Source organism: Hydra vulgaris, chromosome 13, assembly GCF_038396675.1.
Source record: "Hydra vulgaris chromosome 13, alternate assembly HydraT2T_AEP".
Lineage (NCBI taxonomy): Eukaryota > Metazoa > Cnidaria > Hydrozoa > Anthoathecata > Hydridae > Hydra > Hydra vulgaris.
Window position 1 is genome coordinate 13,421,802 of NC_088932.1, and position 72,089 is coordinate 13,493,890.

The window sequence follows — 72,089 nt, forward strand, 5'->3', positions numbered from 1 at the left end:
GCAGCAGTTTAAAATGTTCTGTAATTTTTTTACAGATGATTTCCCTAATATACTGATATTAGGGAAATCATTTATATGTGGAATGAAAAACAAGTTCTTTGGGGAAAATATCGGGATAGTTTCTCTGGGACTATTCCTGACAACGTATCCCTAACTCTTAAATCAATATTATTTCCTGGATTTGATAGTACTAATATAGCTTAAGGATACTATGAGAGAAGTTTTTCTGTTATGTGTCTGTTAAAAGGCTGTACAAGAACAACAATGTCAGAAGATCGACTTAACGGTTTTGCATTAATGTATATCCATCAAGAAATTGTTTCTTGTATTGATAATGTTATTAATAGATTTTCTATAAAAAATTGACAGCTTCATTACAATGATTAGTGTTTATGCTGCTATATAAACTTTCTCTCAATCAACCTAATAATTTTCTTAAGTTTTTGTGCCATTTAAACCAGCTTTTTACTGTAATTTTCTTCAAAAACTGTTTCCTTTTTTTTCATTTGATCAAAAATGATCTTTCTTGTTGTTAAGGTTTAACTTGGTTTATTATTTTTTTTAAATCTTTTAATATAAAATATATATAACCTTTTATTTGACTATGTATATAAATCTATTTATATTTGTCTTTCTCTTTTCTGTTATTAATTTTTCTTTTACAGTTTGTCTATGTCTGGAATGAAAATATGTTCTTATACATGCTGATGAGCCCTGATATTGGGCGAAACAATCATTTGTTGTTTTATATATTTGTTATTGCAATATGTTATGCCAAAACGGTGAAAAGAATATACAGCTCTATACTCTTTTAATAAAAAACACTTTTTGTTAAAAAAAGTTTCTAAGTAAAACTAAGATATGAGCTTCTCGCTGCAATAGAAAGAAAATCCCTTTAAATCCCCCAGTCCAATGGCAGGAAGATTTAAAGGGATACATAGGGGAAGGCTTTTAAAGTGATTGCCCCTCCCCTCCCTCCTTAGTTGCTTTTTTTTTTTTTTTTCAGGTATTGAGTATATTGTTTAAAAACGTAAGTAAATTTAGAAGGCCGTTTCAAAGTGACATTAAATTCGTATAGTGAATATTCTATTTTTTGTGCTTGCCAGCTTAAGAAATCATTAAACCTGTATATTGATGGTCTGGATTGTCGAAATCAAAAAAATTGGCCTCCTTCCACCATCACTTCATAGTCCAAATCCGCCCTTGCTCCAGCCCCCTCCCCTCCTTTTTTTTTTAATTTGCCTAGTGGGCGTATTGCGTTTACTACAACATGGCAAAAGGCACCTTTTTTTTGACGCGGTAAATTAAAAACCTGCGTCCGCCCCTTAAGTGGGCCTATGTATGTAAAATATTATGATATGAATTATATTATTAAAGTTGTTGTTAGTAACATTATAAACCTATTAGTTTCATCAGACCTATCTATTTTCGTGTTAATAATTCTTTAGAACTATTAAACACTTATGTTTAAAGTTTATATCTTTGAAGTTTATATTAAGAAACATGTGTATTTATTTGTATGAAACAATACCTAGGTCAAATAAAATATTATATAAGACCTATTTGGTGTTAAAATATTTTTTCTGTAATATATTATGATTTATGCTAATTTATTTCACTAAAAATGTAACAGATTTTTCATTAATATTACTTTAGAAAGTATTTAAAAAATGCAAAGATGTTACAATAAAAAAATAAAACCCAAGTACAATGTTGATAGTTTGGAAAGCACAGTTATGTTAGTATGCGAGAAAAAAAGGACTATTTATCATGTTGCTAAAGAATGTTCTGTTCCTAAATAGACATTGAGACGAAGAATAAAACAACAATTTAATGCAAGTAAACGTGAAACTTGAAAAAGTGTGCAGAGTGATAATGATGAAACTATGATTGTAGCTGCAACGCAGTATTGTCAAAGATATGGTCTTCCATTAGGTTCTCTTAACATTTGTAATTTAGCTGCTAAATTTTTCACAACGATGAGGATGAAAACTCCTTTCAAAAATGGAATTCCTGGGAAAGATTGGATAATTTTTGGGAAGGGTCATGTTGATAAACTTCAATTACGTAAACCTGAAATACTTACATTTTCAAGAGCTAAAAATTTAACACGTGAAGTTGTAGATAAATCTTTTACTATTTTATCTGATGTAATTTATAATAATAACATAGTACCAAGTAATACAACCTTGACGAGACTGGGTTCTCCACAAATCACTTAGCGAAGAGAGTATTTGTACATTCAAAAAGTAAAGATGCTTATGAACTGGCTGCTTCCTCTGGTAAAGCTATGTAATCTTTGCTGTTCTGTGTGTCTTCAGATGGAAGATATCTTCCACCATTTGAATTTTTAAGGCTATCTGTAATCTAAATGGATTTTAAATGGACCACCAGGATGTGCTTATGGGACAACAGCAAGTGGATGGATGCAAGACTTTCTATTTAAAAACTGGTATTTTACCTAAATTTTATAATTTTTATTTTTTTTGTCTTTCCCTTTTTTTATTAATTTATTTACACTGAATAGCCTTTGTTATTCTTGAAGGCGGTACATATGATTCAATAGAAGTAAATAGATTCTTCGTTTAGGTTTGTCGAGCACTTTATACCATTTGTTAACCAAGATCAAAAACCAATACTCTTGCTTTATGGTGGTCATGGCAGTCATTTAACAAATGGTACCATAAAAGCGGCCATGGACAACCATATCCAAATTGTTTATCTTCCGCCTAATTGCTCACACGCATTACAACCGTTAGATGTGGTTGTCTTCGGACCATTAAAGAATGAGTGGAGAAAAATTTTAAAGTAGTTTGCAAGAGAAATACAACACAAAAATATTGATAAGACAGCTTTTACAGGATTATTGAAACAACTGTGTCAGAGACTTCTCCAGCAAATGCTATAGCAGGATTTTGTGGTACAGGTACCTCATCATTAAGTAAAGAAAATATGAAAAGAAGAATAAAAGGCATTGACTTTTTCAATCATTCACCTGAACGTTAAAGCCCTAAATCTTCAAGATTACAAACACCAAGATTAGCTATGCGAGAAGCTTCAAGGTCAATCATATGTCCTAATGTATCTGCAGAAACAGTAACAATAATAGAACAGTAGAAACAAAAAAGGAAGAGAGTACAAGCAAAATGTGGAGAACTCCTTACAAATGAGAAAGTCAAACGACGGTTACTTGAGGAACAAAAAGTTAGAGAAGAAAAAAACCAAATTAAAAAAAATGTACAAAAGAAGCTAATGTGTTTTATAAAAAATAGTTACTTTTTATAAAACACATTATTAAAACATTACTATTTCTGTTTTAATAATGTGTTTTATAAAAAATAACTATTTTTTTGATCACTGCTCTTTTATGGTAACATTCATGCTATTTTGAGCACTTCTTAGATCTTTTGGGTATTTCTTTGATACTTCAGTAGAGGTAATAGTTTCTTTTGTACCTTCTTTTTTAAGAAAGGACATTTATTGTCCGAAAACCGATACCTAAACATTGTTTTTTTTTAAACTCAAAGTCTGAAATAGATAAAAATAGGCTCAGATTACCCCACCCTACTCTATGGTCTATTGCAAAATTCTTTCAGTTAAATTTATAATAATTATTGCCTAAGCAAGATGGATTTATGGGGTCTAATAAATTTAACGAGATCCCATTTCATAAAGAACAGCCGTGGCGCAGTAGTTAGAGTTCTGGCTCAGAACCCAAAGGCCCGAGGTTCGACGCAAGCTCTAACCCAACAAGCGACATTGGTACAGAAGGAGGCGTAAACTTCTTGTCAAATGCTTTCCGGCAGTGCTCTGTGATAAGACAGTAAGGATTCCTGGGAGCACCTAAATAACTACAAAAAAACAATCTCACTGGAGATGGGATTTCATCAAATGGAACTTTTGGCTTATAACCTAGCTATCACGATAGGGATGAAGCTTTTGGATTGTCTCTTAAGCTAAGAATTACATTTTCACAGTATTTACATACCTTTGAATATATCAAAAATAAAAAACTTTGGTCATCTTCAGTATATAGTTTAATACGGTTATCTCGACCAAAGATACGCATTTTTTTTGGGTTCTTTATTTCACTATGATGAAAAAAAAAAAAAAAAAGGAAAAGCAATATAAAATTTTTTTGAACTTGGCAGTTCCATATATGGAAGAGTAATTTATAAAAGAGTTTATTAAAGTTTTGCTAAAAGAAGAATGAGTGAAAAGTATAACCAGACTGCATAGCATCAACCGACAATCACACCGCACAGCCGTCATAGTGCTTCAAAATCTATACCAGGTAGTATTTTGAACTTCTTACGGTCTCATTGCAGAGCACCGCGGAAGAGCATTTAGCTCTTCCGCGGTGTTTAAAGAAGTTTAACCTTCTTATCTTACCAGTGTTGCTTATTTGGCCAAAGCAAAAAGTTTGAATTCTTCAAGATAAACTACTAGTACAAATTTTCCCAGTTGTTCTCCAATGAAAAAGAGTTTATGTTTATGTACTATGGAGCCCTGTGCCACAAAGCCAAGTCTGTAACTAAATGCTTGAAAAAAAAAATTGACGTTTTGGGTTGGCTTGGAAACTCTCCGGGTATGAATCTAATAGAGAACGTCTGGGAGCTTTTAATTAAAGAAATTGCTAAAAATGTAATCAATTCAAAGCAAAAGCTTATAGAAAGGCTCATTTATGTTTGAAATCACAATGAGGAGCTCCAAGAAACAGATAAAACTATTTCGAGCATGCTACAACGTATTTAGGCCTTAATAGAAACGAAAGGACATCATAATAAGTTTTAAATTTGAGCTTCTTATACCTTTTTGTCTTAATTTTGTACCTTAAATAACAAATTTTAATTATATATAATATTGGGTTTTGCTTGTTTTAGTTCCAAATGTGAAATCAGAACATAAAAATTCAAAAAGTAGTCACAAAAATCAACATAACAGAAAAATATCAATTTTTTTAACGAGTCTAATAAAATAGCAACTCACTGTATAGAGGACCAGCATCACATAAAAATAGCAACTCACTGTATAGAGGACCAGCATCACATAAAAATATTTCAAAATACCATTAAAAATTCTTTTTCATCAAAACATTTTTGTTTGAATAATAACTACAAGAATTGGTCTCACTTATTTGAAATTAGGTTAAATAGATTTTTCTTTTTTTATTTATGTTTTCACATGATAAATATAAAGAAAAAACACTTCTATTAAAAATACCTGTCAAGATATAAAAAATTTAAAAAGCTTTATTTAAAATAATATTAAAAACTTGATGAGATAAGTTATGTGATTAAAGAGAAGTCGCGTGAGACTCTTCTTATTATCAAGAACCTTGAAGTATTTCATAAAATACGGATAAACATTTTGATTCTCGTTCCTAAATATTTTACCTGTATTTTATATTATTAGGGATGCATACTTAAACTAATACTTTTGTTTTTAATTAGTCAAATAGTACCAAAAACGAACAACGTTTACCTAAGTAAATTTAAAAAAAGTAAATAATGTTTACGACTCGTAAACAAACTTTTTTTTTTTAAACGTTGCTCGTAATACGAGTAATTTTTTTATTTTTATTTGACTTGTTCGTTAAAATACTTTACAAGCGTTTATCAAAAAAGTATCGTATTGAAAGTTTTTTGTATCGTTGAATCGTTACTAAATAAAATTTACATTTTATATGAAAACATTTTAGTGAACAAAATCATTAGTGAACCGTGTTCTCTAGCAACTTTGTTTTTGGTACTATATGGGCCATTCTTTATGAAAAAACAGTTTGCAAGTTCGAGTATCGTAACTGTAACGAAAATGTATCGTTGCATTCCTATATAAGATGTTATAAACACGCTACAAATGCAGCAATGCACATCCAATCATTTTAAATCATAGTTTATTTCTATATAGTTACGAAAGTATAATACTGTAATAAAAAAACATACATTTATTACATTTATTAAATAAGTGTTACGTTATATAAAACACATTAACTCTCTTTCATTTCTTTGTCAAGAAATAAGAAGTCAATAAAAAAAAGCGATTTTTTTAATTAACTTTTTATTTCTTGCAATGTATATTAATGCATTTATTCCTGAGTTCAAATGAGTTATGACAACTGTCAGATAAAATAAATATTCTATAATTTTACTTTTTCTCGTAAATTCTGCTGCAAAAACAAACTGCATTATTATAAAAGGTAAGTAGATGATTGCAAGTGTTGTTGAAATTATACAGATTGTACGTGTTAGCCGCTGATCTGAATCCAAACGATACGATCTGCTACTGGACAATCTTTTTAATCTTTTTTTGGCGTTTATAAGTAAAGCGATGTTTGCAATATTAACCACCAAGTAAATAGTCAAGTCAAAACTCGCATTCACCAGGAAGAAAACTTTTTGAATGAGCGGGTCCTTAGACATAGAAACAAATGAATAACAAACACCCATACCAAAACTTATTATAAAAACGGAAGCAATGCTTAATGTAGGATAAAGTTCTATAAAGTTTTGATCACTATATAAAACTGTCAAAAATCGATCGACTGCAATTAAAACTATGCAACATACAGACGCTTTACCAAGAAACATTATGAAAAAACTTCGAATAGAGAGTATAGTACATCCGCCATTAGATGATTCAAGAAGTGCGATCTCTAATGGCATTTCCATTAAACCAATTAGTAAATCTACTGTTGATAGAATTATGACATGCTTTTCATTTCTGTTAAAACATTTCGGTCTTTTGTAACGATAGATTCCAAAAATTAACAGCAAGTTAAAGAAAGTTGTAAACCCACAGTTAAATCCATATACAACTATAAAAAAAGTTTTACCTTTATGACGAATATCCGTAAAAACATTTTTTTCACATCCAAAGTCACTTTTGTTGCTTATCATGCCTATTGTTTCTACTACGTCCATTGTATATGGCAGAAATTATCTGGGATCACTGTCGATATAGTAGAAAGTTTCTCTAATCTTAATCACCGCCTATATGGTAAAAGATTTCTCTATTCTGGGATCACCGTCTGAAAAATAAAAGTTTGCCAATAGTGAAAAAAAATATTCAAAAAACTAATTTAATATTTTTGATCTTATAACTAAGGAAAAAGTGCTTAAGATAAATAGTTCTCCTTCCCTAGTTTAAGTCTCCCTCTGTATATTGCTGTAACTTTGAAATGGTTTTATTTTTAAACCTTGATCAGTTTTTTGAAAAGTTCTGTTGCTCTAGTTTTTGTAACATTATTTTAACTTTTACATTTACTTATTTAACACAGAGAGCTCTGTTTACTAAATGGGCTCTGTTTTCTAAGAGAGCTCTGTCTACTAAGTGGGCTTTGTTTACTAAGAGAGCTCTGTTTAACACAGAGAGCTCTGTCTGCTAAGTGGGAATTTCCTTTTAATATAAATTTGAGAAAACATGATTTTTATGTGTAGAAAACATAACACTGTTGTTTTGAAGAGAAAAGAAAGTTATTAAAATTTAAAAATTGAAACGTTAAACAAGTTAGCATAGGACGAAGCTAATTATCTAAAGCTTTGGTTTTTAAACCTTGTGCCTTTTTGGATTTTTTTTTGTAACTATCAAATAGCATTTAACAAATCATTAATTGTTAATTAACTAATATTAACTCTTATAGAGAGCATAGCGTATAACGTTTATCTCATGCTAGCAACTAGAAAAAAATAATACTTTTTTTCTACTAGACGTTTACTCATCTCATTTTCAAATTTTTTTTCCATTTCCTACTTTTAATTTTTGCAGATTTTCTTTCTTTTTTAAAAAAATTTTTTAAATTTTTTAATGTTTTTGCTCTTTCTTTTTTTTGTATTTTACTTTTTTGAACGATCTCAAAACTTCGGAAGTTAAAATTTTAATTGGCTTTCCTGGACTAAGTTTATCATTATTATTTAGAGATAAACAAAAATAATAAGGCGACATGATTTTAAGTATTTTTAGCAATTAGTATCTTTTCTTTCTCTGATATTACAAAGATAATATGAATAACATTATTCAAACCATTAAACTTTCTTGGTTTTGGATTTCGTCAACATATTAATCAACGGGACCGTATGTTGAAATCTTGTTTTCTGCCAGCTTCGGTTAAAATTTATATTTTCATTTTAAAAAAGCTTTATAAAAATTATTCTTAATGACAAATAATATATAAAGAAAATAGTAATCACTATTTTTTTTTTTTTTTTGTAGTTTATATATTACAGTTTTTACCATTAGTGTATTAAACTAATTTTTGAAAAAATGTTTGAGAACATGTATCATTCCGGAACCGACTTGGTTTGAGATGGTTCAAGAACATTTTGAAAAATCTTTGATAACCTCAATATGAAAGCTTAAGTAACAATATTTGTAGTCCGAGCAAAGCAGGCATTTTGGTTGCTAATTTCGCAGCGAAGTCAAACCTTTATTCTCGGGAAAGATACAAATTAGCACCGTTTTCTGGGTCCATGAACTTTATATTCATTTACGTCAAAGACATTGGGGTTTGATAGAGCGAAAAGATATTCTTTATAGATATCCCAGCACTCGAAGTAAAATTTAACTGGTAGACTGATCTCTAGTGTTTTCCCTAGTTTAAGACAGAGCTTTGTAATGTTCGCTGCTAATTTAAATGTTCAGAAACACGTTCAGGTTATCTGAAAAAGATGTTTTTATGTTTTTTACTAGTAATTTTTTTTTACTTTGTTGAGATTTTTTGCTTGTTTAGAGGCTTCTACTCCCATCCAGTTTGAGCTTTTAAGATTTAAAAAAATTTTACTTTTGATAATTTTTTGACATTATGAGGATTTATCCTAGTCAAAGGAGTTTTTTAACTTTCCTTTTTTTATTTTTGGTTGCCTAATAGATTTTAAGTGCTAATAAATAACCTAGGTATTTACATTCTTTGAGATAATCAAACATAAACTCTATCTATTCTAATTTTATAACTTTGCCTGGTTTTTCAAAAGTAAGTTCTTTTTTTATTTGGATTAATTTTGACGAAGATCAAGTTAAGTTTTTTACAAATTATTCATTTTAGTTATATCTTGTTTATTATTGTTAAACAGATCTTCCCCCTACCTCACTAGATATTGGTTTTTAATCACATCAGTAAAGATCATATAATATGATCTGTGTTTTTTTATTTGTTTAAAAATCAGTAAGCTTGAGAAAAATACAAAAATATCAAGTCGGAAGTAAACGAGCTAGAAAAAAAAGCATCCAGTGCGAACAATCCGGGGCCGTATTCTCATCTCTCCGTTAAGCTTAATGGAGCTTTTAGCTGAAATTTCTAATTGCTTAAAAAATTATAATTTTAAATAAATTTTTTATTAATGTAATTTAAAAGAAATTTTTGACTTACGCTCCGTTAAGCTTAAGGAGAAATGAAAATACGGCCCCCGGTTATTTAAAAAACACATATACTAAGAAAATTTTTTCATCCTTTTGTACTAAAAAGTTTCACTATTTTTTTGTTGTTGTTTTTTAAAATCTTATTATTCAAGCTAATTACTATTTAGATATTTACTAATATTGTTAGTACTTACTTCTAATTTATCAATAGGCACTACTATAAGCACTATATTAATAGTATTAACTCTGAAGAAAAATATTTGTATGTTATTGTTACTTTATTACTACATATACGTGTATGTGTATGTGTGTGTGTGTGTGTGTGTGTGTGTGTGTGTGTGTGTGTGTGTGTGTGTGTGTGTGTGTGTGTGTGTGTGTGTGTGTGTGTGTGTATTATATATTTATATATGTGTGTGTGTGTGTGTGTGTTTGTGTATTATATATTTATATATATGTGTGTGTGTGTATTATATATTTATATATGTGCGTGTCTATATATATATATATATATATATATATATATATATATATATATATATATATATATATATATATATATATATATATATGTATATATATATATGTATATATATATATGTATATATATATATATATATATATATATATATATATATATATATATATATATATATATATATATATATATATATATGTATATATATATATATATATATATATATATATATATATATATATACATACATATATATGTATATATACATATATATATATTAGGGTGGCCCTAAAAACAATTTTTTTGAAAAAAATCTGCTCCCACCCTTTAAATGTGTTCTATATAATACAAAAACACTAGGTTTAAAATTTTGTTGAATAAAAAATATTTTTAGAGGTCCCCCAAAACCCTTTAATATTTAACGGATCCCTAATATTTAAAAAAAAAAAGTTTCTTGAAAATAGGTCAACCTGGTACTCAAATGAAGCGAAATTATATAAAAATTTCAAAAATATTATTCATTTTGAAATAATAAAGTTATTTTAGGTTTTACTACGTAAAAATCTTGTTTTTTAGCAAAAAATGAAATAAGTGAATTTTTCATGATAATTGTGATAAATAAGTTTAAACTTCAAATTTATTTTTCAAAATGAATAATATCTTTGAAATTTTTATATAATTGCGCTTCATTTGAGTACCAGGTTGACCTATTTTTGAGAAACTTTTTTTTTGAAAATATTAGGGACCCGTTAAATATTAAAGGGTCTTGGGGGACCTCTATAAATATGTTTTTTTCAAAAAAAATTTAAACCCAGTGTTTTCGTATTATATAGAACACATTTAAGGGGTGGGAGCAGCTTTTTTTAAAAAAAGTTGTTTTAAGGACCACCCTAATATATATATATATATATATATATATATATATATATATATACATATATATATATATATATATATATATATATATATATATATATATATATATATATATATATATATATATATATATAAAATAATTTTTTTTTTTTTTTCCAATAATAGGACCATTTTACCAGGAAGTTCGTGCCACCTTCCTTACCAATGTTCTGTATCAGGCTAGAGCAGACATCGAAATTCAGACGTTTTGGTACTGAGCCGGAATTCTAATTACGTATACCAACATAACATTAGCCACATCTGTTTGTTAGACCACTTAACGTAAATAGCAGTTGAATCAGTTCAAAATTCAAAACAACTGTGCCAACAAACACAAAAATTGGTTAGTACAATTGCTGTTGCATCAACTAATGCAAAATACGGTTAGACAAACTGCAAATTTAATGCAGTTGAAACAACAAAGCAGCCAATGTAGTTGAAACAATAAACCAATAATGCAGCCCAGCAATAAAGAAAGCTTGACTATTGTTTATAAACTTTTTAATTTAGTTTCAAAAGATAATAATTACAACTCTTTAATGGGTATTAAAAGTTTATTATTTTATTTTCAATATTATAGCTAAGTATATATATATACTATATCTAGTTATTTTATACTCACGAACTGATTAGTGCATATATAGAGAGCATATATAGGGTATTGTTTCTACATTTTGTTTCAAACACATAAATGTTAAATTAATATTTGAAATTAATTTATGTTTTCTGAATAGTAATTTTTTTTTTTTTGGATTCAGGGTTACCAGGGTTACCTTACAGTTTGTTAATCATTTCTTTTTACTTCATTAAAACATTATTTTAAACCCTTCGGCAATTTTGTGTTCAGCCATATTAAAAGCTTTTGTAATGTAAACATAAAAAACTAAAGCTTTAATTAATTTTTTTTTTAAATGAAATAATTCAATTTCAATTTAAGAACAGCAAACTTGTTATTATATTTGTTTGCATTTTTCACAATGTCTATGCAATTTTTGTTTTCAAAAATATGCTAATTAGTTCTAGCTGACTAATTCTAGCACAATGCATTAAGTAAATAACTATATGTCAAACTGAAGACATATGTTTTAATCGAAAACCAAATACCTCAATTTGTATACAAACAAACTTCTCAATAGTAAAATAAGAAAAACTTCATCCAATTTATGACCCATAATTCTTCAATACATTTAGACTTAAACTTTAACTCACGATGCAATCGATATTAAACACATTGGTTACGTTTACTTATATTTCAGTGCCTTGATATAGTGTAATAACGATATAACATTTTCAGTTTTATTTCAAAATTATTTTAAAATTAGCATCTATTTTTTGTTGTTGGAAATTATCTATAAATAGCTTATTACTACTTAAACTATTTTCCCTTATATACTGCAGCACTACGTTTTTACGAATGTTTGTTCAATCTTTCGTTTGAATGTTTGTTCAATCTTTTGCTCGAATGTTCGTTCAATCTTTCGCTTCATATTTTTAAAGGATGCATGTTATTTTAACACTATTACTTTTTATTTTTACAAAAGCTCTTTTTTTAAATTAAGAAAAAAAATTTCTTTAACTTAAAAAATATATATATATTTTACATACCCGATATTAGATGTCAATTTTCAAATTTGAGGCAGTTATTTTGGTTTTTCGCAATTCTTTGCTTCACGACTTTGATTTCTTCCTTTCGTCTCTAAAAATATGATAAACAATATTCTACAAAAAGTAATTGCAGAAAGCATGTTTGCTGGACAATTTTACCTGGTTTAAAATAAATCAGCTCAGTTTAAATTATTTTTAGTTATTGAGATTGATCCAATATTATTACTGGTCCATGGAGTGACAATACTGTTTATAAATAAATTCAAAATTAAACATGTGTTTAACAATAAACTTTGATCTAGTTTACGACCCAATAGGAGAGTTGGGTTTTGTAAATATAACTGTCGGACTTGCTTTAAAAGAAACGGGTGTTTAAGATCTAAAGAGTAATTTTGTTGCGTAAGTGTGTTCGTGTGTTGTTGGAAGTCAATTGAATGATTCAACTTCCTTTCATTCGTTAACTATTTTACTCCTGATCAGCAAACAAATTCCGTTTTGAACAGATCAAGTTTTTTTACGTTTATTATAAAAAACTAGCAGAATGTTACTCAAGTATAAGTAAGAAAGCTGAAATTTTATTAACATTTCTGCTTGAAAAAAATATTATCAATAGTTTTTTATAAAACCACTCATTACTAGAGACTGTAGAACACTAAAGAACTATCGACTGGAAAATAAATACCCGGATAACGTGCAAATGGACTAGGAAAATACAATTGTCAAGTCAATGCAAAATAAAAAACAAATAAAAGTATGTTAATACAATAAAGATCCCCATCGTTTATTATGAGAAAGAAAATAATTTAGGCAGCAAAATGAAAGACAATAAAAAGTTAATCAAGATAAAAAAAATTAAAAAAAAAAAAAGAGAAGAAAAGCAAAGTTAAAGTTAAAATTCCAAAAAAAAGTAAGATTAGTCAAAAATGAAAAATAAATAAACAATAATCTAAAGCTCCCTGTCATTTTAGAATGTTATAAACTGATTAAAAAATAAAGGTCAGTAAAACAAATTATAAAAAATATAAAATTCTATTAAAAGTGTTGTTATAAAAAAGAAATCTTTTCAATTCAACATTTTATTAGTTAAATATTAAAGCAGCAAAGATAGTTTTGAAAAAAAATAAAATAATAAAATTGGACAATCTGGCTTATCCTAATTAAATAATTTATTTTGGAATTGGGGGGCTATTTTATGTTTAAATGTACATTTGACTTATTTACTTAGTTCGGCAATAAATCCAAGTTGAAAAAATCAAATTTTAAAGTTTGAAGACACGCAAAATGGGCAATCATACAAAAACTTATGCAAAGTGTAAGAAAATTATTATTTTTTAAAGTAAATTAAATTGAATTTATAACATAAATTAGGCATTACACAAAATTAAATTTTTAACTTGGTCATAAAATTGTATAATGCTAAACTTAAGTGATAAACTTAATTTATAACATAAAAGTAACCATTATATAAAATTAAATTTATAACTTAGTTATAATATTGTGTAATGCTGCATTACACAATATTATAACTATGTTATAAATTTAATTTTGTGTATTGCTTAACAGGCGCGGACTGGTACTTCAAATCCTACTAGGAAAGGGAAGAGGGAGGGCGTTATAAGGTCGGGAGATGGGTAGAAAATGGGTTGGTGTGGGGGTATTTAGCTTACGTAAGTTACAGCACTCATCCATATAAAAGTTTTTTAATTTGAATATGAATGGGTAAAATAATCGAACACTTCAAAAGTTTAATTTGAACTTTTGTAAGCCTGAATGATCTTTAAGATCATTCAAGCTTACAATATAATTCAGTATGTCATTTTACTTATGCACGAAATATACATAATACTTATGCACGAATTATACATAATAGTTAATATACATGATAATTATGTTGACAATGATAATAAATAATATTAATAGCACGATAAATTTTTTATGATAAATGATAATAACATTCCTTTTAAATCATTTAAGATAAAAAAAAATCAAAATGGACCCTGTGGTGTAAATGGTATTTACAATGTAACTGACTACAATCTCCTAATGTAATTTATAGAAGCAACAATTTTGATAACTCTACGGAATCTTAACACAAATAGCCAATTAAGTCCTCAACTGCAACTGAATCCAAAATGTCCTTGTCGGTCAACATCAACATAACTGTCTTAAGCTTATCGTTACCTTGTGAGGAACGCAGCCTAGTTTTGACAATTTTTAGTTTACTAAATACCCGTTCTCAGCTTACTTGTGAGAATGAAAGTGTTAATAGATATTCGTAAGCTAGAAACAGATTTCAATAAGCTATTGCATTTAAGGAATATTTGTATAAAATGCTATGGCATTATTTTAAACATTTTTTACAAGACCCGACACAACGTTCAAAGTTCTGAAAATCTCTATCATTCTCATTTTCAGTAGCTTTTGTCGAAGTATCCAATTCTGAGACCGAATTCGATTTTTCAGAATCTTCGTCACTAGGACTCACTGCTAATTCATCTTGTAGTGTTTTTGAGAGCCTATTAAAGTTTGTAGCAAAGCAATGCAATTCAGATCGCAATCTGTCAGAACAAAGATTAGTTATTCGAGAAATTTTTGCAAGACTGTTTTCTAGAATACCATTTTCAACAATTTCTTTAAAACGTCTGGGATCTAAACACGCAGTGTCTCTAATGATGTCCATGTTAACTAAGAAACGTTCATCTATGCTAGTGGTAATCTGATCAATTACTATACGGAAAACATCCACTCTGAATCCCCCCCCCCCCCTCATTTTATTTGTGGAATTCTTTTTAACTACTTTCTATTTTCGAATGTTTTTTTTCTTTTACCTTTTGTTTTTTGTCTTTCTTTTTTCTTTTCTCGTTTCTTTTTTCTTTCTTTTACTTTTTTTCTTTCATATTGTTTGATTTGGTTTTTAATTTTTTGTTTATGCTTTTTGCTTTTTTGTTTCTTCCTTTTTCTTTTCTTCACTCTCTTTATTTTTATTTTAGTTATTTTTCTTATTTTATTCCTTTTTATTCTTTTTTCTTTTTTTAATTTTTTTATAAAATTCGTTATAAAAAAGCGTCCACCATTCCGGAAGTCTCTGCACTGTATTTTCAAAAAATTATGAAAGCATTCTCTAAGATACTTTAGAGAGTTATGCACATTAGGTTATATACTTTTTGAAGAAAACAATCTTATTATACTAGTTGATCTGACCCGTAAAGATACGGGTCTTTGTGAGTCTATTTCACTCTGAACTTTTCTATACTTTTTCCTCTTATATATATCCTAGCTTTCCGGACCGATAAAATATGGGTCTTTACCATACCTATCATTTCTATACTTTTCTATTCCACACCGATCATTTCTATACCTCTTATTTGTTTACTTCAACATTTTTACGTAAAATAATTCATTTGAAAAAATTACTTTAAGAGCAAATAAATTACCATGCGCACCTCTTCCGCATACCTAGAGCTTCTAAGAGATTTATAATTAGGTTTGTTTTTCTACTTAACGCATATCATTGATAGCTCAGTGGTTTAGTGCGCTGTCATCAGCGTCGTTTTGGGGGAAAAACCTCCCCTTATAAATTTTGAATGTTTTTCAATCTTACTGTATTTATTGCAATATTTATAGCAAAATTTTTATCATAGTAGGGGAGAGTTGCCTTAATTGGAACACTTAATTAATAATTGGAACAATAAATATCTATTAACCAAAGATGGCTTAACTGTGAAAACATTTATGATTTGATTAATACTAACAGACAATCCTATTATACTTTTGATCATAATTTGACTTGATTGATTGTACTGTTATTGGAAAGATACCATTTTGATAGATTTGTTTTTGCAAAGATACCATTTTGTTCCATTCAAGACCACTGTTTCCCTAACTTGGAAAACTTTAATTCATAAATCAGAACAGGTTGTTTTTTTTAAAAAAAAACCCAATAAAATCAACAAAATTGATTAAAAATGATTTTTATCTTTACAGTGAAAATTTAAACAGTTCCTTCAAAACTTATAATAGGATTAATATTACCCTGACAAGCTGAAATTCTACAAACAATAATTGAATATAAGCTTTAACTGTTATGACGTTCTCTTAACTTATTGATTAAAAATCACTAAACAAAGTATTATTTTTAAGGTTTTTGTTGTTACTAAGTATTTTTAAATTGCGCTTGAACTATTTCTACAACCCTTTGATTTTATGACTGATTAAGCCAGGAAAACTTTATAGTTCCAATTAAGGAAATTTGGACTATTTGTTATATCACTGCAATATCATCTTTGCAGCAATTTATAAGATAATTTTATATTGTTATTTTGCATTTTAAATCCCATCAAATTAAACACAAAAAATTGTATAACCTATAGCAGTATAGTTTACCCAGCGCAATTAATATTGTGTAAACACAAAATTAGATCGCCGAAAAAAAATGGTGCATAAAAACTTTAAATCAATGGTGCAAATGCATTTTTTGAGGAATAACTTTCAAAATGTGTCAAAACGTAGAAAATAAGGCGTTTTACTAAAAAAAAAAAAAAAAAATAGCTATAATTCACTTTTTTCAAAAATAAATGCAAGTGTTCCAATTAAGGCACTGTTCCAATTATGGCAATAATTGGAACAGTTGAGTTCATGCAAGAAAAATGAATTTACAACATGTTATAAAAAAAACTCAAAAAGTAAAACTAAAATAACATAAGTATCTTAATTATGACACATATGCAACAAATTTCCCCCCGTTTTTTAATGTTTTTAGAATTTTTAAAAAATTTTTCGTTTGTTAAAGTGTATTATATCGTTATATATATTTGTATATAATCTTTATGAAACTTCACAAGTAATTTGTATTTGAAAGAATTTGAAAAAATTAAAACATTAACGCCGTTGGTAGAACTCGAACAATGGCTTTTTTGATCAGCAGCTTTGCGCGCTAACCACTCGGCCACGCTGGCACATTGATTTCCAAAATTTTAAAAGTTTTTAATAATTTTTTTAACGAAAATAAATGCTATATATAGAAATAAAGGAGATGTTGACGCAATGCAATTTTTAAGTGAAAGTAAAACTGTAAAACTTGATAAATGTTGTAGTATGTTTTAATATTGCATAATTTAAAGTTTACGTACGTTTGATATTTGCATACTCTTTCGTTCACGTTTTCTTATGAAACAAAGCTGCTGCAAATCTTTCTCGCCGTTACCTCAGTTGCAATGGCTGCTAAGAGTTGTGTGTCAAGCACGCTCAAAAGGGCACTACTACTATTATTAGGTTCAGTATTATTATATAGATATAAAAATAAAAACTTGCAAAAGAGGATAAAACAGTTCCACTTGTGGATCATCATAATTTCCAAGAATTCGTTCCAGCGCCACCTGTTTTGAACACTAACGTGTTTCACCAATTTTTTGTAGTCTTTTCAGTTTCGCAGATCCAACTCCTTGTCCAATGAGAACATCCGTCCAAACATTCATTAGTTTGCAAAAATCGCCAAAGTAAGCTGCCAAAGTAAGTAAAATATACAAGCTGTCAAAATAAAGTTTTTGACAGCTTGTATATTTTCCACAACATCTGTTGCAGAAAATTCAGGACGTGCGCGTAACACTATATGTGTACATTTGGTAAAACGTTGTTAATGTAACGTTGAACTCCATCATATTCACCACGCATGTTTGCTTCTGCATCAAAAGATTCATCCACAATTTTTTTACATTTTTAAACCATTGTGTTCAAGCTCTGATTTCAATAGTTAGTTTTATAGCCCTGCACCTGTTGCATCGGTAATTTTTTTTACCGCAAATAATTTCTCCTTCACGTCCACTCCGTGTACATACCGCAAGATTATCGTCTCCTGATTAATCACTGACGTATCTTGACTGTCATCTATTTGAACACTGAATTTCCGATCACCAATTTCCTTGACTATATAATTCTTCATCAAGTTTGAAATAGCAGCTAGAATATTGTTAAATGTGGTCTTTGACAATATTGTTACCAATCGTCCACACCCACGTGAGCATCCCTTTCCTTTTTGTATTAAACATTCTTTTCTCTTTTGACTTGCGTCAATATTTGACGCGGTGGTTGCTTCACTAATTACGTTAGGCGTTATTTTCCACAAAAAAGCATTTTTCTCAATTAACATTGGGTTTGACTCGGGAACAGTTGCTTCTTCAACAAAATTATTAATATGTTCATTATTAAACACCAGCTTGCGTTGTTTAGGATCACGGCCTGATTGAAGCAAATCACGCTTCTTCTTTTCTTGTTTTCCTTGAGCACTTCCAGGCTTCCTTGTTCATTAGACACTAAAGAATTCGCATGCTGGGAAGTTCCGAACGAAGTTTCCATAACAACTTACATTATTTACAATGCAATTTTTTGAGCAGCCGCAGCGCAGTGGTAGCGCACTTGCCTCAGAAACAAAGGATCCATGGTTCAAACTCCATTTGAGGCTTATCTATTTATAAGACTTATCTAATTTTAATTGATGTTTGTGAATTTGTAATATATTAATCATTAATAAATAGAATTTAAACGAAGCTTAACAGAATTGAAGATATCGGGGAAAACGTTTAATTATATTTGACGCAAAGTTAATTTTCGAACGTTCAAAGTTTAAAATATTAAAGTTTTTTAATTTTACGCACTTATATGCAATTCAAGATATAAGTCCGAGTAAGGCAAAGTTTTTTGCGTAAAGAACCCAAAAAACAGTACGAGTTAGCGAATGGTTCAACTTAACTAGAGTGCGACTTTAGCGAAAGATTTTATAGTTAATTTATAGAGAAAGTTCAAGAGAAATTGAAAATCCGTTTAACTTAATAAAAGTTTATTTATTAAGTTGAACGGATTTTCAATTAAAATAAAAGTACGATTTATCTAGGGTACGAGTTAACGGGATTCTACCGTATATATACATAATGGCGTAGAAACAGGGGGGCGGACGAGGCAATAGCTCCTTTCTCTCTCTCTCTTCATATATATATATATATATATATATATATATATATATATATATATATATATATATATATATATATATATATATATATATATATATATGTATGTATATATATATATACATATATATACATATATATATATATATATATATATATATATATATATATATATATATATATATATATATATATATATATATATATATATATATATATATATATATATATGTATATATATATGTATATATATATGTATATATATATATGTATATATATATGTATGTATATATATATATATACATATATAATATATATATATATATATATATATATATATATATATATATATATATATATATATATATATATATATATATATATATAATTTGTACAAACTAAAATCAATTACAAATCAAATTACAAATCAATGGTTTTGTCCATATATATATATATATATATATATATATATATATATATATATATATATATATATATATATATATATATATATATATATATATATATATTAGGGCTGCGGAAATTAACGATTAATTAATCGATTAATCGCTAATTTATTTAATCGATTAAAATTTCTTTAATCAGTAATATTTCGATTAATTTTTGCCGGTTTTCCGTTACTTATTTTTTTATTTATTTTTTTTGCCGTACATATATATATTTACAAGTTTCGTAATTTATAATAGTAATATTTACAAGTTTCCTTAGTCAAAATATATAAACGAGATTATAATTATAATTAAAATAGTACAGACAGGACTTCAAGTTATTTTCAGTTTGAAAGTTTTAAAAACGTCTAAACGCAACTTTTCAAAATCAATTGTTTCAAAGTCATTAGCCATGACGAAAAAGAGTATTAAATTTAGAATTTTTCAATAGAATTCGATAAATATAAAATTAATTTTGAAAGCGCGTATCTTGAAAATCTCGACTAAAAATTTTGTCATATTTTAAAATACTTACTGACCTGGGAACATTATTTTACATTTCTATATCCGTTTCTAAAGTAAACAAAGTTTGTTTTGCAAATATGGCTGCGGCAACTAATGAAAGCAACGTTTCTGTCAAACATTTAACTGGAAAGTTAAGCAAGCATTTTGTTTTCAAGTTGAATGCTGATGGTAAAGTAGACGAAGGTGACAAAATATACTGCGTTCACTGCAATAAACAGTTTGCTTTCCGTGGCTCAAACACATCGCTGACTTATCACCTTCAGCACAATCATCCTCTGAAATATCAACAGGTTGTCGACAGTGAACGTAAGATGACCCCTCAGATAAAATCAATCACCAATTTATTTACGTGTCAGTCAAACAAGCCTGTCAGTGAAAAGGTCTCAGCCGACCTGAAGGTGGCAATAGCTCATTGAATTGCCAGTTCTGGACGTCCAACAGCAATTGTAGAAGTTGCTGGACTAGAGGCGGTGCTTCGTATTGCCCTTCAAAACCAGACTTATACTTTGCCCAGTCACCGTACAATCGACACTGTCATTGGAGAGATGTACAATGAGAAGTTGAATGAGCACAAGAAAGCTCTAGAATGCATTCATAGTATTGCTCTAACTACTGACTTTTGGACCTCCACCAACAATGAATCGTACTGTGGGATAACAGGTCATTGGATTGATTCTGAGTGGAAACTGACGTCTGTCGCTTTAGCTTGCATAAATGTTGAAGAAAGGCACACTGCTGATAATGTTGCCAGTTTCTATGAAGAGTTTGCCGCAACGTGGAACATTGCTGAAAAAATTAGCTGTATCGTAACGGACAGTGCACGAAATATGGTTGCTGCTATAGGACGGACGGATTACAGCCATATACCGTGTATTGCACACTGTCTTCAACTGAGCATACTAGCAGGTTTGAAAGCAGCTGATTCATCTCCTATTCTGGCTAAATGTCGACACCTAGTTGGACATTTTAAGCGCAGTTCAAGGAATACATCAGAGCTAAAGGCCAGCCAAGCCAGTACCTCTAACAGGTCTGACGATGTGAAGTTTCACAAATTGCAGCAGGATGTAGCTACGCGTTGGAACAGTACCTACCTAATGTTAGCCAGATTGCTGGAAGTGAAAGATGTCATTAAGCAGTATCATATTGACCATCCCGAGAATTACACTGGAGATAAACTAAGGGAGTTGGACTGGGAGAAAATGTCAAAATTTGTCTCGGTATTGGGTCCACTTGCAGATGCTACTGAGTATATTGGTAGTGAACAGTATGCTACATGTTCGGCTGTACTTCCGTTAGAAGCATTTTTGCGCAGACTTCTGCGGGTTAATGATGACGATCCAGGGTATATAGCACGTTTCAAATCTGCAACACTAAATGACTTCTCAGGTCGCATTGAAAACATTGATGCATTGCCAACGTTGCAAATGGCTGTGGCATTAGACCCACGTTACAAGAAACTCGGCTGTCTCTCAAGAGAGAAACGTGAAGCAGTTTGGACAATACTTTCTAATGCATTTCGGGTGTACTGTAACCAAAGACAGAGAGCTGAACGTGAAACTACTACCAGCACTGGCGAGGCATCAGAACCTGTGCGTAAGAAACTGAAACTTACTCTGTTGGTCAGCGACTCGGAATCGCAATCCTCATCAGATGAATCACAAACAGTACATGGCTCACTGGCTGAGCTTACACGATATCAAGAAGAAGGTGTAATTCCAGAAACTGAGAATCCCCTCATGTGGTGGCAACTGAACAGGCATCGTTACCCTAACCTAAGCAGTTTTGTGCAGACAATTCTGTGTGTACCTGCCACTTCTGTTCCTTGTGAAAGACTGTTTAGTTCGTCAGGGTACATTGTCAACAAACTGCGATCTTGTCTACTCCCAGAAAACGTTAACGTCCTCGTTTGTTTACGTGACTGGCTAAAGTGATGCCTACTTGTACTTGTCAATTAAACTGAATACAGTATAGCAGGCATTAAGTGTCTTGTTTGTTAACGTTTGTGAATACTGTAGTTAGTTAACGTTTACCGATAACAACTTCACCTCACCAATGGTGAAAAGCAGGTTATTCTGTCGACTTCAGAATTAATCGAAATTAATCGAATAATCGATTAAAATTTTAGACGATTAATCAGTACCAGCCCTAATTAGAAAATTAATCAGTACCAGCCCTAATATATATATATACACATAAAAACATTTAATTTAAATAAAATTTAATTTTGACGACAATAAAAACCGGGTTGCGTAATTAAAAAAAGATTTTCTAAACGATCGATTTCTAATAGTAAACTTTGATGTAAAACGTTTTTAAATAATGGCTAATATTAGCATTTTTTAGTGTAATTTTTTTTTACTAATTTCAACATCGTATTAGAGCAATTTCTTTTGATTTTAAGACATTTTGAAAACATTTGATTTCAATTTTTTGAACATTTAAAAAAGTTGATTTCAATAATTTGAATTCAAGTTATTTAAATGTTCAAAAAAAGTTGTTTATTCATTTGATTATCAAAAATTAAAAACAAACAAAAAAACAACAGTAAAATACATTATTAGAAAGCACTACATTTATTTAGTTTTTCATTTGGTAAGTTTTCTTAATTTAGTTCCCCATTCACTGGCAGACACAACTGTGTGTCTATAAGTGAACATGAAAACCACATGGAATTTTATTTCATTAAACATAAATAAAAGAAAAATAGCACCAAACCTATGGTACAGACAATGATATCAACATTGATGTTGAGGAAAGTGATGAAATTAACTCAGAATGTTAAGAAGATTGTTTTTATAAAAGAAAACATTACCAAGAAGTAATCTCAACAAAAATCATGATTAAGGTTAAAAAATTGTTTCTTGTTAATCTCAATATTAACAGGGTGTCTGCCAACATTTTAGGGTGAGTTTTTGTGATTTCTTTTAATATTTCATTGATCCTCTACTTACTTTTGCTGATTTAATTTAAATTTATCCAAACTCAATTTCACAAATATTAGACCCAGATTTTAGAAAAATGTTTAGAAAAATGTTTAGAAAAATGCTCTTCAATTGCAAAAATATAAACAAAAATACAACCCACATTAAGAGTATCAAGAGAAGTTCATAAAGCTATCCGCAGAATAAAAATTTATATTACGTATGTACATATACAACTTACTTAAGTTGTACAAGTTTGATGAAGAGCCATTTTCCCTGATTTTTCCAAAATTTGACCTAATTTTCTTGATTATCCCTCAATTTTTTTGCAGATATCTAATTTTCTAGACTTTTCACTGTTTTCTTTAATCTGGCAGACACCCTGATTATGTTGGTATACGATTTTTAAGCATCATAAAATTCTCTATCATAATCAACAATAAAAAAAAAGGAGGGAGAAACTGCAGTAGGGTCAATTTTTAACTCGTTTCAAACTCGGCGAACCTGTACTACTGTCCCAATCTTTACGGTCAATTAAAGAATGTATATTTCGTTGTGTCAATCCCTAATGGCCAGTCAAAGCATGTATATTTAACTGCCTCCATCACTTATGATCAATCGATATAATTACTCTTTAATTTATTTAATTATTTAATTTTACTTGGTCAATATTATATCATTTTCGATAAAACGTGTTTTAAACTTAAAGGAGTGCGCCGTTTACAGGTCCGCCTCAAATTCTCTTTCAAGAAGTAGATTTTCACAAATATTAGGAAACAATCATTTAAACAACAATAATTCTATTTCTACTAATCCTTACTACATAAATAAACTATATAAAATCAGGCCTTTTATCGAAAAAATTAAATGAGAATTTGGAGCCCAAATGAGTATATGAGTATTGATGAGAATATGGTCCTATTTTAGGGGAGAAGCTCTTTAAAGTAGTATAACCCCATGAAACCTATCAAAAGAGATTATAAAATATGAGCACGTGCTTATGTAGATGATTATACCTCAAAATTTAGTATGTATCAAGGAAAAAATGGTAAAACTGAAAAAACAGATATACTTAAATTTCTTGGTCTTGGTGAAAAAGTTGTTTTATATCTCACAAATGACTTATTTAACAAGAACAATAAAGTATTTTTGACAATTATTTCTCGTATGTTCTACCTGCGGAGTATTTGCTGTTGCAAAATGTGTTATGTTGTGAACCTATAAGATCCATTAGAAAATATTTACCAAATGGTTTATTCAGTGACAAAGATCTTACAAGATTATGATCATCGCATTTCTAACCTTGATATTATTGCATATAAATGGATGAATTATTTAAAAAGGTGTTTAATTAATTTCGAATTTCCATGGAAATAAAGAAGAACAAATTAAACGAAAACAGAAAGATGGTTCCATGAAGATATTCAAATGTCCAAAAGCTATAAATGATTACAATAAAAATGTGGGAGGAATTAACCGATTTTTCGGTAAAATATTAAATGATGGCATAGGTTGTTTTTTGGGCTCATAGATCGAACAATAACTAATGCATATATTACATACTGTAAAGTAACTAACTTAAAAGTTACAAGCTAGAGGTGTTCATTTTCCTTTTATTTGGAAATAAAAAGAGCGCGGTGTGAAGTTTGTTAAAAAAAAAGCAGGAATCTAGACCCTATAGCTATTGTGAAACCTGCAAAGTATTCCTCTGTATTCAAAAAGGAAAAAACTGTTTTCTAGAACATCACAACCTTTAATACCATTTCTTTATACTCTTTGTTTTTTTAATTTATTTTGATGTTGGCTTTTGATGTTGTTTAGTTGCTTTGTAATAAAGAAAATTAGTACATGACTTTATATTAATTTTGATAATTTTTTAAACTTTACTACATTTAATTTTAAGGTTCCGCATGTAAAATTTAAAATAATTTAATAAAATTTGAATATATGTTAATAAGGATAACTTTAATAAGTATAAAAATGAAAAAGTACAAATAATTTTGATTGGTAAAGGTAGAAAAGAGGAGTTGGGGTGGAGTAAAAGGTAGATGGCATATTAATACATGCACACTTCAGTCACCTCATCCATAGTTGCTTACCTCATCAAAATTTGAAATCAGTTTTATTACATCTCCCTGTTTTCATGACAACGGGGAGAGGTAGAAATAAAGTAATGATGTATTTTTAAAGATATCTAGTAGTATTTAAAAACACAACATTGTATTCGGATTAGATGTCTTTGTCTACGAGTGGTATTGAAAGGGTTAAAGTAACCACATTTTCTGAAAATTTGAGCAAATGTTCTACTGACAATTTCTAATATATACTTCAATTAATACAATAATAGAAACTAATTATGGAACTCTTTTCTGAAAGGCAATTTAAACATGGCAAAATAATTCAGTTTATTTCAGTTTCAAACAAAAAATTACGTTTCAAATCTAACGGCATATCTTTATTTTTGTTTACAAAAAATTTTTTTTATCATTAAATCTTATTTGACTGTTTGTATTTTTAAATAATATATGCTATTTTTATATATTATATGTTAAGTACTATATATTTATTTGAAAATTTGTATTTTTAAATATATCTTCTTTTATGACTTTTTGTGGCTATTAGTATTTATAAATATTATATCTTCTTTTTAATTTTTGTACACACACACACACACACACACACACACACACACACACACACACACACACACACACACACACACACACACACTAATAAGGCTTCTTAAACAAAAAAAAAAGGAAAACACTACTAACTCGAAAATTTTATATCGTCGTTATTCGGTGATATAGTTTTACTTTTTTTGTTTTAAAGTGAAACCGAAGTTTCCCTGGGCTATTTCAATAAATTCCATATTACTAATCAAATGAAATGAGTGAATCTTTGCTGACTTTGAGATAAAAATGATTTGTCGAGCAAAATAAGGAATAGGAATTACTAGATTTTACTTTTAGAACGCCATTATATATATGCTTTTATATCCAGTATTGCAAGCCATATAAATGAACAAATTAATAGAACTGAAAAGAAGATATAAATTGTAAATTATCAATACTAATGTTTAAGGTGGAATACTCATTTTGTAATTCTGCATCAGTTGAGATTCTAAGGGATTTAATATATTTTGAGGGATTTAATATATTTTGGGAGTTAAATTGTTTTGACGGGAGATAATTTCTTTCATTGGAAGTTAAACTATTTCAAAACTTATTAAAACTTACACAGATGGAGTTAATTTATTATGAGGGTTAATTTATTTCACGAAACCGGGATTTGGTACAAAAAAGATGTCTTTTAAACGTATTTTGAACGTTGAAAAGACGTCTTTTTTAGACTTATTGGTCACTGGGTTAAAAGCTACCCCAACCAAATATATCTTCCTGCCAATGAAGGAAGATTTATTTGAATGTACCTTCTTCCATATGAATGCATATCATGAAAAAGAAAAAAATAATACCAAATTAAACTAATAAAATAATGTTGTTTGTTTCAAATCAACCGAGAGTAATAAGGTGCCTAATTATACAAATTGCGTACTACTGTGTTAATTTTGAGACTAGTCCGACAGTTTATGGTTTGGAAGTCTTTTAAAAGTGTAGTTGTATTCTAAAATCGTTTTGCGTCAAGAAAAATAATACACGAATATTACTTATAATATTACTTTGAAATAAATTGATGAAGAGAGTGGCAATCATTTCGTACGTCGGTTATATGTCGTGTTTTGAAACGTTGTTGTTATAACTTTTGCAATGCTTTTTTGATCTTACCTTATAAAATAATTTTGTAATTTAAAATTTTGGCCTTATTATCATTTTAAGGCATTTATTCTATCATTTCCATACATCCACATTTTATTTCTTTAACAAAATTGCCTAGAAATTAAGAAATTTTGATGCCGACATGTTGCGTGGCAAAATGAGACATTCTGTTCTTATTTGTTTTACCGATATCTATTATGTTTACTTAATGTAAATACATAATACTTGCTGTTATCCAACATGTTAATAATTTTAGCATATTTATTATATTTACCTAGTATGTTTAAACTTTATCTAATAGGTTTATTTCTCGCATTATTTCTATTTTAAACAGTTTAATAATATTAGTAATATATACAGTGAGTAGATTTGCAAATTTATAGACAATAATTTATTACGTTTATGCTTGTTAAAAGCGTTTATTTATTTTTTATCATTTCAATATTTAATATCAAATCATAGGTTACTGTTGTAAACTAAATAAAATATCTAGACCAATAACTAAAGCAAAAATAAAACTACTACAGCCCAACACTTCCATTCCTCCTTGTCATCTGCGCTACTGGGCAAACAACCTATGCTCACTCAATAAAGACAAACGCTAAGAGCTGTTGGCCAGACTATCTGCTCTGCCTAAATCTAGTTGGCTACACGTCATATTTTTTGGGGAAACTTAGTTCACAGATTTATTAAATGTTTCTATACCCGGCTATTAGGGTGTAGTGAAAATTTTTTTTTTCCAAAATATAAAATTTAAATATTATTTTCAGATGTCCATAGACATTTTAAGATATACTATAAAATTACCAAAATAAATTACCAAAATGGGGTAAAGGGGGGAGTTATTAACAATAAACATTCATAACTATTAAACACAACATATTTTTGTTAAAATTCAAAAACTGTCATTAAATTTTTATCTATTTCAAAATAATAATTGAAAAAAAAAATTAAAAAAATTAGTATTAGAGATTTTTAAAAGAAAGACGGGCGGTGACGGGGGGGGGGGATTGAGTTTTGAGACCAAACTTAGATTACCATTTTTTTTTGTTTGCTACCCTTATTTGCCACATTTATAGCGGGAATAAAGTATCAAAAATTTTGGCTTAACCTTTTCAAAAAATAAAAAAACTATATGAAGATTAGACCTGCAAAATGAGCCTTTTATGGATTATGGACCCTGTTTAGTATAAATTAAAATGTAAATTCGTGAAGATCAAATAAGTTTAGAAATATATATACTCATTTTCAAAATATAAAAATTATATAATCATCTGTTTTAGGTTTTTTTTTGTATTGTTTTTAGGTAAAAGTTTACGGTGATGGCAACCTGCTCGGATAAAACCATCTCTTGAATCATGTCCATAGACAGCAGCACAAGCTCTTGTTGTTTGTTTAACAGCCCGCTCAACACTTTGTGTGTGGCATAGTATGGAGTCAACAACCATGGGATTTACCTTAAAATCAACTACTGTCTCAGTAGTAAAGCTACATGTTTGAATTGGCTCAAATACATTATGAGTCCAAGAACATAACTCAGTGAGATTCTTAGCATTCTTATTTATGTTTAAATAAGAAGAATGAATCCTTTCTCGGACAGATGTTTCTCCTTTGTCGAAACCTTTTCTGAGCTGTAGAATACGATCCACTACAAAAACCCGTTCTTCCACTTCAGAACTGCAAAGCAAAGTGGCTAGAACAGCTTCACTGTGAGAAAACCAGGCTCTTGATATGACATATTTTTCAACAATATCCCTGGTAACCTGGTTTTGCATTTTTACTAATCGTAAGGTTTCTAAAACATGTCTTGGACCCTCAATAAAAGACCACCTTACCTTTATATCAAACCACATTGGATAGTAAACACCAACAACATATTCAACTAAACGACTTAAAGTAATAAAGTTTTCCCCACATAGTCCATGAAGTGATCCCCAAATTCGCATCAGTCTATTTGCAGTGGTCAACCATCTGCTGTGATTAACAGGACCACACTCCATCTTTATAAGATCTATAGGTATGTTACCTGAACGTATAGCCAAAATCATTTTATACCAATAGAGCTGATCAGTTGAAAGATCATCGATCACATCTTGAAATAATTCAATAGGTCTTTCACCAATGGTTATTGTTGGAAATGCCTGAGCAAATGGAAGTAATGTAGCACAATTCAATAGCTTACCCACGACTCCGCTAAACCCATTACTAGAAGTTGTTTTACCATCAAGTTTCTGAATAAGATGCCTAAGCGGAAGCTCATTAGTATGCAGCATACATATAATCCATGTTAACTTTTTATTTAAAAGATCCTCAATTGTTTTTATAACCCCACCTAATCTTCCAGTGTTAACAGCTGTAAAGTCTGCTCCAATATACTGTAAGTTTATATCAAATTTTCTACACCAATCTGCCATAGGTTTGGCTATCATTAACGCAGATTTTTCGCCTACTCCAGGCTTAAGAGGAGAGAAATGGAATACATATTTTCCACCTGGTTCACTAGTGACAGTGTAGAAGTCCATTTTTATTGTCTTAAAATAATATTTTAATGTTGTTTTATCTTGATTATTAAAAAGAGTTAAATTGTTTCTACCGTCAAAAAATAATGCTTTAATTTCTTCTGACTGATACAACTGTAAATCTTCTGTCTGGAGCTTTTTCATTACTTTTTTTTTTCCCTATGAATTTTGTGATGGTCAATAATCAGTTTATTATCTTTTTCATTAACAATCCCAATATCTATAAGAACTGCAGAAGAAATAGCAGCAGCTTCTCTGTTACTTGTTCTGTATCTTAAAACTGTTTGAGCAAGAAGAGGAAAGTGATTTGTTTTGATGACAGATTGCTTTGATCCGTCGTCAATTTTGGTGTCCATTAACTGGCTAGAAGATTCATTCGCTTTCTCAATCACATCTACCTCTATTTCTTCATTAAAAAACTTATTATTACTTAACTCTACTTTCTTCTCCTCTAATTTTTTAAACATTAAAGGTTTTTCTTTCCTTTTGCATTGCTTAGCCAGCCGAGTATGTTCTTTTTTATCTCTACAATGTATTTGGTACACACTTTTCATTCCAACTATCAATCTCTGAGCTCTGATAAACTTCAGCTCTATTTCAGAAATTTTCAAACTTAATGGACAATTACAAATTGGAAGAAAAGCACAATGAGAACATTTTGGGTCAGAACAAGTTAGATCTTCCTTGCATTTAATACTATGTTTGCAACGAAGAAAATCAAATAGCGTGTCCATTTCATTATATAACTTATCCTTTCGAGTATTTGTCACTCTTCCCCAAACAGTTTGAGTAACTCTTTTCCACTCTTTTTCAATTCTCTGAACGATATAGTGATTAGGTTGAATTTGAATATTGATATTCACTTTTTTATACTGTACAACAACCTAAATAAAAAATATATATTTAAAATAGCTATAATAATGAAAGAGTAGAGAAAAAATATAATATATAATAATTTCCTTAAAATATTAGACTTTGCTAACTTTACAAGATGATTTTTTGGCAGCTTCGTGAATAATTTCTTTTGACACATACTGAAGATTGGCGTCTAAGGACTCCATTTCTAACAACAGTAATTGTATTACATTTCTGAGGGTTGGTAATTCAGAGGGTAACAAATCAGCACCAAGACCAATGAATTCTTTAACTTTTATGCTGCATGGGCAAGAATTACTACGTGTCCTTTTTATTTTATTCATAAAGTGTATTAATCTATAAAAATTATATCTGTATATATATATATATATATATATATATATATATATATATATATATATATATATATATATATATATATATATATATATAAAATATACATAAACTTTAAATTTTTTGTGATTCTTTAAATCATAAAAATTAACAAAAATACATAAACATATTACGAAAGTTAATTAGTTATCCTAAAATTGATTTATTTATTGAACTTAATTATTTATGTCCCTAAACTTATTTATAATTCTAGTTAAAATCTTTAACCTTTGCACATCAGAATCTAGAAAACACTTACAATTATAAAGGTAAACAACGCATAACTTATAGAAAGTAACTTTACAGACCATAAAAATTAGAGTTAAAGATTTTTGTTATTTTATGAAAATATTTAATATTGTTTTTTATAGTAAAATAATTTACAAAGATAAAATAAATTGTTTTGATAATATAAAAATTAATTTAGTAGTTAAAAAATAAGTGTTATTAATTTAACTTATGTAAATCTGTATTTTGTTTTTTATTCAATGTCTCCGTTTATTTTTCTTCCGACCAAAAATAGTAGCGTTATTTAATTTAATCATTATAAAATATTTAAAACTTCATTTTGGTAATTTATTTTGAAGATATGGGAAAAAAAAATTTATAGTATATCTTAAAATGTCTATGAACATCTGAAAGTAGTATTTAAATTTTCAATTTCGAAAAAAAAGTTTTTTCACTACACCCTACCGGCTATCAACCACATCGCAAAAACAGAGACAATAGGGGTGGCGGAGTTGCTATTTATACAAAAGACAATGTCATAGTCAACGAAGTTAATGCTACTCAGCTCAATTTGATATCAATTAAGCAAATCTGGGCAAAAATAAAAATTGGTAAAGAATTGTTTCTCCTTGGTTGCTTATATCATCCACATAACCTCAATAATCAGGTTCTTACTAAGTGTATCACATCGAACTCGGCCGCTCGCCAGATACTGCCAAATATAAAATGTTCGGCTATGCTACTATATAGCGATTTCAATTTTAGTCTTAAATCTTACGAATCCTTTGAAGTAACCGGTGGCATTGAATCTGTTGCTCATGTGAGAGATGAACGTCATGGCGATATCAGGTTTCAAAAGTACCTTAATGAATGTCACCCAACTCAGCTTGTCACATTCCCAACGTACCGTAGTAGTCAACACGTCGAGCATACTTAATCTGATCATAACAAATAAGCCAGATTGTACTATTTTCATCAAGCAAGGTGACTCTCTTAGCGACACTCCAACGGGCCAGGCACATTGCTTTATTGAAGGTCAACTTGCTGTTGCTGGCCTTGACAACTCGCCTACTTGTTTGACCTTATTATGAGGCCTTGATGACCTTGACTTATTTGGAGCCAAGCAAACTACGCAGTGATATCCGCGCACATTGTAGATGTTGATTGGGAAACAGAACTCACTGGTCTTAATGCAAAAAATAACTACTAGCTCTTAGTAAACGTGTATAATGCAGCCATGAAACTAAATTTCCCATCAACAACTACTCTCTTCACAGAAAAACAAGAGCAATTGGTAACACCAAATCTTATTATAGCGGTCAAGGCTAAGCATACCTCTTGAGCCAAGTACGTTAATGCAAGTACATTAATGCAGGCCAAGTATATTAATGCGGTACGCACAAATAACTCAAGTAATCACATCGCAACGCATGCAAAAACGTTACTAAAATAATAAAATCTACCAGGCACAACTTGCCAGGAGTTCGAAAGCAACCCTAAAAATTGTCAGGAAACACTATTACATTGCTAGAAACAGCTAATAACAGCATCACTACCGATACCGGCAATTTAGGCTCGTTGTTAACTATTTTCAATCGGTTTTGTTTTAGAGCCCAAATGGTCATAAACCAGCCTTTGAAAGTTGTACTGAAGCAATTTGTGTTGTCGACCCAGAAAGTTTTTCTATCGAAATAGTACAAAATTGCCTCAACCACTTGAGGAAAGAAAATCAATTGGTTACGACGGCTTACACCCACTAGTCTTTCGTAAATGCGCAGCTTTGTCAAATCTCTTTTGCTTATCTACAGGTTTTAATATAATTTCCTTAGATCAAAAAAATGGAAAGCGAAGTGGTGGTTTAATAGTTTATATTAAAGAATGTTTGCAGTATATTACCAGGCCTGACATGAGCAATTCTGATGATGATAATGAGGTCATAACAGTTGAAATCCTAACAAAAAAAAGATTTAATTATAAATTGTTGTTATCGCCCTCCTTTGGGGCAAAATTTTAACATATTTTTAAATGGCATTTTAAAAAAAGCATTCAAGAAAATAAATTATATTACTTAGTAGGTGACATTAACTTGGATTGTTTCCAATACCACACTAGATATGCCGTTAAAAAATTTTATAATGAGTTATTTGAACACGGTGCTTTTCCCATAATTAACAAACCAACAAGAATAACTCCTACGTCAAAAACTTTAATTGACAACATTATAACAACTGATGTTTTCAATAAATCTCTTAAAAAAGGCATTACTAAAAGTGTCATCTTGGACCACTTCCCTATTTTTTTGCTCTATTAATATTGACACACAATATCTCAACTGAAACAAACTTTTAAAAAACGATTTTTTTCGACTGCTAATTTAAAAACATTTATAGAACAATTATCTTATCTTCATTGGAAACAAATAAATACCTGTGCTGACGCTAATTTTGTTTATAATACGTTTTTTGAAACGTTTTATGAAATATATGATGCTAATTTTCCGAAACATACAGTAAATAGAAAAGCTAAAAATGTAATGTCACCATGGATCCCAAAAGAACTAAGAAAATCCTCTAAAATTAAACAAAAATTATACATAAAATATTTAAAGACAAAATTTGAACAAAATAAAGTTCTCTATAAAAACCACGCTAAAGAATTTGAAAGACAAAAAAAAAATGACAAAAAAAATGACAAAAAAAAATTACTAATCTAATTTGCTTGAGAGAAATAATCTTAATTCGAAAAATACGTTGGAAATTCCAAGAGAACTCACTGGCATGCAGAAATTAAAAACGAGCGCATTGCCTAAAGCTGTTAAAATTAACGAAGAAACATCATATGATCAAATTGTAATAGCTGACAAATTGAATATAGTTTTTGTATCAGTTGGTCCTAATCTGGCCCGTTCTTAAATTCTTTTGAGGTATCCTTTGAGGAATTTGAAATTTCTTTTAAAAAGCTTAAATCTAATAAATCAGTTGGTCATGATGATATTCATTGCAATGTTATTATCGACTCGTACGAAGTCATTAAAGATATTCTATTTCAGGTTTGACAATGTTCAATAAAACAGAGTATTTTTCCCGACAATCTAAAAATAGCCAGAGTTTCAACTATATTTAAAAGGGGTGATGCAACCAATAATTCAAATTATTACCCAATCTTAATTTTGCCTATTTTTCTAAAATTTTAGAGAGAATTTAATATAATGTAATTTTCAATCACTTATCTTCAAATAATATACTGTATCAAAATCAATACGGATTTAAAAAAAGTAATTCAATCGAACACGCTATAATCCAAATTACCCGCTATATTGCTAAATCTTTTTAAAAATCTCAATATGCGTTAGGTGTTTTTATCAATTTATCAAAAGCCTTTGATACCAGTAACCACAAAATCCTATTTAAAAAAATAGAGTATTATGGAATTAAAGTAAATATTTTAATGATACTTATAAGTTATTTAAGCAACCGTAAACAGTTTATTTACTGTAATACAACGGTCTTTTCCAATTTATAAGATATAACAAATGGGGTTCCTCAAGGTTCTATACTAGGACCTCTTCTCTTTCTAATTTACATTAATGATCTCCCTAAAGCCTTAAACTTAATGACGTTCATGTTTGCCGATGATACTAATCTCTTTTATCTCATAACAAAATAACAACATTCTTCCAAAATATGAATGTTGAATTAACAAAAGTTTCTGGTTTAAAATGAGCTGTTATAAATGTTGAGAAAACTAAATGGATACTTTTTCATTCAACTTCAAAAAAAAGCTACTGTCTCCTGTCATATCCTTACTTTTTATTGACAAAATTCAAATAAAAAAAGAACTAACTACTAACTTTTTAGGATTCAGTATTGACGAAAACCTTAGTTGGAAGTTTCACATTGATTTGTTGTGCAACAAAAATGCTCGAAATTTTGGAGAAATATACAAAGCTAGAAATACTTTAAATAAACATAGTTTAATACAATTATATTTCTCTTTATTCCATAGCCATATAAATTATGCAAATATTGCCTGGGGTAATACCAATAAATCTAAACTGCTACCTCTTTATCGTCAGCAGAAGCATGTTGCTTGTCTTATCAATTATAAAGATCGATTTGCTCATGCCAAACCATTATTATTTCAAATGAAAATTCCTAATATTTATCAGCTGAATATTTTTAATATACTTTGTTTTATGTACAAATATAAAACCAACGCATCTCCTGTTTCTTTTCAAAACCTATATACCTTAAAAGATAAAAATAAATATAACTTAAGAAATGATAATCAAATTCGGCAACCTTTTTCTCTACTAACTAATTTTGGAAATCATGTATTTCATTTCTAGGAGCTTTTCTTTGGGACAAAATAGTTTTGAAAAACTTTGATTTTTCCCATGAATGGAATTATCTTCCATTCAAGAAAAAACTAAAAGAAATTCTTTTATCTTTTAAAGACATATTTTTATATTTTTTAAATTTTTCTGAAAATGAATATGAAGCTTGTTGCATAAGGTAATATATAATAATATATCTGATCCACATCTTATGCGTTTATGAAAACAGTACTTTTTAAAATATTTTTGGATTTATATATAAAAATATCAAGAATTTCTTTATACCAATTTTATTTATATATTCTGACGAAATTTACGTTCTCGCTAATTATTATTACGGCATTGTTTTGTTTTTTTATTTTATATTTCATGTTAATTTAATGTACTTAATATTCACGAGCGGTTCTCGATGATAAGACCTGAAGGTCTTCTGTGAGTCTCCGCGTACTTTTTTTTTTTTTTATGTACATTTTGGCATCACATCTAAATGGCAAGAGATTATTAGTGGCGTTCCTCAAGGCTCGGTCTTTGGCTCCTTGTTCCTTGTAATCTTTATTAATGATCTACCAGACATCATCAATCATTATACAAAACTGAATGCCGACGACTGTAAAACTATTGGCATAATTAAAAATGAGTCGAACAACATCACTCTCTAAGCTGACATTGACAGAGCAGTGGAATGGTCGCATATTTGGCTCATGCATTTCAACGTCGTGAAATTCAAAGTAATGCATGTTCGCCGCGCATATAATAAGTTGATGCACAAATACTTAACAACTAACGTCGACGGCACACATCGTTCACTCAAAAAGACTGCAGTTGAATGAGACCTTGGTGTGATGATCTCCATCGACCTTAACGTCAGACCACAAGTAGAGTCAGCCGCATCAATAGCGAATAAAATGCTAGAGCGACTCAAAAAAATATTTTGCAGTCGTAGTTTTTATTTATGGCGCACACTATATCTCATTTACATTCGCATCCACCTTGAGTTTGCTGTGCAAGCCTGGTTACTGCATTTAAATCCCAACATTGCAATCCTCGAACAAGTCCAACATCGAGAAACAAAAACAACAGTATCTGTTAAACACCTGTTCTATGAAAATCGACTCGAACAGCTCGGTCTAATAACAATTGAATAACGCTGTAAAAGAGCAGACCTTATTGAGCAATTTAAAATCATGCGTTATTTTGAGAGGGCATAACCAAAAACTAAAACGCCAGCTTGTAAAGAACAACTATTTTTTAAATAGAGTTGTTGTTCCATGGAATGCGCTTTCCCAAGTAGCAGTACATATGTATATTTTAAGTATATTTCGAAATTTAAATATGGTTATAAACTATTAGACAATGGTTAGACAAAAAGGTGTAATAAGTAGGGTGTAATAAGTAGGGTGTAATAAGTAGGGTGTAATAACTAGCGTGTAATAACTAGCGTGTAATAACTAGTGCATAAAATATTGTGGAAACCTCTAAAACATTTTTAATGAAGATTACGTGGTATGCAATTTTAATAGTTTTTAACTGATAATTTTTGTTAACACACTAATCGTTTGTCCTAACTCACCTTATACATATCCCACTTTACCCCAATAGCACGGTTCCTCTAATATCAAAATTATTTATACTTTGTTAAAGCCTGTCAATCTTATGGGATGGAATCAGTGTCCGAATGATGCTTTATTAGTTAAAGCTTGTTTGATGCAATATATGCGTTATATATAAAAAAGATATTGAAATTATTCTAGAAATATTTTTTAGTGTCCCACTTCTCCCCACTCTCCCCTACCCTTAGAAAATTGCTCAGATTTAAATATTATTTTTATAATGATGCGTGCGGAATGCAAAAAACGATAAAAGAGGGAATGAAAAAAATAAAGAAAAGAGAATGGGAAAAAAAATCGAGAGAATAAAAAATTTACGAAGGGGGAATGAAAAATAATCAGGAAGAAAGAAAATAATGAGAAATGAAAAAAAGGGAGGAAATGAAAAATAAAATGAAAGAGAATGAAAAAATAATGAGAAATGAAAAAAAAGATGGAGGGAATGAAAAATAAAACGAGGGAGAATGAAAAAATAATGAGAAATAAAAAAAATTAGTACTTATTGTTATTGCTCAGAGATTTCAAATAAAAACTGCTGACAAAAGTTTTAAAAAATTTTAATGATTTTTGTTTAGTGCCAAAATAAGATTTTAATTTATGTCTAACAAAAAAAAAAAAAAAAAAAAAGCCAAGAAATTGAAAAAAAGAAAAGAAACTGAAAGTTATTTTAAACTTCAACTAAATAAATGAATTTAAAAAAAAATTTAAAAAGCAGGCGGAGTGTGAATTTTCAACAGTAACTTATTAGGTTTTTAACTGGATAAGAATTTCGCCTAATGACGCACGATTTTAAACTTTTATCAGTTGAGGTTATAAACATCACTTGCAAAAACTTAATTGTGTACGTCATATAAAAACCTTTTTCTGGTAAACATTATAAAATTTTAATTATGAACCAAGATTTATGAATTTTCGCAAGTTTGAAAAGTAATCGCAAGTTTCGAAACGTTTGCGAATATGAAAACGACAAAGAATATTTTTTTTGATTTTTTTTTAAAACTCATTCTTACTAAAAGTAAACCAACACCAACAACAAAAAACAGTACTTCAGTTTATTTAGTTTCAACTTATATTTAACAATTTCAAATATATAAAAACACAAAATGAAATATTTATAACTGACATACCTGACCACTTTAAGGTATTTGAAATCGCTCAAAAACGTATAAAAAAGGTTTTTTGAAAAACATAAAAACCCCATAGCAAAAATAATAATGATGTTTATCGAGTGACTTTTTATTTACAGTGAATTTTTTTTTTTTTTTGAAAAATAAATATAATTTGATAAATTATGATATTTTACATCACATGTTTTTAAATTTCAAAGTCACTCCTACAAACCATTTCCAAAAAATTTTGTTAAAACAAAAACTCAACTAAATCCAATGGATAAAACTGGTAAATCATAAAATCCTAAAAAAGAATGTATAAAAAAATATATATGAAAAGTATATGCATATATAAAAAGAGTTCAAAATAAAAATTCTTTAGAAAATGAAACAATTATAAAAATAACAAACGCCATTTCATGACAATTGTAAAATGCTCAAAAAAACTCAAATGTACCGGTAGTTGTTAAAATAGAAAGCTAATAAAAAAAAATTTCGTTTATAATATCTTTAAATTATTTGATAAAACTAAATATACATTAGTTGTTTTTATTGAGCTGAGCGAAATCAATAAAAGTCTATATCTGACACTGTCGATCATCATATTTTATAACAAATTAGAATTAATATTATATTAAAAAATATTTTTATACAAAAATTATGGTATCAAACTGTTAAATATTGCGTGGTTTAAAAGCTATTTGTCAAACAGAAAGCAATACATTGCATGGTAAAGTGGAAAAACTGACGATATAAATTTATTTTTATGCACCTATGCCATCATTATGAAACAATTATGTGAAATTCAGTAAACAAGAAACTTTTATATCTTACTGAATGGTTTCGAGCAAATAAATTATCATTAATTGGTTAGGTACCAAAGGCAAAAATACATTTTTTATCGTTTTCACAAACAAGATAAAACTCCGTGAAAACTTTCATAATTTTGTATTGCCAATCACAAAAAAAAAAAAAAAAAATGAAATCACATTGAAATTTATCGGCCTAATCCTTGACTCTTGTAACGTGAAACAACGGAATAAAAGTTATGATGCAAAAAAAAGACCGCGTGATGAAACATTGACCTTCTCAAAGGATATAAATAAAAACTCAAATGAATAATAGCCATATTTTAAAGTTAAAACAATTCATAAAATTTTTAACGGCGTCTTCGCAAGAATCAGAAATTATTGGCATTAGTTGTTGTAGACATACATAAAAACGAAATTCAAAATCTAAATTCCCGAAGTTAATTGATAAATTTTGCATAAATAAATCAATGTTAAAGTGACTTATAACTCTACAAACGTTACAAAATAAAAAATTACCTTAAAATATAAAAATAATTTCGAGGAATAAATTTTCGTGATTAGAAGACCAGAAAATTAGTGCAATTGGCGAAATTTTATCAAAAGTTAATAATTTTTTAGAATCGTGCCCAAAAAAGCTCTCAGAAAGAGAGCGACAAATTGTTTTAAATTACGTTAGTAATTTTAAAATTTTAATGAGTTCGAATTGCATTTATATTTAGACTCTTTAAAGTTTGACAGCAGCATTTACGTTACGAAAAATGCTTTTAAATAATTCCTAAAGTAAGAGTTCAAACAATATACAGAGGCGTTTTGAATACTGCAGGAAAATCAGGCCTGAAATTCTTAATGAACATTCATTTTAGCATTTAAAGTTCATGAATTTGTCCTTATATCGGGCCAATTAATAGATTTTTTTAGATACAGCTATTCAGTTTTGGTGACTTTTTAATTTAAACAGTTTCTTATCAACGAAGTATTATTAATAATTTCTTATATTGATATTAATATTATTTCTTATCAAGAAAATAATAATATTCTATTCATACGTCCTTGTTATAATCAAAACAACAATGCATCATAACAGCAGCTGGTGGAGCATTGTTTAAATCCAAATGGCTTAAGATTCAATGCCGGCTCTGGTAAGAAAACTGACCAGAGCCAGCATTAAATAGTAAATGCTATTTCGCAGTGCTCTGTGATAAGGTCGTAAGGACTTCTTTGAGCATCTTAAACCTTTAAAACCGCAATAAAAAAAAAAAAAAAAAAAATTTTCACAGCGTTTAATTGTAAAATAACAAAAAAATGTGTTAGAAAAAAAAAATGTTGATAATAAACATTTATCAATTTTAAATGTTTGTATCAACAAAAGTTTATAAATATATTTTACAATGTTCGTGACTTTCAATTTTGTTTATAAATAATAATTTTATTAAGTTTATTTAGAGTAAAACCGGGTCAAACCGCACACTATCAATAAAAATAACATAATTTTTTTCTTTTTCTTTTTTTTTTTTATTAGATAGGTAATAAAAACTACATAAGATAATATAAATATATGTTACAAAAATAATAATACAATTATCGAAAATATTAAATGTAAAGGAAAAAAAAATTGTGCGGTTTTTAGGCGACATTCTGATAAAACCGCACACTTGAGAAAACACTGAATTTTTTAAATTTTAACTTTTTTTTATTATTATTATTTTTAACACAACTTATATTTAAGAAACTATACTTAAGTTTTTACATTTTTTGCAACAAAAAAATTTAGTTCCAACTACACATTTCTTTGGTAAACATGTTTCTTTGCACAACCGTTCCCGACACATCGAATTCTCGCATTGCAATATTTCTGTGTGTAAGTTTACTCTACACATTTTACATTTTGAAACTTTTAATCGTTTGGCTGCTGGTACTTGTTCTTCATTATTGTTTTGCTGAGGTTGCTCAGGCATTTGAGTACCTGGCATAGAGAGTCTACGCTTTGCGTTAAGTTTAGCAATTATCATGACTTCCTTTATTGCTTTTTCTTCATCTTTTTGTTTGAGGAACTCAATCACATTTTCTTCGGTAATACATTTCCCGCCAAGTTTTGACAAGTTGCACTGCTTCGATTTCTTACATGCGATTGATTTCTTACTTGAAAAAACTGCTTCAACTCTATCTTGATACTGTTTTTGCAACGCTCAACACATGTTTGATATCTATCAAAATTGAAGCTGGTGTAGTTGAGAAAGATGGTAATTGGTGTGTAATTGAAGTAGGTGCTGCGGTGGCTGTTAAAGATGATGAAACTGTGTCTGAGCAAGATGGTGTATATGCTACGGAGACTGCTAAAGTTGATGAAGGTGGATTAAATGCTTGTTTGATTGCTAATGCCTTATGATTTATGTTGTTTTTATTAAGTGGAAATAAGCCAGTGTACTGGAAACCAGCGATTGCATGCAAGCGTGTAAAACATTTACCACAGTACAGCAGTTTGAACAACGGTGAAAAATTTTGTTTATCTAAATTCATTTGAGTCTTTTTTTGAGTCTAATCTAAGTTCATTTGAGTCAACATTTTGAGTCTTTTTAATACTTTGTAAGTATTTCTTTCCATGACAATAGACACCTCTATCCAATGGCTGTAGAATATGTGAAGAATGTTCTGATAGACAAATCAAGATTATATTGTGTTTTTTGCACAGCAATACCGCTTCCAAATATGAATACCACCAGTTTTCTCAGTTTTGGCTATAAATACTTCTTTCAGTCATTTAACAAACGTATCGTGCTCCATCCAACCTGATTTTGAAATTGAATATTTGGTGCCAACTGGACCACCTCTTGCCCAGTCAGGACAAAAGTTTCTTTTGGCTTTGTATATCACAAATAGTGATGGAAAATGGCCATCAGCGTTGCAGCAGTTGTTTACTATATAATTAATTTTTTCATTGTTGCCAGTAACTTAAATGCACGTCTTGTCCCATTTCGACACACTACGGTTGCTTTGCCTTGATCACCCAAAAAACCTGTTTCATCACAATTCCAAATATGCGAACCAGAAGTTATACCAGTCTGTTGATATTGCTTGACAACGCATTCAAAATAATGATCAATTATTTCTGGCGTACAAGAAGTGGCTCTTTTAAATGCTAAGTTATCCGCTTTTCTAGTTGAAATTTCTTATGACCATCTCTTCATAAAGGCATAAAACCAGTCTTTACCAGGCCTGCCATTTTTGAATAAGTACAATTGATCTTCGCGTTTAAGGTAGCCACATACAAATTCTAGGATTTTATTTGGGGTAAACCATAACCCCAGTCACCAAGTAATTGGAGCGCATGCACCATCAATCTTTCTGTTTCATTTGAGAGTACCGTTGTTGTACCTGAGCCATGGAAGCTTTTGTTGTTGTTATTTTTGCAATCTTTGAGCGTTGAGAATGGAACGCCATGTTTGAAAGCAGCTTTTGTCAGTGATGTTTTACTTTCTTTCATATCAGTTAATGTGGCTAGTATATCGTCTTTCTTGTATGCTTTTGTTTTTTTAGTTGACATGTTAAAGTGAGTGAGTTAAATTGAATTGAGTGAGTGATGATAATATTAAGAAATAATATAATAATTGGTTTTTAATGAGTGAGAGATGATTATATTAACAAATAACATTATAGTTTATTTTTAATTAAACCGGAATTAACACTAAGTTAATTAGATAAAGATAGGCGCTTAGTCACTTGCGAAAAACTAAACTAACACTTGTGAAAAACTAAGTAATTAATCGAGTGTGCGGTTTTATCAGGAAAAAGAGTTTTTTTTAATTTTTTGATTTTTTGTTTAGCTTTTTGTTCTAGCTACATAAAAATTATACTATCAGAATTAAAATTAAATTTCCAAAAAGATAGTGTTAAAATTATTTTCATATCAGTTTCGGTTCAAGCGCAATTTTGTTCGCAACGATACAAAATATATAAAAATTTTTGACTCCCCATTAAAGTTGTATAAAAAAAGAAAAAAATGGAGTTGAATCGGCATATAATTTATCAATTCGAATAGAGGAGATGGTTCTGTATTTGAACTTATTTTTATTTTTTTCATAACCATATATTTGATAATTTTGATCAGTGTGCGGAATGATATGGTGTGTGGTTTGACCCGGTTTTACTCTATATATTTTTTTAAATGTTTTGAAAATTTCTAGTTTTTTTTAAATTTATGCTGATGTAACTAGATGACCTTTTAAAAGCTAATAGTATAAAGGTGATGAAAATGAAAACAGAAATGGGAATTGCATAATATTTTTAACAACCAGCAATACAACATTTAATTAATGTTTACATTTATATTTATTTCCATTTACAATCAATATTAGTTTCTAAAAGATACACAAATATATTATAACATATTAAAGTAAATCTGTTTTAAAGAAGGTATGTCAGGAGTTGTACGTAACAGTGGCTTTAAGCAGGTTTTGCGGATAGTCTTTAAGGCTACTAGAAACTTTTTACCCACTCTTTCAAAACTGTTTGATATCATAATGAATAGATTCTGAGGCCTGTTCAGACCAAAAACCCAATCCTTTATTTGAATTGGAATTTGACATAAATGAAAGAAATTCACATGTATGCTTGATAAGAGAATGCACCTTCGGTGACACTTGTAGACCAAGTTTAACATAGGCATCTTTGTATTCGGTAATTATTGACTAATATTCAGGTGACAAACTAGAACCAAGACACGCAACTTTAAAAGATTTTAAACATTTAAAGGAATTAGCTATAGAAATGATATGTTTATTTTTTTCCAGTTTGGAAGATTTTATTAATTCTTCTAACAAATAAATATTTTTTAGCAGTTTAGAAAATTATCAACCTTTAAATTGACCACAATGCAGCTTGGGCCTTTAAAAACCTAAAGTTTGGTTTGCCCATAAAGTAGTATCCATAGATTGCAAATATTTTACAAGGTTATCATAAATTCTATTTGTATTTCTGCAAGTAAATGAAGTTCCATTGGAGCAAGGGTTTCAATAACTTTTACGTCATCAGGCAGATCAATTAGTAGGAGGTTAACGCTACTAATATAAGATGTAGCTAAACGCTTAAATTTTTTTTTTAATTTTTACAGGCGGCTTTGAAAGCATTACCTAATAAACGGATACTTCTTAGAGTTCTGAGCTCACCATGATTTTGAAAATCTTGAATTTTTTCTTTACAAATGTTACATCAAGGACATGGATGTGTTGATGCTGCGCTTTCAATTCTAAAAAATATATTGGCCAATTTCATATCAAAAGCACAAAAGTATTTTAAACTACTTATCTTTAAAATAGTGATAACTTTCTCAAGGTTTGAGTGGACGCCACCACCTTTGTATTTTTCATTATCTATTCCTTCCTCATAGATTAACTTTTTTTTTGACATTATTATTTGCCCTATTTTTTATACTATTTAAACAAATTATTTAAAATCCGCCTACAACGTCAATGCTCACCTTTAAAATGTAATCTTTTGACAACTTTCTCTCCTTTATTACTGTCTCAACAAGCCCTTCACTGTTTTTACAATAAACCAACTGTCTGGAATTTTTTTCAGTAATTATTTCTTTAATATCAAAGTAATCATTTATAAATCTTTTTCACTAACATTGGTTTCAAATAACTCTCTTCCCTTCCAGCTTCAAAATATGATAAGAACTTTGGCTCTCTGTTTAAGTCAACAAGTGTTTTTAAATTTGTTTATTTCTAAAATTGGGTATTTTTTAACTGGAAAAAGCGCTTTTAAAGAGCTTTTCGTTTGTTCAACAGCAATTGCTTTACCTTTGGCTGCAACATTGACATTATCTCCCTCCTCCTCAAATTTTCTTTTCAATACTTTTGAGCATTGAAGTTCGTCATCTCGTCTATCTTAATATCAAAAGAAATTTACATTCATGTTTTCGGTTTTTATAATTCAAATGTTTTATACAAAATTCTTAATTTCAAGTTTGAAATATTAAACCAAAAATAAAAGGTTCGCCCTAACTTTGTCAAGTTCTTCTGTTAAATTATGCAATGCCGAGGTAATCCGCTTCCAATGACAACCCTACCACTTTTATATATTTTTATTTTTCAAGGTGATGATGCCTTTACTCTTCCCATCTTGATTTTCCCTCTATTTTCAGATATTGATTCTGGAATATTTGTAGTTCGAGCAATTTTAAAATGCTCAAACACAGAATGATTGTTTTTTGATAAGTATACTTACTTTGACTTTTGCGTAATCAGACGGTTAACTCAGAATAATGTTTTCATCTCATTTTTCAAGTCTTTCTAATACTTTTTTACATTTAGTACAAATGCCATTAAGAAAGTTATTATTGTTCAAATCAAATGACTTTAAAATGTATTCTGTTCAATGTCACACTTCCTTCTTTAACTTTTGTCATTTCTGATCCTTTTGAAAAACAAATTAGGCCGACTAAAGCTCTATTATCTTTATGAGAGTTTTTAATGTTTGGCATTTTAAAACGATATGGGCAATATTAATCAATTTTTCAAACTTTTTATTAACTACTGCAGCAAATAAAAAAAGTTTATAATGTCTATTATTAATTTTTTTTTTTTTGCAGTATTCCACAAGAAAGTATGCAAAACAGAGGAATGCTGTTTATTCATTTAACCTGAATTTAAAACGTTTTTTTAACCGTAATTAAAGTATTGTTTGAAATAGTATTTGTTAGAGAACTTAAAAAAAACACTTAAAAAAAAACTCTACCATTATGAACTCGACTTTAAATTCATTTGTAAAATTCTCATTTAGTAAAAATAATTCTAACATTCTAAAGTTTTGACCTCGTAGAGTTGACAACCCTCTCAAATAGAGGGGGTTGTCAACGTTCCTTGGTCACCATTTTCAGAAGATAAGAAATTTTTACGATGAATTTTGATCTATTTAAAGATACTGCAAAAAAAAAAATGTCCGCCAGAAATGTAAACCATTTAAAAAAAAAAATTATTTCCGCTTAGGTGTGAGGGGTTAGTGGTTTTGTGACGACTTATACCGAACTTGTTACTAAAAAGTTACGATGTTGTGACGAGGGGGAGGGGGTCCAGAAACAGTAAAAGATTGCGTGACGTAACTTGTAGACGACCACTTATGTTAATCAATAGCTAAAGAAAAAATAGTTGCAGACAGTTTTTAGGTTATTTTGTGCAACGTAAAAACGACGAAGTACGAATAAAAATTGAATAGACATCACGCAAAGTGCTATTACCAATGCATATACACAGGTGATAAACCGGTAAAAATTGCTATTACCAGTGTACCAATCACACCACCTTATTTTACACATGTGACAAGCGCGTATTTTAACTGAAATTAAATAAATTTCCATGGCGAAATTATTTGTTTATACTTATTTTTTAAACTTAAAGTTAGGAGATACTTTCCCTAATTTTCAAAGTTGTATGAATGCAGTCGATAAGTTCACTTTAACGAATTATCATCCTATAAGGATAGATAGTAAAGAAACTATTGCTAGTAATAATAAAAAGTTAATTGCTGAAAAGGCTATTGTCACAACTGATTTTTCATTTATTTTACTTATTCGTTTCTTTTTTTTTTAGAGTGATTTTAGCGATTAAATGCCAGTCAGGAAAACCATTAAGTTAAGTTAAATATGAATATATATTATTATTTAATACAGTTCTTTAATGTTTAATGCTTATAAAATATAAATTTCTGTCTTTTGCCTTAAGTTTATTGATTCACAGCAAAAAACTTTGAACTAATTTATTGGTAATAGTATTGAATGAATGAATAAATTACACCTTTTTCCTGCTTTATTTTAACATTAAATTTTTCTAGTAGAAATATACTTTACATTTATTTAAATTTGCAGGATATTTTTTCAATCTTTAACAATTCATCTTCAGTAAAGTTACATTTTGAATGGTATTACATTGTGACTAAAGAATAAACTAAAATTATCTAATAAATTATCTAAAATTATTATAGTTTTTCACAGTAATAAAAATTTTACTTGATGAATAAACAAATTGCATTTATTATAATTCTTGTGTATTTTATTACAACATTAAAACCCATAGTCATTGGCCAAAGGAGATATCATCTCTAGTTCCATTAAACTACTTTTCGCTTGAATCACCATTCACCAAAGTCTCATCCTTTTACTGTATTTGTCTCTGCATGTTATAAAAACTTTTTTGTTTAGTTTTTTCCTCCTCACTTAATCTCTTTGGAACTCTATTTTTTCCCATCTTTATGTTTTCCTGACTCATACAACCTACAATTTTTAATTTAAGTCCTCTGTCAACTGTTTCTTTGCTCTTTAATTCTTTGTTTTCTAATAACTCCTAACTTAGTAGTGGTTGCTTTCAGCCTTGATGGAGTGAATCAGAATTATTTACAAAGTAAATCAGTACATTTGACATGTTCAATAACCACGAAGTTTAATTATTGTGTCATCAAAATTCACTTACATTGGAAATACAATTTACGATAAAAAGGTATGTAGCTTACATTTATTTTTTAACTGTTTGCGTAGTATTTGTTAATGTTGATCTAACTGACTAATTTACATTTTATCAACAACAAAAAAATTTATATACTAATAAAGTGATTTTAATAATTTTTCTGCGAATAAATTTTTGATAAAAATACTTTTGTTAATTGTTTCTAATGTGCTTGTAAGGTCTAGTATTAGTTATATTACAAATTATTCAATTTTGATTTAATTGTGTATACAAACTGTTATTTAAAGATGTTCTCTATTTATATTGCATTATTTGGATGGCTTTTTGGATTCAGTTGACCTATTTTGCATATATGAAAGCCAAATTATTTATTTAAAATAACATAGAAGTTGATTTTTATTATTATTGTTTTCTCCACCTATGATTTTATAAATACTATAATTAGTAAGATTTTTATAAATACTATTTAACAAAAGTCAACAGGTAAATAAAAACCGTATTTGTCTTTTAACTTTGTTACTTTTTTGTTTTGTGACATCTGTACAACCCTCTGCGAGGGCAAAAACAAGGACAACAAAGCAATGATGGTGATGGCACAAGTCTGCTATTTCTTTTGTTGTTTCTATATGGTTGACAAATACAGTTATTTGAAGTGCTGATGATTATATTGTTGTTAGTGATGTTTTTAGTGCTTATGTTGTTGGTGATCATGATCATAACATTTTTTTTAAATTGATTTTGTTATTTAGGTGGGTTTGTAACTATTTTGGGCAACCTAGAAAAAGAAATGGCGTGACTGGAAAAAGAAGTCACCTATCAGTCCTTCCTTGTCGCTGTCAGGTATGGTTTTACATTTTAATAATGAATATTAATTCAATGCAATAATATTCAAGAATACATTGATATCATTTCAATCAAGATAATTTATTTTTTATTGTAATGACAGAAATGTTCAACTATCCTGTGATTATTGATTATTTATGATCAATTTTCATATACAGTTGTTTAACATATAGGTGGCATTGTATATTGCATACAATCCTGCATTACCTGGATATATGGTGTGCAATCTTGAACCATCCGATTAGTGCTGAAAAATTTCAACTATACTCTACATCTAGAAAATCTACAACGAAAAATCTTGAAGGTTCTATCATCTAGAAAACCTACAACAAAAATTCTTGAGGTTCTTTTTCATCACGGTGCAAATCCAACTCTTGTTGCCAACTACTTGTTAGATAAAAAATTAATGGTAAAGCAGAAAAATATATATAATATAAAGCAGAAAATGAAGTTTCGTGGTAAATAAATTTTAATTTGAAAAGATCCCAATAGTAAATTGATTGCAAATGACACTAACCTCTTTTTATCTGATAACAATATTGCATCATTATTTCAAAATATGAATATCAAATTAACAAAAATTTCTGAATGGTTTAAAATAAACAAGCTTTCACTAAATGTTGAAAAATCTAATTGGATACTTTTTCATCCAAAAACTTCTGCCTTGCGATTGACCATTACTTTTTATTGAAAAAATTCTAATAAAACGAGTAACTGATACAACTTTTTGAGTATCAATATCAACGAAACCCTTAATTGGAAATATCACATAGAATTCTTGTGTAACAAAGTTGCTAAAAGTATGGGAATATTGTAAAAAGGTAGAAGTGTTTTAAATAAACGTAATTTAACTCAATTATATTACTCCTTTATCCACTGTCAGTTAAACTATGCAAATATTGCTTGGTGTAGTGCTAATAAATCCAAACTTAGGCCTCTTTATCGTCAACAAAAGCATGTTGCTCGTCTTATTAATTTTAAAGATCGATTTACTCATGCCAAGCCTTTCTTATTTGAAATGAAAATTCTTGATATATATCAGCTAAATGATTTTAATATTCTTTGTTTTATGTACAAATGTAAAACTAACTCCAACCCAGTTTCTTTCCATAATTTATATACCTTAAAAGATAAAAATAAATATAACTTAAGAAATGATAATATAATTCGTCAACCGATTTTCCAAACTAATTTCGGAAAATCACGCATTTCATTTCGTGGAGCTTCTTTGGAATATAATAGTTTTAAAAAATTTCGATATTTCTTTGGAATGGAGTTACCTCTCATTCAAAAAAAAGCTTAAGGAAATCAATTAATAATTTTTATGATAAAATAGGTTCTGTTGTTGATGAAATTAGAAATGTTTTGACTGGTATGGAACATAACATACATGCTAATATGGAAGGATACATTGAGGCTATTACTTGGTCCACTCAGAACAACAGAGGATTTTGCATAAGTCTTTGGAAGTTGTTATGATGGATAATACATACAAGGTATCTATTATTACTTTGTTTTGTTTTCCTCTCTGTTTTTTTCATTTTGCTTTAATAGTAATATTTTTAAATTTATGTTATAACATATTGTCTTACATGGCGTTCATATTTAGGTCAACATTATGACAATGTCATTGTACACCCTTGTCATTGTGGACTGCAATGGAATAGGTCAGCCAGTAATGCATAGTCTTGTTAATAGAGAAGATCAGAATCATTTAGAGATGATTCTGGACCATATTCAGTGTTGGACTGGTGACCTACTTAAGTCTGTCACGTTTGTTATTGATAAAGATTATGCTTAAATTTCTGCTATAAAGACTGTTTTTCCAAAAAGCAAAGCTCTTCTCTGTCGATTTCATATAGAAATATGAAAGCATTTGTTATAGAACTTAAAAAGTCGGAAAGCGAGCAAGATTTAACTTATGAGGTATATGATTTATTATGAAATAAATATATAAGTGTAATTTGGAAATAAGTTTGTAAACAATAAAAAGTTAACATATTTAAATTTTATCTTGTAGGAAATGAGACCTGATAAGCTAATTAGAAAGTGTAGCATTAAATGAAATGATGAAAGAGTTATGGCAATATGCAGTGATGATTTAATTGCCAAAGAAGCAAAGTATCGTAAGTCATGTTATCGTAATTATACTCGTGAACAATACTTTAGAAAAGAATGTGAAGTTATTATATCATTCGTGAAAAATGATCTTGCTGAAAAGATTAATGAGCAGAAAGTGGTTGCATACAAGACGCTCTTAAATTGTGTTAGAGTGCAAGTGTGGAGAAAAAGTTGGATCCAAAATTCAAACTAAGTAGACAGTCATTTACTTTACCATTGAACAACAGCACAGTTAGTTTTAACTTTGATTTAAATAAAAAAGAAATAATGTATTATAGTAATAGAAAAGTAATAAATATTTTTAAATTTAAAAGTTAATTGTTGTAAATATATTTATAAAAATAATTCAAGATGAGGTAATGGGGCTTGATGAACAAAAAGAACGATTTGACTTTTCAATTCATCAGAAAGAGGTAGTAGAACAATGCAAAGAAGAATTAAATGAGCATGAAATTCAAGGAAAAGAAATTGACCAAATCAAAAAAGACGAAATTCCAACAAAGTTATTTAGCCAGCCGACTCTTTTATTAAAACCTATTGTCAGAAAATCTTCAGGCAGACTATTAAATTTAAAGCAGCGGCTCTTTTACTATGCACCTAAAAGGTATGAAAAGTTGTATTTGATAGATAGGCAAATTATAAGTTTGCGATGGTTAGTGTCCAATGACAATGCTAATAAAGCTATAGATTTTTGTTCAAAATTGTCAACTAAATTATTAAAATCAGTCATTGATATGTGAGCTGCTGATCCTAGAGTCTATATTCAACAGTTTAAACATTTTTTGATGATTCGGCATGGATGGTATTGGAAAATCAAATCAAAAATTTAAACATCAGTCGATGTTGCGCTCTTTGCCATCAGGAAAATGATACAGCACAGGAAGATGATCAAGCAATGATTATTGTTAGTAAAATAAAAAAAATTGTTGGCTTCAATGCGATAGATGTTTATCATGAAACCAATTCGGTTGCTTGGGTCTTGAGCGAAACCCAATAAGTAGTTGGTTTTGTGGGAAATGCCATTGCTAATATTTGTTAATTTTTAAATTATTATTTCAGGCTGATTTTATTATTATTTTGTGTAAGTTTGTTATATTAAACTTAGTATTTTTGTTATATGAAACTAAACTTTAGTTATTTATAAATTGTTTATTTAAATAAAAACCATGATCAAAAATAAAATATAGTAAACTAGTATTTGTTTTTCTATGTGACCGTTGCTTTTATTTATATACTGATATATTTTTGTTATTTTATTTATTTACTGATATATACCAAATATTTTATTTAATGTTTTATTTAATATTGATGTTTATACATAGCACATATTTATGTTTTATCAATTTTTGTTTATTGTATTACAGTATTGTGCAAATTAGTTCGGACAGTGGCTGAAATAACACAATTATTTGCCACATTGAAGTTTTATTCAAAAAAAACATGCCAATGGTACAAAATAATATATAATTAATAGGAGATATGACCTCTTTTTGCTTTTACAAGCATTTGAACACGATTTGGCATGGATTCGACCAAAGTTGAACACATTTTAGTCACTTGCTCATCATGATACCAGGTCCTAATTATAGCACTAACTAGCTTTGCCATTGTCGAACGGTCTTCTTTCAGGAGTCTTTGTTTGATTACAGCCCGTAAGTTTTCAATGAGATTGATGTCTGGAGAATTTCCAGGCCAGTCTAAAATATCCAGTCCACTTTCTTCAAAGAATGTGCGTATTTTACGTGAAGTATGGCATGGTGCGTTATCCTGCTAAAAAATGCCATCTCCATCAGGAAAGTCCCTTGTCATACTAGGAAGCAAATGAGTCTCCAAAATAGCCTTGTATTTATCACTATTCATCATTCCCTCTACGTTAATGAGTCGTCCAAGGCCTTTAGCACTAAAACTACTCCAAAACATCTTCTTAGGCGGATGTTTGGGTGCTTGTTGAATATGTCCTGACCGAAGCGGTTCACCTTTTTTCCAGTCGTCTGCTGTCCATTGAGAATACCTACGTGCCCATTGAAGACGTTTTCTCTTCATAACCGATGCCAATAACTGCTTGTTTAGAGATTTTCTGGCAAATCTGCCAACTTCAAGGAGCCTTTGTCGGACAATTAAAGAAGAAATTTTTACGCCTGATGTGGACAAATCTCTCTGAAGGTCTGCACTTGTTTTCTTAGGATTTTTTATACTTTCTCTGATGATGACTGTATCATCGCGAGGTGTTGTCTTGCGTTTTCTTCCACATCTTCCTTGTCGCAGTGTTGAAGATTCACCAGTGTCTTTTTTTCTTTTCAAGATGTCACCAACGGTTGACTTGGCCACCTTCATTTTCTTAAAAATCTGTCTAATGCTCAAACCAGCATGTTCTTTAAGTGCTATAATGCTTGCACGTTTCTTGGGAGTGATGTCCATTGTGAATACGAGGTGAATAATCCGTCACAACCTCCGTCACAACCTTTCTGCACAAAGCCTGGAGTAGCACTGAAGCCACTGATGCGTTTGCTAGAATGTCTTCCCGGCAGCAAAGAGTTGCCAGACACCACTAGACTACAGTAAAACACTTATTTATCTGAAAAAACAAGAGAATCTTTAGTATCATAGCTAAAAGTTGGGCTTATTGTGAAAATTATTCCAATTTTGCCACTGTCCGAACTAATTTGCACAATACTGTATATGATTCAGATACATACTCTTATACTTTGTAATCTAAATGGTTTAAGTCTGGATGAGGTGATGCCATACCTGTTCCCACACCATAGATTTGTATTGACAAAATATTTTTTAACTGACTAATATACTTTCTAAAGTTGACCAAAATTGATTAATATATTTTTGAAATCAGATTCAAGTCAGAAATCTCATATCGAATTTAGAAATAAGAATATCACGATAATCAACCAGCTAATATGCAAGTACCAAATCAAACTTCTAATTTTATATGACAGCTTTAAAAGTCTATCAAACTAAGTAGTTATATTAGAACCATCCACACTAATGTGTATGGTGCATAAATTTTATATTAAGCTTAACTTTCACGAGAAACTAAAGAAAATGTTCTTAAAACTTTTCAGCAGTGCAATCACATACAATGACAAATCAACACAATGTAACTTTAATACAGCTAATTTTTTAGACCAATATTGTTCATACCTATTACGTTTAATAAATTGTTGAATTGTAGAACCGTTAAATTTAAACTTGAAAAGAGTTTAATTCAAATCTTATAAAGATAGCTTTAATATAAAAACATTCCAGACTAAATGGTGCATTGTTTGAATCCTTTGGCAATTTTTGAATATGAAAACATCTTGATTGATTAAGTCAAAAGAATTATTAGATTCAACATACTTAAAACCATGAAGGTTTCAGCTTTTAAAACTCTTTCTTAACTGTGTAACAAACCATTAAAGCTTTTATCAAAATATCTATCTTTATGTTTATTGTACTTTCTTTCTTCAAACATTGACATATGAAGTTTGATAATTGCATTTAGTACACTTAGTGTCCTTGCTCTATTTCCATTGACTATAAAAAAGATTTTCTGAAATAACTTGTATATGTATATGTATATATATATATATGTGTGTGTGTGTGTGTGTGTGTGTGTGTGTGTGTGTGTGTGTGTGTGTGTGTGTACGCGTGTGTATATATACAGTATTGGACAAAACATTTGCAACCAACATCGAACAATGCTAAAAAGTGTTCCTAATTTTACATGTCTTAAAAACGAAACGAACTATACTACCACAGCAAACAGTTCAGAAGTCTGTAGTCATAGCATTCTATGACATGAGCAATCAGCTGACAGGTGACAGCACACAGGCAGAATTTTGTTGACAAGTGCCTTTTTGCAGCGGACAAAACAAGTGCAGCTTTTTTGGTTTGTTTCATTTTCTTAAGTCTGGTCCGTGTCAACGTCACGGAAGTTTTTTAATAATTAAAGGAAGTATCCAGAAGTTTCCAGAAGCATGCAGAAGCTTCCAGAAGTTTCCAGAAGAAGCATCTGGAAGCGTCCAGTAGCATTCAGAAAGTCCAGAAACATTCAGAAGCTTCCAGAAAAGAAGCATCTAGAATCTTCCAGAACAGGTTCACACAGGTTCATTTTACTATATAAGAGACATGTAAATCGACATGTAATTCAGTCAGTATATAGAAGTCAATCAGTCAGTATTATCAAGACAGTTTATCGAAGTGAGTTTTATCAAAGTGTTTTATCGAAGAACATCAATACAAGAAGTGAAATACAACAAGTGTTTCATTACATCAATACAGCCCACATCCAACCAAGACGTTGTGTTCCACAGAGCATTATTGTATCATCACAAGGTAAATGTAACACGGTAAGCCTTGAGAAGCGTGATTATTTATTTTTATTATTTTTATGACTTCAAGCGCAAAAATGGCTCCCGACAGTCTTGGATTGGAACTAAGAAAGAAAATTTTTGGCGATTACAAAAGTGGAATGTAACAAAAAAGTATTTGTGATAAATATCGCGTGAAAAAATGGACCGTATCAAGACTATGTTCCAAATATCGTTCTACGGGCAAGTTGGCAGCAGATAACAAAGGTGGAAGACCGCGTTCCACCACTTCTAGAGAGAATTCTATGACCGTCAGATCCGTCAAGAAGGATCCCTGGATATCATCAGTCGAGATACAAAAGCAATTAGAGCTGCCTGTATCGGACCGAACAATCAGACAACGTGCTGTTGAAGCCGGATTGTTTTCTCGACGCCCTGCAAAGAAACCGCTGATTTCACTTAAAAGCCAGAAGAAAAGACTCCTGTTTACTACATCTCATATTGACTGGAATGTGCAGAAATGGCGAACTGTCCTGTTCAGTGATGAATCGAAGTTCAACATCATTGAGAGCGATGGCATTTGCCGTGTACGTCGACTGGTTGGAAAACGCCTCGATTTACGTTACTGCCATAAGACCGTGAAGCATGGTGGAGGCAATATAATGGTCTGGGGGTGTTTTTCTGCTAATGGTCTAGGTCCAATACATCGAAACGATGGAATAATGGACCGTTTCATGTATAAAAATATCCTGAAAGATGTTATGTTACCTCATGCTGAATGAAATATGCCAATAAAATGGGTTTTTCAGCAAGACAACGATCCGAAACACACTGCAAAAGTAGTCAAGCAGTGGTTTCAAGACAACCACCTATCGGTGATGGATTGGCCGCCACAATCTACGGATCTTAACCCTATCGAGAACCTGTGGGAGATCGTCAACCGCATAATTAATCGTGAAGGTGTTCGTAAGGCCTGTGCAGCGATTCCCCAAAGTTTCATTGATCACTTGATCGAATCTATGCCTCGAAGATGCAAGGCTGTGATCAACAACAAAGGATTCGCCACGAAATATTGATAGCGAAATACAGCTTGGTCAACATTTTGTCGAGTTGCACTTGTTTTGTCCAGAAGGAAATCAACTTTTTTAAATACTTTTGATTAATTTATTAATTTTTGTGTACAAATAATGAACTTTGTGATGAATAAAACTTGAAGAACTTTGTCTCTAAACAGTTACATAGTTATTTCTCTAAATTGAAAAAATGCAGCACTTTTATATAAAGCAACTAAATTACTACTATTTGGTTGCACTCGTTTTGTCCGATACTGTATATATGTGTGTGTGTGTGTGTGTCTATCTATCTATATCTATCTATCTATCTATCTATATATATATTACTCTTGTAGAAACCAACTTATTAGTACAACATTTAAGTTGTACTTAAACGTACAACATAAATTCCGCATTCGTGCAAACGGAATAAAAACATAACATAACGGAATAGCCACGTGTTAAAAATATCCGTGTGATACAATTATCGCAATATGATTGGCGCACTGGTAATATCAATATTCGAAGGCTTATTGTCAGTGCATCTGCACTGGTAATAGATTTTAAAAGACATCACTAATAACAAAGTAGTATTTAAAAGTGTAAAATCTTTCTAAAACATAAATTTAAAAAAAATTTTCTAAATTGCCTAAATTTACAAAAATATTAGATTTCACCTATTACAACAATATTTAGAGCACGCATTTGGCTTAGAAGTATTAGGAATTAGACAATAGCAATTCGAGCTTGAGAGGCGTTATTAGGCTTTTGGAGGAGTCCAAATTTGTAGAAGTTTTTGTCTAACGGCATCAAGATATTCGTCAGTTAGTAGATAGTGTTCTCTTTTAACGCTGCATAGAAAAAATAGCAATTAGAAATTTATAGAAATAAAGATAAAATCATAATGATCATCTACATTACTGATTGACAAATAGCATTATGTTTTAAACAAAATATTTCTAGTTCATTTTAAAATTAATTAATAAAAACCTTAAGAATACATAAAATTAAAAGGGAAAAAAAAAGCGAAAAATAACGACACACTTATGCGTTAACCTTAATATCAAGAATTAATATCAAACGTTCAAACTTTGAGCGTTAATAAAAGCTTTTTTTAGAGTTTGTATGAGAAGAAATATTTACTTACTTTGTTACATTAAAACAAACTTGTTTTTATCAATAAATCCAAAAAATAATTTTTAATTACTGCATTGTTAGACAAAATGGATACGGCTATCTGACATTTTATGGTTTTGCTGGGCACACTGTGACATCACTTTTGTGAAAATAAATTAAAAAAATTAAAAATATTACTTCTTGATTCCATATATGCAGCCAGCCAAATCTTTTGTCATTAATCCATCTTCAACACAATCTACGCAAGCTTTTTCCAAAGCTTTGCTAAACCTTTAAACAATTAAAAAAAAAAAAACTCAACTTTTTAATCCTTTTTTCAGTATTTTATAAGATTTTGAAAATATTTTAATTTATTTTATTTTTTGCATATTTATAAAATTATACATTTATAGTATAATTTCAGTTTATTCAAAATAAAAAACATTTATTCAAATAAAAATCAATTTCTTGCTAAAAAAAGTTATAAAAAAAATTGCAATTAAAAAGTACTAACTTTTCCAATTCTTGATTGCCATCTAATTTAGCTCTGTGGGACAATCCTTGAGTCCAAGCATAGATACTAGCTATAGGATTAGTGCTGGTAGGTTTCCCTTTTTGGTAATCACGATAATGCCGGGTCACTGTACCATGAGCAGCTTCAGCCTCTATTGTTTTTCCGTCAGGACATAAAAGAACACTGGTCATTAAACCCAATGAACCAAACCCTAAAGTAATTCAGTAAATGTAAATAAAAGAATAACAACAATAGTAAAAAATAATTAAAAAAAGTTATGAAAAAAAAAATTAAAAATATGAATGAATAAAATGTATTAAAAACAGCAACAAAAATATTGCCAAGAATCTCTTATTATTTATCTTTTTTCAATAACCAACATTTTTTTATTGTTTAATTTGAATTTTTTTAAAACAATTTCTGAAAGTCAACAACAAAAAAGTTCAAAAGAGCTCTAACTATAATATTAATGTTTTTAAGTTATTTACATAAATAATATTAACATCTAAATATTTTAAACTTTAACATCTAAATATTTTAAACATTTAACTAAACTAATTAAATATAAAAATATCAGAAGACTAAAAAATTATTAAATATGGATATTTTTTTACAAATGCTTGTAGCATATTGTAAACTATGTTTAGTGTGTAATAAATATAAGGGGTTATGACCCTTTTCAAAACCTATGATTGTTTTTAGGCGCCACCCAAATTCGAGGACCATTTTTTTAGAGCATATACTTTTTTTGTGTGAAAAATGCCTATATTTGGCATTATTTCCACAAAGGAAAAAATTTAAACATAGAACAAGGTCGGCAAAAAAATGCCGACCTTATTTCTATCTTTTATGGTAACCCTTTTGTGTCAATCTTTTTTTGCCGACCTGATGCCAACCTCTTACAGTTTAAGGTCATATGTAATATCTGTAAAAATTATTTTTATTACAATATGCTATTTTTGATTTTTTTGTAAAAACAGAAAAATATAAAATAAGCATTTTAAATAAAAATGTTCATCATATCATTTAAAATGTTTATCTCTAATAAAAATGTTTATCAAAAAATTTGACATTAATAACAAAAATAAACAAAAACCTTGAGCAAGAGTGTCTGATTGAACATCACCATCATAATTTTTACAGCCCCAAACAAATCCGCCTGAGGATTTTAAGCACTGAGCAACCATATCATCAATCAAACGATGTTCATACCATATACCAAGACTTTCAAATTTTGCCTTGAATTTTCTAAAATAACAAAAATGTATTTAAATATATATATATATATATATATATATATATATATATATATATATATATATATATATATATATATATATAGACACACACACACACACCATGAACTGGGGTTTCTTTGGATAAAAATTTAAGATTAATTTCATCCATATGACTAAATATAATTGCAATGTTTTTATATTTGCTAGCATAATAGTAAATGTAATGAAATATATGATTATATATAAATTAATTAATATATAATTATATTAATATAATTATATATTATTTATAAAATATACAATATTATTTAATATATAGATCATTAAAAATTAATTTAAAAAACTTGTTATATTAGGTTTATCATAATGCTAAGTGTAATTGTAAACAAAAACTGGCACAAGTACAAACTGGCATAAGTGCGCTAAAAGTATTTGCAAACATTGCCATTAGTGCAAACTGGCATAAGTAGAAAAAGTACAAATGCGAACTAGCATAAGTGCACCAAATCAATTTGCAAACATTGGCATAACTGCGAACTAGTATAAGTGCAAAGCAGTTACAAAAACTGGCACAATTACGAACTGGCAAAATTGCACCAAAAGAATTTGCAAATATAAGTGCGAACTGGCATAAGTGACAAAAGTGCAAAGTAGTTACTAAAACTGGCACAAATGCGAACTGGCATAAGTGCACCAAATCAATTAGCAAATATTGGCATAAATGCAAAGCAGTTACAAAAACTGGCATAAGTGCGAATCGGCATAAGTGCATCAAATAAAATTGCAAATTTTCACATAAGTGCAAATTAACAATTCACACTTATGCTAATGTTAACAAATTCTTTTGGCGCACTTATGCCAACTTGCACTTATGACAGTTCACACTTGTGCCAGTTTTTGCAACTGCTTTGCATTTATGCCAATTCTCACTTATGCCTATGTTTGCAAATAATTTTGGCGCACTTATGCCAGTTTTCGTAACTAATTCGCACTTATGCCAATGTTTGGAAATTCTTTTGGCGCACTTATGCCTATTCACACTGAATGAAATATGTATATGCATGCCTCAGTGGAAGTAAATGAGTGCAAACATTGCGAGCAATGTGAGCTGCTTCTCTAAACAGCTTTTTGAGAGCTTTCAGTTTTTGCACATGCTATTTATTTACTCATGAAAAATTGCTCATTAAATACAAAATTTGAATTTATAGTTACTACAAGCATATGCTTGCAACTTTCATGTTACAAGAATATATACATAACAAGCTGAATTCATTGCATCGCAAAATTTTATTTTGGGGTTTTACACTATCTACTTTTACTAACAACTTGTTTGATGAAAATTTGAAAAAGAGCTATAAAAGTTTTTACAATTAAATTTTATTCCCACTTTTTTTTAGATTATAAAACTCCTTTTAAGCTCATTAACACTGCATTCCACAGGAATTTTAAACACTTAAGCACCAGGAACTTCATCATCAGAAAGAGAAATACAAGTTTCACATTTTACAGCCATTATTTCATTTGTTTGTCCGCATCAGAGTCTTGGCACTAGTGAAGATAACTTTTTGTGACGTATTCAAAACCATGCGCTATTAGAATGTTTTTTGTTCATTCATTAATAATCTCAGTTGTTAATATTTCTCCATCTCCGTCAGAAACCCAAAGATCATTTTTACAACAATAGGCCGGGTGAATAAAAAAAGCAACTGCTTTTACTCAGTAGTTACTTAAAAAAAAATGTTTTATACTTTTTTATTGTAATAGAATGCAGGAATTTGTATTTTTATCTTAGTCTTACAAATTAAATTTATCTTTGTTTTATAATTATGTAAAATTTACAATACTAAAATTCTGCTTTACTAAAAACAAAACAATTGTTGTAGTATTAAATAACTTATATTATAAAGTCGACAAGTTATCAACTATTTATATAGGTACAGTGGTGTACTGTCTAGTTTTTAGAAACAGTTTTTATTTCTTATTTGAGTTGTCTGCTACGATAATCAGTAGTCTGGTGTAAAAGTTTTTTTGTTATATTTTTTCTCAGGTGAAACTAATGATTTTTTAAACATTTTAGTTTATGTAAAGCCGTGAACTTTGTTTTTAAGGAGCAAACGTTTATAAGTCAGGGAAAAAGCTATAAAAAACAAAACAATAAACAATAAATATAGTGTTATTACTTTTATAAAGCACTTATAACTTTCAAAGTTCATTCTTTGTTCGAACATTAGTAATTTCAAACTTTAATAAAAGTAGATAAGCATCTAGAAAATATAAAGTGGATATTCAAATATTATTTAAAACTTTAGAAACTTTTACAAATTCTTAAACAACTTTATAAAAAGTTTGGCACTATGAAAAACGTTACTAATAGTTCGTAAAAACGCGCGTTAATTTTGAAATCAACCAATAAAAAGTTTTTATTAGTTGATTTTAAAATTAATGCGCGTTTTTACGGACCATTAATAACATTTTTCATAATGCTAAACATTTTATACAGTACATTTTTATAAATTTGTTTAAGTTTCTTAATAAGTTTTAAATATTATTTGAATATCCATTATATTTTTCTAGATGCTTTTCTACTTCAATTAAAATATAGCTTTATAAATAAACACACTTGTAATGAAATATATGATTATATATAAATTAATTAATATATAATTATATTAATATAATTATATATTATATCTTATAAGTAACAAACTGTCTGGTTGTCCTGCCAGGCTACTGACAGATATTTTTTTTAAATTTCAGTTGTCCTTTGAGAAAAGGAGTAGTCCTGTGCCACCGGAGGGCACACCATTAAGGTAAAGTATAATCTTAAACACTTAAAAAAAAGTAAATTCTAAAACTTAATCTTTTTTATTCAAATTATATTTTTTATACAAAAAAGTTATACTTTTGCAAAAGCTGTAAATTGCTCCAGTAAACCATTTAGGGTAGTGTGGGGGAGAGCAACATAAATAAGACATTGAAAAAATAAAAAAAATAAAGTGTTTTAAGAAATGGTGTATATAAGGTTTTATGATAAAATTTATTTATCAAAAAAAAAATGTTTAACATACTCTTGATAAATTTGCTCAAATATGTCTTTAAATCTTCCATCATATTGTTTTAAAATTGTGTTTTTTGTGCTCATATAAAGCGGCCACTTTTTAGCAATAGCGTAGTTAAAGCAACTGTGTGCAAAATCTTTTATTGATTCATCTGTGTTATACATCCCCATTATGACTCCTCCAGTACCTTAAGGAAAATGACAAAAAATTATAAATACTTTATCTATCTTAGAACTTTTTTCCATTTTTAGTTTATAACTATTTACAAAAAACTATTGCTTTTTGATTGTTGTTTTTACAATATAATGAAGTATAAAAATCTAAAAAAATAAAATGGTCTTAAAACGATTTTAAAAAACTTTATTTTTATTAATAAAAAATTAGAACAGCTAACCTTTGAAATTAAAAACATCAACTGTAATTTTTTTGTCCCCATTTGCAGGAGTGAAGGAAATTTCAAATTTTCCAGGACCTTTTACTACACGATCTTCAGCTTTATACTAAAATTTAAAATAAAAAACTATTGTAATAATTATCTAGACAACATTGACTTGATTTTTTCTTTTTTTAAACTTTTAAATATTTTCACAAAATTTCAATTTCAATTTTATATTTCTAAAAATATAAATGAAACTTACTATGCATTTTTTTTTGTTTCCAAAAAGGTGTTAGGGTGAATCAAAGGGTGAGAAAATTTTTTGTGTAGTGCTTTGTATTTTTTGATAATATATTTAATGAAACATTTATAAACCTAGTTTTGGGTTTCAAAATTTGTGTATTTAAAATAATATTTAGTAAGATTCTTTTTTTTTTTTTTTTATCTCAGACTATGATCAATATGAGGATTTTTTTTTTTTGCAAAAAAATCCTCGTTTCACATTATGAGGAACATAAAAGAGTTTGATATTTATTCTACTCTTGTAAATTATCTTTAAAAAAAAAAACAACAACAAAAAAACAGATTTTTTAAGTCATTGAGAATTACTAATGAGATTTAATGTAATTTTTAAAATTATATTTATTAGTTGCATTCTTTAAAAAATTTAAATTTATTTAATTTAAAATAAATTTTTAAATTAATGAATTTAATTTTAGTTCAGTCGAAAAGAACTTTCCATTAGAGAAGTGTTTTCTTATGACAATATTTACAATGCTACTTATTTAATAATGCTATTTACAAAAAATTAAAACAAATTATCACTATTCAATTAGCACACATCAAGTTGAGGAACATGAGCCATTAAATGCTTCATATGTCCCTCAAATTAATGTGTGCTTATTTTTATGATGGTTTGTTACGCAATTCTTGAGCAAGATAAACGACTAAATTGCCAAAGCATGCATCTCTAACTATTTATATGCAATAGAGAAAAGGCAAGAAAGAAAAATAATCTGGGAAAGGGAGAATTAGTTTCTATACATTGTCGCTGTAGACACAATACCGTCTAAGTCTATATTTATGAACGGTAATGTACTTGATGAGTCATCTACCCTTCATTTTCTAGAATTAACTCTTACATCCGATCTTTCTTGGAAACCATATATCAAATCCATTGCAAAATTACCATCAGCTAAGGTTGCATCTCTTTATTGTGCTCAACACTTTCTTTCTCCAGATTCTATTCTTTTTCTCAATTCTGTCCTTGTGTAGAATACTGTTGCCATATATAGGGGGGATCTTCCATTGATGGCCTTTCTATTTTAGACAGAGCAAAAATGCATTGTAAACATAGTTGGATCTGCTTTTGCAGTCAACCTTTAACCATTATCTTATTGCCATAAAATTGCTTCTCTTTCTCTTTTCTACAAATACTATAATGGCACTGCTCTAAAGAGCTAGCGTCTCTTATGCAATCTAATACCTAAAATTCATTCTCGTATTACTCGCCATTCAGTTAAGTCTCATTGTTCCTAAGTGCTCCAAAAAACTCCTATTTGTTTAATTTTTTTCCTTGAACATCAGTTCTTCAAAATTCGCTTTCTTCATCTTCTTGCTTTCCTGATTCATATAATTTGAATCTTTCGAAGTCGAAAAATATCATTATCTTGCTCTATAAACTTTATCTTTCTCTTCCAGTAACTTTCGACTCTAATAGCGGTTGCTTGCAGCCTTGATAGAAGTGAAGATGTTGAAAATAATAATAATTACCTTAATTTACTAAAACCTTATAGAAATATTTATATATAATAAAAATAAACTTAATTCCAAGAAAAAGTTTTTTCATTAAAGTTGTCAAGAATAGAAGATTCGAAAGATTAAGTAAATTGAAAAACCTGATCTCCAAAAGCATGACGTCCAATAACAATTGGCTCAGTCCATCCAGGTACAAGTCTTGGAATATTCTTACACAAGATAGGCTCTCGAAACACAGTTCCACCAAGAATATTACGTATGGTTCCATTTGGACTTTTCCACATTTGTTTCAAGTTAAATTCTAAAATCAAACTCCCATTTTCTTGAACCTTTTCAAAATTTCTCAAATATTAAATAAATTAAACATTCCTAATATTAATAGTAAATAAACTATTTTCCTTTTTTTATAACTTATTATGCTTTTGGAAAACCTATGCAGACACCTAATCTTTTTTTTTAATTAAACAATATGCTAAACTTGTTGTTAATTTTCTTTTCATTTACTTTCCTCTTTTTGTAACTAATGCTAAAACTTTCCCAGTTGACTAAACAAATTCAAAAACTCACTAAATAAAAAATATTATAAAGAATAAAAATATTAAAACATCAAAAATAAAATAACCCAAAATAAATAATAGATGTTAACCTTTAACACGTTCTTCATCTGGAGTTATAGTGGCGCATTTAATACCAACATTGTATTTCAAAATGGCTTCTGCAGATTCAACTGTCACTTTATCATTTGTCTGATCACGATAAGGCAAACCAAGATCATAATATTTGCAATCCAAGTCCAAGAAGGGGAATATGAGCTAATTATTAAAAATAATAGATATAATTAATAAAATAATTATTAATTAATACATGCATAAATAATAACTAAAGTAAAATCTTATTTTATAAACAGTTTCATAATTTGCTTGTTTAAATTTGAATTTAAAAAATAATTTTAAAAGTATCAAGCTCATTCATTCAAGTTTTGATTACAAAACTTTTTGTAATTAAATTACTTGTTATCTCATTTGGAGCTTTTTTAGTACAATCTTTAAGCTTTTTAAATTAGAAAAAAAAAAGTTCACAAGGAAGAAGAGAAATGAATGAACATTTTATAAATGAAAATTGGAAAACTCAAAAAAAAAATATCTATATAATTATTAAAATAGAGTTTAAAAAATTTGTTCTAATTTAACATACTTTTTAGCAATTTTTTAACATAACACCTACGCAAGCACTATCAGCATGGACGGCTTGCACCAATTGCCAAGTCTATTTTAGACAGGCATTTTACCACTCATGCACTTATACTGCTACTGGTAACATGTAACCCAGTACAATCTGCTTTATGTCCTGCTGCCTTGTAGGATACACCTTTTTAGGCAAAGGCTAGGAGATGCCAACTCCGACTTAAAACACCCCCTGCCTTGGGGCTCTTGGTTGAGTAAAGACTTGGTTGAGTGATGGTGTCTTGATAAAAATACCCATCCTGGGCAGATGTTAATTGCATCCAGCTATTGTCTTGTAGAAGGCCTCCTAGGCAAAGACTTAAGGGGTAAACAGATTCTATCTGTTGATCAACCTCGGACCCCTTCTTCATTAGGCTGGCGCAGATGTATTTTTAATACGTTGTTTCCAGTTTAAGATGTTGAATGCTGGATCTTCTTGACTCAATGCATGGGTTTTACTTGTGTCTCTGTTTTTATGACAAGGCAACTCATTCTATTATCTCCTAATGAGGGTACAGCTCTAAAACTCAGTTTTATGGTCTGAGGCTGGCTGGTAGTCAGGTTTTCCCAAATTTTGTGGTAGCTCTCAGAGAGGCTGATTCCATCAACAGCTGAAAAATATCAAAATATTAACTGTGCCAAGTTGGGTATGAATGGTGTCCCTGTTTGTACTTTTGGTGTGCATTGTGGAGGCCACATTTGGAGCCCTTTGTTATGGCTTAGGGTTTATTAATAGCAATGAGGCAATTGCTTGGGCTACTAAACAGTGTTCTAAGTACTATCTATGTTTTGAGTCAAGTTCTTTAACAAATTTAAAAATGAATAAAGTAGCAAAAACTATAAAACACAAAAAACCATCATCATCACCAAGTTCTCTAAACCTATCATTCACTAATATTCGTGGTCTTCAAAGTAACTTTTCTTCTGTCGAGTCTTAACTCTTACAAAGTTCACCAGACCTACTTGCTCTTTGTAAGACTAATTTGAGTTCAGCTGTCTCATTTTACGATCTTAGTGTTGATGGTTATCTTCCTTTAATTCGTAAAGACTCAAATAGTCACATGCTTGGCCTGGGAAATTACATTCGTAAGAATTCACCTATTTGTCATGAAACTAGGTTTTGAATCCACAGACTATTCCTTCATGTGCTTTCGTTTAGCACCACTTCACTCTATTGCCTTTCTCTTTGTTTTTTATCGCTCTCCTTCATCTCAAGACTGCACTCTTTTTGATTTTATTTCTGATCATATTGACAAAGTCCTCTCTCTATATCCATCAGCTAATATAGTTGTTTTTGGTGACTTTAATGCTCACCACTCTGAATGGCTTGGCTCTAGTGTCAGTAATTCTGCAGGCATTAAAGCCCTCAACTTTTGCCTTTCTCAATCCCTAACTCAAATAGTCAACTTTCCAATTCGCTTTCCAGACAACCCGAATCATTTACCTTCTCTACTCGACTTATGTTTTGTTTCTGATCCTAGTCAGTGCTCAGTTTCTCCTTTTCACCCCTAGGTGCTTCTGATCACAGTTTGATCTCTCTAAAACTAATATCCTGCTTAGACTCTTCTACAGCTTGTGGCCCTGACAACATACCTGTTATTGTCTTGCAGAAGTGTTCTCCGGAGCTGTCATCTATACTCTCAAAACTATTCAACAAGTGCTTATCAGAGTCTTGTTTCCAGCCTGCTGGAAAGCGGCATCTGTTATCCCTATCATCTTTAAGATTATTGAATTCTTCCTTTTCAATTGTAGTATAAAAGTTGTCCTCGATGGACAGCACTCTTTTTCTTATTCTGTAACTTCAGGGGTTCCTCAAGGTTCTATCTTTGGCTCTATACTCTTTTTAATTTACATTAACGATCTTCCAGATAATCTCACATCTAAGGTGGCATTGTGTGGTGATGATACTACCATTTATTCTTGTCGTGATAAGAAACCAACACTCTCTGATTGCTTGGAGGGGGCATTTGAGCTTGAAAAGGATCTCACTTCTGCTACAGCATTGGGCTCACAGTGGCTGGTGAGCTTTAATACAGATAAAACACAATTTTTTTCAGCCAATCATTATCAGATTAATTTAGATCTTCCTATATTTATGAACGGTGATGTACTCAATGAGTCATATACTCTTCATCTTCTAGGATTAACTCTTACTTCTAATCTTTCTTGGAAACCATATATCAAATCAGTTGCAAAATTAGCATCTGCTAAGGTTGCATCTCTTTATTGAGCTTGACACTTTCTTACTTCGGATTCTATTCTCTATCTCTATTATATTCTAAATCTCAAATCCGGTTCTAAATCCAAATATCTCTATTATATTCTAAATCACAAATCCGGCCTTGTATGGAATACATTTGCCATATCTGGATCGGATCTTCTAATTATGCCCTTTCTCTTTTAGACAAGGTGCAAAAACGCATTGTAAACATTGTTGGACCTGCTCTTGCAGCTAACCTCCAACCGTTATCACATCGTCGTAATGTTGCTTCTCTTTCTCTTTACTACAAATACTATAATAGGCATTGCTCTCAAGAGCTAGTATCTCTTGTGCCATCTACTAAAATTCATTCTCGTGTTACTTGTCATTCAATTAAGTCTCATCCTTTTTCTGTGACTGTTCCTAAGTGCTCGAAAAACTCTTATTTGTCTAGTTTTTTTCTTCGAACATCAGTTCTTTGGAATTCTCTTCCTTCATCTTGCTTTCATGATTCATATAATTTGCAATCCTTTAAGTCATCCATCAATCGTTATCTTACTCTACAATCTTCATCTTTTCTCTTCCAGTAATCTCCAACTTTAATAAAGTGCAGCCTTGTTGGAAGCGAAGATTTAAACAAAAAAAAAAATTTGTTTACTCCTACTAAGGCCTGTATATTTATATAAATATATATACAGCCCGCGAATTCCATGACAGCATTTGGCTATGCCTATGCAAAAGCTGATCTATTTTCACTTTAATACTGCATACGACTGCCAACCTTAATCTCCTATTATGCAGGCATACAAAAATAAATATTTACAAATATATAATATTTGTTAGATCTGAATTTATAATTTACTTGTTGTAATTATTAGTTTTATCAAGTTATACAAGTTTTATTTTAAAAAGTCTATATTTTTTTCAATTTATCTTTTATCAAAATCATTCTTAACACACGTAATAAGGTTATTAGTTTATTTAAAAGTTAATAAAATGAAAGTCTGTTGATCTCTTTTACTTAAAATTATAGCACGATTCTTATGCTATTAAGTTTAAAAATTTAATATTAATTTATTTTATTAGGAAAAACAGTTTATTTATGTTTACAGCAATTCAAAGTTATTTAAGAACAGAAAGTTTATATATAGGAAATAGGAAAGTTTAGTCTGTGATAAACAAATTTGGAAATAAAAAATATTTTTTAAAAAACATAATTGAAAAATGTTAAAATTTTTTTAAATCTAAAACAAGTTAAGGTTTTTATTAAAGCAACTAAAAATAAGAAAAGCTACTGTTTTACAGAAAGAAAGCTCTAAACAAGTCATAATAAACAACAGTTATTAAAAGTAATGCTATTATAACCAATTAATCTTTTACCCTTTGGTAACAGGATGCAAAAAATCAAAAGCAAAATTTTGATAACCTGCTGTCGGTTAAGTGTGACAGACGTAACTTGTGCAGACCTTAAATGTTTCGGATTTCGCAGCCTGTATTTATATATTAACTACATTAAATAAGTATTTTTGTAATCAATAAAACATGAAACAGGTATAGATGTAGATCAACAGGATATAGACATGAACTGAGTACTGTAATCTTGAAGAATCAAATTATTAATATTGAACCTGTTTTTAACTTATCCAAATCTTTTTTATAAAAACTAATTTAAACTTATAAAATAACTGACTTATTTAAAATAACTAAATATAAAAGGAATAATATTCAACCTGTTTTTAACTTATCCAAATCTTTTTTATAAAAACTAATTTAAACTTATAAAATAACTAACTTATTTAAAATAACTAAATATAAAAGGAATATATATATATTTTGTCAATAACTAATAACTAATTAAATAAATAAAACCTACATGACAGGAGTAAAAAGAAGACTATAGTTGTCTTATCACTAAGACCCGTAAATGTTATTGTGTTCAAAGTATTTTATTTAAATAATTTTATGATCAATATTTAATATGTTTGCAATCAGTTTTAAACGGCGTTGAAGATTTTTTGGATACTTTTTAGTGGTACTAAAAACTTGAGGAACGAGTCAAGACTCATGAGAATTACATGCTGATAATAGTATAAAATAAAACTGAAAAAAGATAAAACAAAATAAAATAAAAAAATAACTTAGTAATAATAAAATAAAAATAATAATAGTTTAGAACCATTATATTCATAAACTCGTTTACTCATGCATTACACATTCAACAATAAGATCAGATAATGGTTTTAAGACAATGAATGAATTTTGTATAGTCATTGCATGATTCAAACCAACACCATTTAAAAAAACTATATTTGTAGACAATGTCAATCAAATTAAGTTGAATACCTCGCTTTTAATTCTCTGCCAAATAATTCTGGTCATTTCATCACCATCCAATTCCACAACTGGGTTTTCAACTTTGATTTTACCATGGCTAGAGTCTATAAAGATTTTAAAAGATATATATTAAACTAAAGTAAGAGAGATATTAGACTTAGTTATTACTAGATATTGTTAATTTAAGAGATTTTGCGTTTGATACTTTATTTATATCCCTTTGACTTATCATTTTGGGCCTAAAACTAAAAAATTAAAGTTGTAATAGATAAATTTTTCAAGATTGCTCACCAATAAAAATATATAAAAAATTGAATATATAAGTCTGGTTTTACAATTAAAATATTTTGGTCAAATGTTACGAACATGATATGTTGCATTTTTAAAATATTGATATTTTATACAAAATAAAATATTTTTAATATATACAAATAATTGAAATAATTAATGATTGCAATTTTGAAAACATTGCATTTCAAACTTTTAAGAGTCTTTAAAAAAAAGTGGTGAATTTTTACAAAACATATTTTGAATATATGAAAAAATGGAATAAGCAATCATCAACAAAATCATTAATAGATGTTTAACATTTTTGTTGTTTCTGCATTTTATATATAAATCTTAAACTGACACACAAACACATATGATGCCTACTAGTGCATCATAAAATGTGCACTTAAAAATCTATCCAAATACAAGCTTATGTTGTTTTTATTCATAAATTTATGAGCACTATAATCAGGAACAATTCAAATTTTATAATTTAGGCTGCCATCCCCCTTTGCCACACTTTTGCTTCCTATCAAAAAATTTAGAACAGAGGGGGAGAGAGGGCAGAAATTTTGTGTTTGCAATAATTGGAATGAGTTGTTTTTTTTAAACCTTTTTTTAAAAAACAAACTATTTACTTCTTTTTTAAAGGGATGTCAGCTGAAATACCTGCCACAATTGTAAAAAGTTTTGTTTTACACTTTTTTTAGCCTATAAATATTTTGCAATGTGATAAACAATGTTTGAAGAAAAAGTTCTTTAGACTTACAAACTACTTTTTTATTGAGTTAAGATCCCTTTTTTTTCACCTAATTCTTAATAATCTTATTTTAAAGAATAAATTTCTCTTTTATTTCTGTACTTTGTTATTGTTTTTATCTATTAACTTAATAATATTACAATGTTAGATAGTTAACAATGTTAAATTCAACAATTTTTAGTATTAAACATTTCAGACATTTATGACTGGAATCTTGAACACTAAAAATTAAATTAAACTCTCTCAAAAACAAAACTAACTCTCAAACACTAAAAATTTATAATATACTTATGTTAAATAAGGATTCATTGCAAAAAATTAGGATGATTAAAGCCTGGGAACACAAAAGTCCCAAAATTTTACTTTTCTTCTCTAAACATGAGAGCAACAAGATTATAAAATATTTGGTAATCCTTGGTTTAATTGGTTAAGCCTAAAATAACTTTATTTTTCCTTTATGAAGAAATGAAGAATGTAAAAATGCATATTAAAATAATGATAATAATAATTAATGATAATAATAAGTTATTATTTACAAAAAAGTTTATTTGAATATTCTTTGAAGTGCACTTGCAAAACTGCACTGTTCATGTTAAATTGTGACAGTTTATATTTTGATAACATAATACAAACTGTTATTAATTAATATATAAGAGTTTTAGAATAAAACATACAACGCTTAACTCACAAGTTCGACATTGTGGTGTTGTTGCTGCAGCAAACATATTTCGTGTACAACGACTCAATCCGACTACAATATTGTTAAGGGGTGCTTTCATAGCCATCTTGGATCGTGAACAAGAGTTTGAGAACCTCAACGTGACAAGGTCTCGTAAAAGTGAACAAAGCGTATGCTCAAAAGTCAACTGTGCCTTCAATCAATCAATCAAATGCGGTTGTTCTCCATCAATAACATTACGATAAATGACGAAGTTACCATAAACATTTTGAAACTTTAAATCTTTAAATATAAGAATATATTAAGAATAAAAATTAACGATCTTATTATTACAGCGTCCAGAAATAATTATTCGCGATTAATTTACTAATATAGTTTGTAAATTATGTGGGAGGGAGAACAAACGAGTTTTAGAATTTTGTTACACGGGCAAAAAACGCGGGTTGTTCATTGTAGTAATACTTAAATTAGTTACAATGACTGCGACTATGGATTATTTGAACAATTTTTTGACATCTATAAAACCACGGTTTAAAAAAAGCAATATAACGGTAGATATCAGATAAAAAAGCTTCATTAGTTGACTAAGATTTATAGCAAGCCAAAAAGTGTAATTTTCTAATCGGAGTTTTTTATAAATCTACAGTATCGTAACATTTGAGACCCTCGCATCATCTCGTCTTCCAACTAATAAAAACAACGTCGATTTTTTTTATAAAGTGAGTACATAAATAGTAACTTTATTTTATTAATTTCATGCCTTAGTTGTATAACGAAAATTATTTTATTTGAGATTTATTTCTTTTATTTTGATTTTATTAGTAATGTAGGGACAAAAAATCGCTAATTGCAAAGTCGTTGTATTTTTTTCTTAAAAGCAAGTTGTAAGTAATTGTTTTACTAAAACAGCTCAGTTAATGTACTTTGCATTAAAAAATTACG

General features: G+C 29.2%; 2 protein-coding genes and 1 long non-coding RNA gene across 3 annotated transcripts; all 3 read right to left on the minus strand.

Annotated features, from left to right (window-relative positions):
* Positions 1 to 5,979: 5,979 nt before the first annotated feature.
* LOC136072622 (uncharacterized) lies at positions 5,980 to 39,477 on the minus strand. The gene is made up of 3 exons (XR_010642904.1): positions 39,358 to 39,477; positions 12,350 to 12,440; positions 5,980 to 7,030 (listed from the first exon to the last, which is right to left on the minus strand). It is a non-coding gene; the product is annotated as an uncharacterized LOC136072622 (long non-coding RNA).
* On the minus strand, positions 28,055 to 30,709 carry LOC136090124 (uncharacterized). The gene is made up of 2 exons (XM_065816232.1): positions 30,485 to 30,709; positions 28,055 to 30,385 (listed from the first exon to the last, which is right to left on the minus strand). Exon 2 carries the CDS (start codon positions 29,643 to 29,645, stop codon positions 28,245 to 28,247), a length of 1,401 nt encoding a protein of 466 aa, XP_065672304.1. The 5' UTR covers positions 29,646 to 30,385; positions 30,485 to 30,709; the 3' UTR covers positions 28,055 to 28,244.
* A 16,734-nt stretch (positions 39,478 to 56,211) lies between the features above and the next one.
* Positions 56,212 to 71,512, minus strand: LOC100208927 (uncharacterized). Its single transcript, XM_065816389.1, has 10 exons — positions 71,157 to 71,512; positions 69,448 to 69,542; positions 64,328 to 64,493; positions 63,822 to 63,982; positions 61,942 to 62,047; positions 61,557 to 61,734; positions 58,347 to 58,498; positions 57,251 to 57,461; positions 56,935 to 57,027; positions 56,212 to 56,471 (listed from the first exon to the last, which is right to left on the minus strand). The coding sequence occupies exons 1-10, from the start codon at positions 71,251 to 71,253 to the stop codon at positions 56,381 to 56,383; spliced, it is 1,350 nt and encodes a 449-aa protein (XP_065672461.1). The 5' UTR covers positions 71,254 to 71,512; the 3' UTR covers positions 56,212 to 56,380.
* Between the last annotated feature and the right edge of the window lie 577 nt (positions 71,513 to 72,089).

Excerpts from the sequence above, each read along its gene's own strand:
- LOC100208927 (XM_065816389.1), bottom strand. The coding sequence starts at position 71,253 with ATGGCTATGAAAGCACCCCTTAACAATATTGTAGTCGGATTGAGTCGT. Across the intron at positions 58,499-61,556 it reads TTTGAGCAAATTTATCAAGA|AAAATTCAAGGCAAAATTTG; the intron begins GTATGTTAAACA and ends TTGTTATTTTAG. Across the intron at positions 56,472-56,934 it reads TGCATATATGGAATCAAGAA|CGTTAAAAGAGAACACTATC; the intron begins GTAATATTTTTA and ends TTTTCTATGCAG.
- LOC136090124 (XM_065816232.1), bottom strand. The coding sequence starts at position 29,645 with ATGAAAAAGCTCCAGACAGAAGATTTACAGTTGTATCAGTCAGAAGAA.